The following is a 71,425-nucleotide window of genomic DNA, read 5'->3' as shown; positions in this document are numbered from 1 at the left end:
TACAGAAGGAAGATTTTAGCCAAAGAGGTCAGAGCAGCGTCTCCCTTTGACCTCCCTGCTTCAGAGGGTCAGAGAGGAGCCCCCTGGGATAGGGAGGTAATGGCTGGGGGGAGGAAATGGACAGGGGAGAAGAGGCAGCCAGGCTGGGGGACAGGTGGCCTCTAAATCAGGAGCACCGGGCCACAAAATACAGTCAGGGCCACTTAGGCCCCAACTCCATCCACTCCACCGCTGGGGATTGATACTCTCAGAAGTATGCTCAGGCTGCATCAGCATCAACTCCTTTGCATGTCTGCTATCTGTACACGCGTCCCTGTTGGGCTGCCTCCCAACTGGGCTGGGGAAGCCAGGTGCCAGGATCTGGGTCTTTGTCTGTTTTCTGAAGATGAAGTTCTTAGCTCAGCCAGCAGCCCGCAGGTCCCCGTCTCATCTCTTTCGGTTTGCCTAGTCCGCGAGATGGAAATGAGAGAGAGGAGGCAAGGCTGTGATCCACGGAAGGCATGCCAGGAAGATAGACAACCCAAATGGCAACCCACTCCAGTGTTCTTGCCTTGAGAATCCCAGGGACAGAGGAGCCTGATGGGCTGCCGTCTATGGGGTCGCGCAGAGTCCGACACGACTGAAGCGACTTAGCAGCAGCAGCAGCAGCAGAGCCACCAAAGCTGAGCTCTCTCCGGGTCAGAAAAAAAAAAAAATCGGATGTGGGTGAGTGACCGTGGAGGGAAGAACAAATGTCTCTTTCTCCATTCAAGATCAAGGCTGCATGAGGCGTTTTGCTGATTTCACCCTTCCAGCTGGAACAGTGGTTCTTAGATGGGGCTGCACACTGGGATCACCTGGGGAGCTTTTACGAAACACAGATGCCCAGGCCCCACCCCCAGAGATGCTGCTTTAATTGGTCTGGGGCACAGCCTGGGCTCACGATGGTTTAAAAGCTCCCCGGGTAAACGTAACGTGCAGTCAAGACAGAGGCCACTGAGCTGCAAAGAGCCTTGAGAAATCATCTAGGCCAGTGCTTCTCAAATTGTAATATACATTCCAATCATCCTGTTAAAATGCACATTTTGATTAGACCCGAGGTGAGGCCCAAGAGTCCGAATCCCTAACAAGCTCCCAGGCGATGCTGATCCTACTGGTTCCCAGGCCCACACTTTGAGGAGCAAGGATTTAGGCCGGTGGTTCTCCAAGTGTGGAACCTAAGACCACAACATCAATGTCATCTGGGAACTTGTTAGAGATGCCTGGGTCAGAAACTCTGGGGGGTGGGGCCCAAAGGCATGCTTTTTCTTTTTAAAATTTATAACTTTATTTTTGTTTCTGGTTGTGCTGGCCCTTCATTCCTGTGGACAGGCTTCTAGTTGCGGCGAGTGGGCATCTCCTCTCTTGTTAGAGCACCGGCTCCAGGGCGCCCAGCTTTCAGTGTCTGTGGCACAGGGGCTCAGTTGCCCATGTGAGATCTTCCTGGACCAGGGATCAAACCAGCGTCCCCTGCATTGCAAGGTGAATTCTTAGCCACTGGACCACCAGGGAAGCCCTGAAGGCATGTTTAAGGCATGTCCCAGGTCTACATAATTCCTTCAGAAGAGCCCTCTTGGACACAGCTCCCCTCCTGGTTCAGCCAAGTGAGTGTTTAGGGGTGAGAACGAGTGTGGAGGAATTAATGAGTCCATATGTCAATTTCTGGCAGCGAATAAATGCACTGGGTAAACGCACAAATGCCTGGTTTTCAGACCCCAGGGGAGAAGGGGGAAAAAAAACACACAACACCTGAAAACACACCAGAAATGGAGAGACGAAATTCAATTCCAAACTAAAAATACACATTATTTATCATTATCTAGAAGGAGATCGGGAGAAGGCCATTAGCAAGTATTTTTCTGGCGGGCGCTGCTCTCAGCAGCACGAGCAGCGAGCCAGAAGGGCCGTTGCCCTACATTCCCTTTTGTTGCAGTTACGAGGCAGCAACTCCGGTGCACAGAAGGCCCCTCACTGCTTCCTCCCACCAGAAATGATTTTCCATTATCTGGTGCCTAGTGGGGAGGGCATCAGGGCTCAGGAAGTGCCAGCTTCCTAAGGGGCAAGGCCATCTCCATCTCCCGAGGGAAGAACCAAAAACCCATTGTAAAAACAAACACAAAATCAAAGACAGGCATCCCCTGCGGTGGGTGTCTGGGATTAGGGATGGAATACCCTGCTGGCACTTTTCTAAATAAGCCTGGCATCATGCATGTGCCCAGGCAGCTCCAGGGGCTTGGCCTTGGCAGGAAGGAGGGAGGGTCTTTGGGAGTAACTGGGCCGTGACTGCCCACGCCCATCCCCTTCCTGGGATTCAGGGAAGCCTTGCAGAAGAATGTGGGCAAGTTGCCCTGGAGCCCATGGGGCCAGGAAGATGTGAATCTGATTAACCCTGAGAAGCAGGGGAAGGACCCAGAGGGGAGGCAGCCAGGTTTATGAACAGAAGAATAAAGCTGAACTGTGGGGCTTCCCTGGTGGTCCAGTGGTTAAGATTTCGCCTTCCAAGGCAGGGGGTGCGGGTTCCATCCCCAGTCAGGGAGCTAAGCTCCCACATGCCTCACAGCCAAAGAACAGGAAGTAGAAGCAATATTGTAACTAATTCAATAGAGACTTCTTTTAAATGGTCCACATCAAAAAAAAAAAAAAAACCTTTAAAAAATAACAAAGGAAATCAACCCTGAATAATCATTGGAAGGACTGATGCCACCTGATGCAAAGACCCAGCTCATTGAAAAAGGCCCTGATGCTGGGAAAGATTGAGGGCAGGAGAAGGGGACAACAGAGGATGAGATGGTTGGATGGCATCACCGACTCAATGGACATGAGTTTGAGCAAGCTCTGGGAGATGGTGAAGGACAGACAAGCCTGGCGTGCTGCAGTTTACAGGGTCACAAAGAGCCGAACAGAACTTAGCAACTGAACAACAGCAATATTTAAAAAAAAAAAAAAAAAGCTAAATAGTAATAGGACAAGACTGAGTGATAATAGGAAGGGAAGACAAAGGGCCAAATAACATGGGTGGCCAGCAGTCACCAAGGGCTGCTTCTGCTCCTAGAAAAATCAACATTGTAAAGCAAATGCTGTTCTTAGTTGCTTAGTGGTGCCTGACTCTTTGTGACCCTATGGACTGCAGCCCACCAGGCTCCTCTGTCCATGGGGACTCTCCAGGGAAGAAAGAGTGGGTTGCCATGCCCTCTTCCAGGGGATCCTACCAACCCAGGGATCGAACCCAGGTCTCCTGCCTTGCAGGCAGATTCTTAAATGACTGAGCCATCAGGGAAGCCCTTAAAGCAAATATTCTTCAACTGAAAAAAAAAATTCCTTAAAAAAAAGTATTGGCACTAAAAAACAACAACAACAAAATCAAGCCATATCTGCCATCAGGGAAACAGTCCATCTGGGAAAAGAGAGCGCAAATTCTCTACAGAACCTGAGTTCGGAGGCCAGCGATCCAAGTTCCCCGTCCCTGGGCCCACCATTGAGAAGGTTAGAGGCAACTGCTTGTCTCCCCACCAAGGAATAAAAGAGTGGGTTTTAAGTGGGAACGTTTGAGCTTGAGTCTGACTGCTCACCACTCTGTGCCTCATTTTCCTGTCAGTGAAACGGGGGCGGCAACAGGACTTCCACACCGGGTTTGTCAGGCCTTGCGGAGGGAGCCTGGCGCAGACAGGGCACCTAACACAGGAGGCGGAGCTGAGCCTGTGCGAGCCCCTCCCACCCCACGGCCCCTCCCTCTCCCGAGTCTCAGTGCTTCCTGTGGAGGGGCCTCTTCTTTCCCTTCTGTCCTGGTAGAGGGAGGAGAGAAATGGTCAAAAGACGGGAGAAGCAGGGGAGGAGGAAGGAGAGGGTGCAGGCAGAGAGGGCCGGCCGCAGACTGAGGCCCCGGAGAGGCTGGGCACAGCCCCCAGAGGCCATGCCCCCTGCCCCCCCCCGGGCATGGCCCCAGGTCACTGCTGGCATCCCTCCTCCTGCCTCTCCCCCCTGCAGAAGTGTATATGCTCAAACTCTCTCCCAGGTCCCGGGAAACAAAACCCTTGGGCAATGAGGAAGTCCAGCCCCGGCTGGGCTGGTGCAGATTTGCTGGGCAGGGAGCTACCTAAAGTGAGAGGACTCCAAAGCCTCAAATTCCAGTTTGAGGACTTCCCTGGTGATGCTGTGGTTAAGACCCTGCGCTTCCAATGCAGGGGTTGCCTTGGTCCCTGATCAGGGAACTAAGACCCCACATGCCTTGCTGCTGCTGCTAAGTCGCTTCAGTCGTGTCCGACTCTGTGCGACCCCATAGACAGCAGCCCACCAGGCTCCTCTGTCCCTGGGATTCTCCAGGCAAGAACACTGGAGAGGGTTGCCATTTCCTTCTCCAATGCATGGAAGTGAAAAGTGAAAGTGAAGTGGCTCACTCGTGTCAGACTCTTATCGACCCCATGGACTGCAACCTACCAGGCTCCTCCGTCCATGGGATTTTCCAGGCAAGAGTACTGGAGTGGGTTGCCAATGCCTTGAGGCATGGCCAAAAAAATAGAAATAAACAAAATAACCATAAGTATACCGCAAAGAGTCAGACACGACTGAGCGACTGAACTGAACTGATAATAACAATTTTTTTTAATAAATTGGAACATCTTTTTAAAAAGTTCCTGTCCAGCTATGCAAACCACTTCCTTGCTTATCCACGCCTTCACCCAGCACCCTTAAGCACCGGCTGTGTGCCTGGCACTGGGGACACACTGAGGAGAGAGGATTTCTGTCCCCGAGTGCAGCTTGCTGATCTGCTGTGGATGGGCACGTTCGCTCTTTAGTAGGGACCGGGAGCACCCCAGCCATTGAGAGGTGAGGACACCCGGCTCCCGGAGCTGCCACAACCTGGAATGACCCCCTCCAAGCCCCCACCATGCAGGCTCTGTTTCTCCTCCGCTTCTTTCCATGACGTCTGACAGTCTGGCTGTTCCTGGGCCCCGAGGGGTCTCTGCTTTCCTATTGCTGCGTCCATCCATAAACACCATTACGTGAAATAGCCCTAGTGAGTCCCTGGGCCTGACAGCCTCACAAACCTCTTATGGGCTGCAGGTCAATTCCTTAAAACGCCGTTATAAAGACAAAATGAAAACCACTCAACAAAAACTGAAGAGTTGAAGGCAGCAAGTAAATCCAGCAAATGGACCGTTTGGCATCCTGGCCGGAGAGTGAATTGGATTTCAGGCAGTTGGGCTGCCCTCACCCCTCCGGTCCCACCTGAGCCCCCCGAGTTGCCCCTGGGATGCCCTGGGCAGATTCAGGAGCTGGTGCAGCCCTCCACAGGCCATGGGTGTCCTCCTGTCCCAGCATGACCCTGCAGCCCAGTGGCTCCTATCAGGTCTCTAACTGGTTCCCCAGCAACTTCTTCATCCCAGCTGTAGATTACACCCAACATTAAGGTCACCGGAGTCACTCAGAAGAGAGGCTGGTGCTTCCCAGAGAGGAGAGGAGACAGAGCCCCCTGAGAGGGAGCCTGCTATACTGTCCCCTGGCAGGGACAGCACCACCTCTGCCCAGCAAAGCCCCTGGGAAAACGCCTACCCATTACCAGCTCTTCCTTCCTCCTGGTACAACCGGGGCTGCCGGGCTGATGGTTGGAGGTAACAAGCTGAGATCCAACCGCACGTCCAGAGCTCTTTCTATGTGATGACAATCACTGTTCTGTGAATTATGTTGTTTTAAAAGGACACTTGGAGGACTTCCTGGTAGTCCAGGGGTGAGGAAGCTGCCTGCGGGTGCCTGGGACACGGGTTCTATATCTGGTCCAGGAAGATTCCACAAGCTGCGAGGCAACCAAGCCGGAGCACGGCAACTGAAGAGTCCAAGCACTGCAGTGGGAGATTCCGCGTGATGCAACAAGGATCCCACATGCCGCAACTAAGACCCAAGGCAGATGAATAAGTGAACAAACAAATAAATCAATATTTAAAATAGCACACCGATACCTACTATTCTTCTTCACTATTAATCCCGGGGCTCCCTAGGCACCAGTCAACTGGTGTCACCAATAATTGGCAAATATTGTTCAGTCGCTCAGTCGTGTCTGACTCTTTGTGACCCCATGGACGGCAGCACACCAGACCTCCTTGTCCATCACCATCTCCGGGAGCTTGCTCAAACGCATGTCCATTGAGTTGGTAATGCCATCTAACTGTCTCATCCTCTGTCACCCTCTTCTCCGCCTGCCTTCAATCTTTCCCAGCATCAGGGTCTTTTCCAATGAGTCGGCTCTTGGCATCAGATGGCCTCAGCATCAGTCCTTCCAATGAATATTCAGGGTTGATTTCCTTGAACACCAATCATTCATTTCTGCCTTCCTGAGCTCCAACTCTGAGGGGCAGGAGGGACACAGAACCCTAGGATGGCCCAGACCTCTGGGAACCACAAGGTTGACCTCCACCTACCATTACCAGGGTCCCACTTCCACCTCGCCATTAGACCTCCTTTTACTGAGGGTGAAGGTAGCTGCCTTGGTGCTGAGCGTAATGGAAATTTTCAGCTCTTCAGATCTTGTTTAGCTTCTCTTTAGAGAGGTGGATGCTGTCAGCTCTCTTGACAGTCTCTCTGTGATGGTTCATTTCATGTGACAACTTGACGGGGTGAAGGGGTACCCCAGTAGCTGGTGAAACATTATTTCTGGGTGCGTCTGTGTGGGTATTTCTGGAAGAGATTAATGTTTGGTTCAGCAGACGGAGTAAAGCGATCCACCCTTCCCAGTATGGACAGGTATCATCGAGGCTTTGAGGACCCAAATGGAACAAAGTGAAGGAAGGGTGGGTTCCCTCTCTCCGTTCTGGAGCTGGGCCATCCTTCTTCCCTCCCTCCCCCTCCACCCTGCCCCCTGCCCCCAGCAACCTTGGACACGAGAGCTCTCAATTCTTGGGCTTTTGATCTGGGACTAACTGAATTATACCAGCTTGCAGACGGCATGGCAGGTCATGAAACTTCTCATCTTCCATAACCTCAGAAGCCAATGCGTATAAATCTCTCTTTTTTTTTTTTCGGCCGCACCACTCAGCTTGCAGATTCCCTGAGAAGGAATTGAACCTGTGCCCCCTGCACTGGAAACTTAAGTCCGGTCTTAACCACTGGACCACCAGAGAAGTCCTTATGTCTCTGTTACATCTGTGTGTGTTCTGTTCTGTTTCTCCGGAGAGTCCTGAATAATACATCTCATACCTTCTCCCTTCCTTCATCGTATCTTCCACGTACTCCTGTTTTATTAACCCCTATGACTTTTCCTTCCTAGCTGCCTTAAAAAAAAAAATAAAATTTAATTGAGGTATAACTTAAATATCACAAAATTCACCAAATGACTTGCTTGGTCCAGACCTCCCACCTGAGTTGCAGGGACCTCACTCATCAACTTGGCCCCTCCTCTGCGTATCCTCCCACCGCGGACAGCATCGTCACTCACCCAGTGCCCACGCCAGGTTCCTCTGAAGGGGACAGGCCTAAGATCCAGACCCGGCTCTTGGGCTCCACTTGGCAAGGCCGCCGCCGTCACTCTAAGCTGGTTCCTGCGGCACCTCCACCTGGTCTTCCTTCCTGCCGTCTTGGCCACCCCCTACCCCGTGTGGCCATCAACAGCATCTAAAACACACGTCTGATCACACCACCCCCTGCTGAAAATCCTTCAGTGTCCCCACTCATCGGAGTTAAAACCAGTCCCCTTCTTGGGGTTTCATAAGGTAAGGTTGCCAGCTTTGCTGATGTTTAGTTCAGTTCAGTCACTCAGTCATGTCCAACCCTTTGCAGTTCCGTGGACTGTAGCACGCCAGGCTTCCCTGTTCATCATCAACTCCTGGAGTTTGCTCAGACTCATGTCCATTGAGTCAGTGATGCCATCCAACCATCTCATCCTCCGTCAACCCCTTCTCCTCCTGCCTTCAATCTTTCCCAGCATCGGGGTCTTTTCCAATGACCCTGAGGACCTTACAATGCAATGAATATGGGTGGTTCCGGCCCCTGTCACAAGCATACCAGCCCAGACCCTTAATTAGAAAGGGGAAAACTCAGAAAGGATTCAGAGGAGCCATCTGTTCTCTTTCGTATTATCCCAGTTGGCCTTTGGGGTCTATTTCTGAATTGAATGGGCAGATGGGTGGTTTGGGCCTTGACTCATCCCAGGCTTCAAAGACAAACGGAACAAGCCTCTGGGACCATCATCTCCTGCATCACTTACTGATCCACACACATCCACACTTTGGGACAGACGGGCATCCCACCATCGCCTCTCCAATGGGTTAAAAAAAAAAAAAAAAGTAATTCCATCTATTTACAAGATAGGATTGTAGTTTTGCAGAATCCTCCCGGGGATTTCCCCTCTTGGGGAACCATTCATTTAGTTTCATCCTTATCAGGCCTTCTGCTGTCCCTGCCCCGTCCCAGCTAACCTTGTGCAGGCAGGAGCTCTGCTTTCCCAGATCCTGGGAAGGCAACGGCCATGGTCCTCCCTCGCCCAGACTCCTGGCCAGGAGGCCCCTATCATTGATACAAAAAGTGTCCCTCCCCGTGTCCTCACCCTTATCCCACCACCCCAAGACCTACAAGGTAGGAAGACTTGATCTCGCTGTTTGTCTGTAGGAGAAGGAAGCAAACAGAAGAAAAACAAGGGCACAGGATTCAGTGGTGCTTGGGCTCCCGTAATAATAAACTCTTCGGGCCAACTGCAGGCTCACTGTGGAACATCTCATCGGGATGCAAAGCTTTTCTTCCCTGCACCAGAGCTGGGGAAAAGAGATGGTAAACAGGAGGTGGTGGGGGGCGGGAGGTGGGGGAGAATCAATTCCTAATGCACTTTGTTCATTGAATGAGAGAATCTCAGTCCAAGTCCGTCCTTTGCTGTCTCCCATTAACTCTGTCAATTCCTCCCTCCAGCCCCCTCCTGTGAGTGGCTGGCTTTGGGTGGTGAGCTGGGGTCAAGCCCTGGGGCTGGGTCACGACTTCCTAACTCTGTTATGCTGGTGTGGGCAGCTGGAGCTATTTTTTGAAACTTCCCTGGGCATCCTGTGTTTTCATTTGCTACTTCTGACTGCTCTAGGGGTTTGGTGACTTCCCTGAGTGGGGCTGTCACAGCTGGGAGTGGGGTAGGGGGCACTTTAGACCCTCCCAGCTCCCCTGCACAGTGCCAGGGACCAGCCTGGGAGCCTGGGGGCTGGGGAGATGCCAAGCACCTCACCCGTGGCCTGGGTGAGCCCCCAAACTGACGGTAAAGGAACCGTCCTTGGTAATGGAGAGATTTGCCATCGGAAGGGCACTCCTCCCCGCCGGCAGATGTGATTAGCTCCCAGCACGTCTCTCTGGATTTGTTTCAGGGGCAACGAGGGCCCCATTCTGTCCCTCTCCCCCCTTCTCCCTGCCAGTGGCCCCCCCAGAGATTTAGAGGCAGGAGGTGATCTTGCCTCTCACTTCCATTACTTTAGCGCCTGAGTTACGAAGCCATTATCCTTTGACGAGTTCTTCATTTGACCTCAGGCAGCAAAATCCAAGTTGTTTCAGAACCGGTTTCCGTCTGTGTCTTGGCAGTTCTGACCCCGGACCTGGGAGGTGGGGGTGGGGGCGAGTGGTCTCCCATTCACTGAGCTCTTTACCACCCGGCTCTGCAGAGAGAGGCTAAACAACCTTGGACGAGACCGTGGCCTCTCTGAAATTTATTTTCCTAATCTCTAAAATAAGGTGGTTCAAACAGAGGCTCTCTGAAGCCCCTTATAGGTTTCCCAGGTGGTGCAGTGGTTAAAAAAAAAATCCAACTGCCAATGTAGGAGGCATGAGAGACGTGGGTTTGATTCCTAGGTTGGGAGGATCCACTGGAGGAGGAAATGACAACCCACTCCAGTATTCTTGCCCTGGAAATTCCACGGACAGAGGAGCCTGGCGGGCTACAGTCCATGGTTGCAAAGAGTCAGACACAGTTGAGTGACTGAGGACAGACACACACACAAAGTCCCTTACAGTCTGCAGTTTCTTTCAGTCAACCCGGACACTGGCCATGCTTCTAATCGGAGTTCCAAGGAGGCACGTGGGCACGTGACCGGCCCCAAGACAGGGGTCCCTCTACTTCTTCCAGGGGGAATTCCATCTCAGCATCAATCTGGCGGGCTCAGTGTGTTTCCTCAGTCTCCCCAAGTCCTCCTGACTGCAGCAGGAGGCCCCCAGAAGAGGGGCTGTCAAGAGTGGGTTGACAGCTTCATCCCAGGAGGGCTTCCTGATGGAAGCAGGCTTTGAGGAAGGGAGAAGAGGGCAGATTTTCATAACACCACAGAGCTCTAGCATGTTCTCTGTTTAAAAGCTGGAGGACAGGGCTTTCCTGGTGGCTCAGTGGTAAAGAATTCACCTGCCAATGCAGGAGACACGAGTTCAATGTCAGATCTGGAGATATCCCACATGCCGCATTCCTCGGAGCAACTAAGCCCACACACCACAACTACTGAGCCTGTGCTCTAGAGTCCAGGAGCCACAGCTAGTGAAGCCCACTCGCCCTAGAGACTGTGCTCTGCAATAGGGGACGCCACCACAGTGAGAAGCCCACGCTCCACAGCAGACAGTAGCCCCTGCAACTAGAGAAAGTCTGTGCAGCAGTGAAGACCCAGCACAGCCAAAAATACATAAGATTATTTTTTAGAAAATGTTGGGGAACATTCTCAAAGGATCAAACAACTAGCATTGACATTAAAGTGACAAATGGCCTGTTAAATCAGGCATAAGGTTTGGGCTCTGTGGCCAGCTTGCTCGTCAAGCTCAGACAAGACACCTGAATTTTCTGAGACTCAATTTTATTTTTTTTTCAAACGTTAAACTTTTTCTTTTGCATTGGGGTATAGCCGGTTAACAATGTTGTGTAGTTTCAGGTGGAAAGTGAAGGGACTCAGCTGTATGTATACAAATATCCATGGAGACTTGGTTTTCTTATTCCTGAAATTGGAGATGGTAACAGGCCTGCCCAGGCCACGGGTTGTTTAGAGAATCACATGGGATGGTGGAAATAAAAACATTTTAAAATAATAAACTACTACTCACTGAACCGTTGGGCGAGTGTTTCCTGTGCGTGGGTGAGTGTAGGGCATCAAAGTTACAGCCAAATTATCATTTCCAAAGCATTTCCTGTGAGCCAGGCCCAGGATCAGGTGCCTTGCATGATATAGGAACTAATGTTCCCATTTTGCCAATGAGGAGACTGTAACTCAGAGAGGTTAACTGGCAAACCCAAAGTCACACAGCGAATGAATATATGGTTGCTGTTGTGTCCAGCTCTTGGTGACCCCATGGACCGCAACACACCCGGCTTCCCTGTCCTTCACCATCTCCCGGAGTTTGCTCAAACTCATGTCCATTGAGTCAGTGATGCCATCCAACCATCTCATCCTCTGCCATCCCCTTCTCCTCCTGCCTTCAATCTTTCCTAGCATCAGCATATTTTCCAGGCAAGAATACTGAAGTGGGTAGCCATTCTGTTCTCCAGGGGATCTTCCCAACCCAGGGACCAAACCCAGGTCCCCTGCATTACAGGCGGATTCTTTCCTGTCTGAGCCACCAGGTAGCTCTTCAAATACATGGTGAAGTCTGGATTTGAACCAGGTCGTTCGACCCTGCAGGCCTTCTCTTCATCACCGTTGTACTATACAAACAAAAGCTTTCATTAATAGTAATAATAATAACATTACTATCATCATTATCATCAAAAACGTCACCTGGGGGCTACTCTGGTGATCCAGTGGTTAAGATGCTATTCTTCCAATGCAGGGGGCACAATCCCTAGTCAGGGAACTAGATCCCACATGCCTGCAGCATGGCTAAAAAAAAATTTTAATTAAAAAAAAATTTTAAGTCATCTAAACTCTAATGATAGGGGTATAGTAAATGACTATGTCAAGCTTTAGAGTCAAGTTTGTGAAGTTTAGAGAGAAGATCCTGAAAATGCTTTTCAAGAAGAATGGACCATTTTCATTCCAGGAGGAGCACAGATGTGCAGATCTGAGGCTGTGGCTCCAAGACAAAGAGGAGAGATGTGGGACTCAGCATTCTGATCTGCAGTGCTTCCACGTGGGCACTGCTGTGTCTCATTTCCCCATTTCCCCTCGGAAGAATTAGCTTTCTCGGTTACAGTGGTCGTCACACCATCCATCAGCTGGACCCACGGAGCTCTGGGCTCAGAGCTCGCCGAGCCCAGGAAAGGAGGGCAACCCCCATCCACCCAAACACATACCCGGCCCCACTGCCACTTCACCCGGGGAAGGAAAAATGGCTCGTAATGCCTGTACCTTAAGGAGCGTGCAATTATGCATAATAAAAGACGCTGGCCCTTGTGTCTATAAACACAGCTTTGACTGAGTACACTTTCCCAAACAGCCCTTCCGGCTCACAACACGGCCATCAAGCATTCTGAGCAGGCGGCTGCCATCCGGGCCTCCAGGCAGGTCTGGGATGGAGGGGGTGGGGGAGGCGGGGGGGCATTCGGCAACGGTGAGATGCTTGGGAAGGGGTCTGAGCCAAGAGCCGGCGAACTGGGGAAGGACTTTGACAGTCAGGACATAATATGGAAGGCCGATCAAAGCACCACCCCCCTCCAAGTTTGGCTTGCCTTGTAACCATCCTGCTGAAAGGCCATGGACTGGTTTACTCTCTCCCCATGGCAGGAGGCTTGACCTGGCGGTAACGCCCCTCCTTCTCTGTCTGCACCTACCAGGGTGCTCCTCCTTCCCTGGTCAGAGAACGGGGACTCAGAGCACAGGTGGATGGTGGTGACGCTGACAATGAGCTGCAGGGTGAAATAGTAACTTTAAGAAACTTTCAGAGTGTAGGCCCCAAGGGTGGGACGAGCCACCCCCTTCTCTGCCTCAGCTTAACCTCCCTATGAATCTCAGCTCTTCCTCTGGATATGGGGTCATGCTGGGTGATGGCAGAATGTCCCGGCCCCCCTACTGATGCAGGATGGTTCCCTAGAGCTCAATCCACAAATAGGAGAGCAGGGCAGCCCCAGGGGCTCGGCCTGGGAGAGCAGAGTCAAGGGCTGGGGCAGGAGCTGCAACTCTGCTAGTAGAGGTGCCCGGCTAAGGAGTCAGTACTTTATTTTCTGGCAATCACAGGTGGGCAGGGACACCACACTGGTGAAGCCAGGAGTCTGACAGTCTGTGGCTCAGTGGAGGCAGACTGTAGGTCACAGGTGGGTAACCCCTATGAAGGAGGGGTACCTCGTCCATCACCCAGTGGAGCCCTATGCCAAGGTCACAGGTGTGGAGCCCTGTACTGAGGTCACAGGACAAAAATCTCCAGAACTGACCAAGCCCCATAGCAACTGTTGCCATGAGCCCCCCAACATAAACCAGCCATCTCCCTACTCCATGCTAGGTAAAATATCCACCCTATAGCACCCTAACCAATGCCAAACTTCCAGCAGGAATTTTCTTTGTCTTGAGCCTATAAAAATTGTGTACTAGCCCACGAAAGGCATTGACTCTCCCTTGAGATGGCCCACTGTTCTAACAGCGTCTCCTACTCTGATAAACTCTATTCTGAAATACTCTGTGTCTGGAAATTCTTTTCCAACCCACCATGGACCCCGACACCTGCTCCCATCTATCCACTCCCAACCCCACCAGTGCACACACACCCTCTGTGCAGTGACCATAAGACAGAATTACGACTCTGGGAGTCAGTGAATGTTTCTAAGGAGAAGGCTGAAATGATCAGCTTTTGTTTTAGAAAAGTCGGAATTAAGGACAGAGTAGCTGGGAGGAGAGAGGGCGTCAGTGGTCCTCAATCAGGGTGGCAGCGCCCCCACCCCTCTCACAGGGCGCTTGAAACCCAGGAGGCATTTTCCCTTCTTTTTTAAATATAATTTTATGCATTATTTATTTTGGCTGTGCTGGGTCTTCCTTGCTGCCCGCAGGCTTTCCTCTATTGCAGTGCTCGGGCTTCTCATCGCGGTGGCTTCTCTTGCACAGCACAGCCTCTAGAGCTCGGGCTTCTGTAGTTGCAGCTCGTGAGCTCAGTAGTCGTGGCTCCCGGGCTCTAGAGCACAGGCTCAGTAGTTGTGGGGCACAGACTTAGTCGCTCCACGGCACGTGGGATCTTTCTGGACCAGGAATAAAACCAGGGTCTCCTGCGTTGGCAGGAGAATTCTTTACCACTGAGCCACCCAGGGAAGCCCAGCGTTTTCCCTTCTTGCACTGAGTGGGCAGGAGCCAAGCATCCCGCGGTGCCCAGAACAGTCTCCCCACCCAGATGCTACAGCACCCTGGCCAAGAAGCCCCCAAAAGAGACCCTGAAGCAGCCAAGTGATACCAAGGGGTGGAGGCACCTATCCAGCCTTTAGGGAAAGAGGACACTGTCCCCTCCGAGTTTCTGGGTTGCATGCCCAGCTCACTGAGCCTTCAGGGATGTGACACCCAGGTGGCAGGGTGGTGCAGTGAGTGATGGGTTAGGATGGAGACAGTCTTGCTGTGCCTTTGTCATGAGACCCTTGATGGGGCTAGCCCAAGGGAATACCTCCAAGCTGATCCTGAAAACGAAAATGAACAAACAGAACACTTTGCTCCTTGCAGGCCCCTCTGGCTTCCCTGGTGACTCAGTGGTAAAGAATCCACCTACCAATGCGTTGGGAAGATCCCCTGGAGAAGGACATGGCAACCCACTCCAGTATTCCTGCCTGGAGAATCCCATGGACAGAGGAGCCTGGTGGGCTACAGTCCAAGAGATCACAAGAGTTGGACACAATCGAAGCAACTCAACAACAACCGGTCCACTGCGTCCCCAGCCATGCAGGGACTCTGGAAGGAAGCGCAGGCAGGTGGGCGGCACAGAAAGAGGGGCTGGGAGAGGGGGGACCCCGCCTTGTGCTTCTGTCTTCTGCCTTCAGCTCCCCGTTGTAAAGACACCACATTTTCACGTACCCTACTTGCCAGAGGGGGACTGGAGATGCTAATTTCATTTCATTAGATCCCAGCAGCCTTCGATTACAGCAGGCAGGAGGGAGGAAGCCGAGCTGATGTGTTTTAAAAAGCCGCAGTTTTGCACTGTTTTTAATTTAATGCTGCCGGTAAAAGATGCTGCCTAATGATTCTCGCGAATTATTTTGGTTGATTTATACACCCCTCTGACTTTAAATAACGGGGGGAGGAAGGAGAGCAGGTCCCCCCTGGAGCTGCAAACGGGCAGCTGGAAGACGAGGCGGCTGAGAAACAGGCACCAGGCATCTCTGGCTTCCCCCCTCCCCCACCCCCAGTCTCTGCATATTTATAAACCGACTGCAAACTTGGGACACCTTTCCCCTCCCTGAGCCATGTCCCTGGCCCAAAGAACTATTGCAGTTCTTATACATTTGGAGTCTTTTATATTTGGAGCCAGATCTGGGGCGAGGCACTTTATCGTACAAACTCTGAGGCTCACATCTATGCTGAGGACTGGATTGACTTTCCCTGCTACCCCGAGAAGCTCTGAGAGGCTGGGGACTGGCTCAAGTTCACCCAGCTGGGAGGTGGTAGAATCCATGTTCAAGTTTTCAAGCAGGACCCGTCTTATTAGACTCAGCATCAGAGCTGCAAGAAATGGATGAACAAATAAACTTGCCTTGTCGGATTCCAGACTCAATGTCCCTTCTCTTTACCTCCAGGGTCCAGGTGGGCTCCAAAGGCACCGAGGCTGGCTGAAATGGCCGGGACCAAAGACGGAACGTGAAATTCTCCCTTCCAGACCCCAGCATCCGAGGGGTATCTGATTAGCAGCAGAACTGAGGGTCCTGCCTCTGCAACTTGCCCCAGGTCCCCCAGGCAGGGATTCACCTGCCAAGAAAACAGAGTTTGGTGGTCTGACGAGGACCCGAAAGAAGCCTCCATTTATCTTGACTCGCTGCTCGTCTCCATCAGGGGAAATGTCTTCTGTTTACTAGCGCTCCCATTTCTCCTTCATCCCTTCGAAATAAAATTAGAGGCAGCCGGCGAGAGCATTCAGCCCCTTCCAAGTTTCCGCTGCTCATCTGTCATGTCAGGGCCAGAGTTCCCAGCCGCAGCCCGGGAGTGAGGGTCTCTGTGCTGGGAGGAGAAGAGGGTGGGCAGGGGCTGGGAGTGCACCCAGCTCAGAGAACGGAGCAGCTGGTCTCCACATCACCGGGAGGTCAGGGCAGCTTCATTAGAGATTCAGCTCAGCTGGGCGGCTTTGAACCCGGCTGGGCCACGACAATCAGAAAAACAGCCTGAATTATGAGCAGAGAGATAGAGACCCTGGGAAGCCTCCTGACTTTCCCATCAAAGGAGGAACAATCAGTGTATATGCAAAATACCACAGATTTCCACGGCAGGCGAGTCTTCTGGGTTCCTGGAGCTGGAAAGAGCGTGGGCTTTGGAGGCAGAGGTCCTGGGTTCAAATCACAGTTTGGCCACTTAGTAGCCATGTGGCCTCAGGCGAGTTATTGAACTCCCTTCCCACTCTGTTTGCTTGATGTAGAGTGGACCTGGCTGACCGGGAGAGCGGAATGGAGAGGCCAGAAGCGTCCATTTGCGGACAAGGCGTGAGAGGAAAGTGAGAGCCCGTTGTTCAAAAAGAATGAAGAATTTCAAGGTGATGACAGTGGAACGTTCAACCAAGGGTGGGGCCTTTCTCAGCCCACGGAGACTGCACAGAGCATCTGTCCGTGAAGACGGAAGGGACGTTTTGCCCAGATGGGGACAAAGTTATAGAAACCACGAGGGCAGGGACAGTCCTGCAGCTGCACACACACACAGGTGTGTGCAGCCTGTCACCCCGCTGGGGGAGAGGACCTGTGGACAGTGGTGGAGTCTTGGAGAGAGGACCCACCTGTGACCAGGAGGGGCAGGGGGCCACCCCTCTACTCTCTCTCCCCCTTGCAGCCCTGGCCTTCCGCAACACCTGTCCAGCGGCCTGAGTCAAGTGAGCTGATGCAATCCATGCAGATGTCTCCCAGGCTCAGAGCAGATGGAGAAAGATGGAGAGTGGATCCAGAGACTGAGTATCTTTCAGCATCTTTGAGCATCCCTGAGCATCTTTCAGGGGCTTCCCAGGTAGCTCAGTGGTAAAGAATCTGCCTACCAATGCAGGAGACACAGGTTCAATTCCTGGGTCGGGAGGATCCCCTGGAGAAGGAAATGGCAACCGACTACAGTATCCTTGCCTGGAAAATCCCATGGACAGAGAAGCCTGGCGGGCTACAATCCATAGGGTCGCAAAAAGTCAGACACGACTTGCGACCGAGCACAGCATGCACGCACAGCATTGTGGGACAGTTGGATGTTAGGGGCCACGTAGCCCAGAGGAGGCCCTTGGAAGAGTTATTCCGCTTCCACGAGAGGCACCCCTATCCTGGGGCTCATTCTAGATGCTCTTACTTCCTCTCTCGACTGTAGGTTCCCTGTGGAATCTCCCCGCCTGGCACACAGCAGGCGCTCAGAATTACCAGTTGTTGAATAAATCTGGTTGCAAGCAGGAGTCACTCATTTACAGCAAATCCCAGTGCTGCCTCTGAAATCTGCCTTCAGTGGGGAGACAGGGCGGGGATGGGAGGGAGACATCAAGCAGGCCGGTCCCCAAGAGGCTCTGGGCTCCCCAGGCCCGGCCAGGCAGAGGCTGCAGCCCTCAGGACGCAGTGAGCAGACACAGGGAGATGAGAGAGACCGGGGTCAAAGCGGAAGAAATGAAGGCTCAGAGCTGAAGAGGCTCTGGGTGGAAATCAGGGGACCTGGGCTCCAGGACCCAGGAACCAGCCAGCACTTGGAGGCCGTTGCTGTCTTGCCCTGTCCAGCCAGCCTCAGGGAAAGCCGCCCCAAAGGGAGCAGATGCTCTCAGCTCTAGGCAAGACTGCGTTCACACCCGCCAACCCGTTAGCGAAGTGTCAACCTGCCTGGGAAAAGCATCCCTGTGAGCAGAGAGCTTTCTGCGCCTCCCGGCGGAACCAGCTGCAGGCTGAGTGCCCTGCTGGGACAGCCAGCATCACCCAGGACCCTGTCCCCTTCCAAGAATGAAAGAGACCTTGCCGAAGTCAAAGCCGTGGAGCCCGCATCAGAGGCCACCAAAAAAGTGTGGCTCAGCAGCGCTCCAAAACCGGACCAGCTGGTGGCGGCTGCTTTGTTGCTAAGTTGTGTCCAACTCTTTCGCAGCTCCAGGGTCCTCAGTCCACGGATTCTCCAGGCAAGAATACTGAAGTGGGTTGCCACACCCTCCTCGAGGGATCTTCCCAACCCAGGAATCAAACCTGAGTCTTCTGCATCAGCAGGTGGATTCTTTACCACTGAGCCACCTGGGAAGCCCTGGACCAGCTTTCGAAGGCCCCTTGTCTCCTTTGCTGGTGGGTCAAGTTCTAGAGTCTCTAGAGTCTCAGCTCCCGGGGGTCACCTCTGTGCACTGTGGAGTCCTACCTCGGGCCGTTTCCTGGGCTAGGGAACACTTTACCTCTCCATCTCCCCAAATTCTGCTTCTTGAGAGCTGGTCTGTTCCCTCGAGCAGCAGGCCTCAAGAGGGTTTGCAAAGTACCAGGGACCCCAGGCCGGGGAAAGGAGACGTGATCCAGGGAGGGGAAGGCAGCCACGAAGGACTGTTGCTAACCAGCTACTGAAGAAGGCAACTGGGCTTCATCTCCCAGGAAAACTCTAAGAAATAATGTAAAATGCAGAATTTGGAATGATCCACCCCAGGCCCCCGATAAGACATGAGCTGATTCACCTTAATTGTTGCAATGGCCTCCTAAGTAGGCTCCCCAAATCCATGTTTGAACTCCCAGACTTATGGTGATCCTGTTAAAATGTGTTACGCCTCTGCTCAAAACTGCCTCTACCAGACTCCCTAGGTGGTCTGTTGGTCAAAACTCTACGCTCCCAGTGCGGAGGCTCTGGGTTCAATCCCTGGTCAGGGAACTAGATCCCACGTGTCGTAACTGAGAGTTTGCATGCCGCAACTAAAAATCCAAAGAGCTGCAACTAAGACCCAGTGCAGCCAAAAAAAAAAAAAAAAAAACCTCCCATGAGAGAATTTGCTGTATGACTCAGAGAACTCAAAGTGGGGCTCTGGGACAACCTAGAGGAGTGGGATGGGGTGGGAGGTGGGAGGGAGGCTCACGAGGGAGGGGACGTGTGGGTGCTGCTGCTGCTAAGTTGCTTCAGTCGTGTCCGACTCTGCGACCCCATACACGGCAGCCCACCAGGCTCCTCCGTCCCTGGGATCCTCCAGGCAAGAACACTGGAGTGGGGTGCCATTTCCTTCTTCAATGCATGAAAGTGAAAACTGAAAGTGAGGTCGCTCAGTTGGGTCCGACTCTTAGCACCCCATGGACTGCAGCCTACCAGGCTCCTCCATCCATGGGATTTTCCAGGCAAGAGTACTGGAGTGGGGTCTCATTGCCTTCTCTGGGATGTATGTATACCTGTGACTGATTCATGTCGGTGTATGGCAGACGCCAACACAATATTGTAAAGCAATTACCTTTCAATTAAAAATAAATATATCAATAAAATAGATTAATTAAAAGTAATTGATTAAAATTATTCAATAATAAATTATTAATTAATTAATTAAAACCACCCATGAGGGTTAGCGTCCTATACCACCCAGCCCATTACCACCCGGACCTCATATCCTGCCACTTACTCCACCACCCACCCTGGATATTCCTTCCCCCTCCCCGGGGCCTTTGCACTTCCTCTGCCTAGAAAGCTCTTTCGCCGGGCCAGCTCCCCCATGTCCTTCAAGGCTTTAAACAACGCCACCTGCTCAGCGAGGCCTTCCCCCCTACCCCTACGTATAAAACCATACCCCCAGCCCGATTTCAAAGCCTTCTCTGTTTTTCTCCACCACCATGCCATACAGTTGATTCTATTTTTCTTGCTTGTCTGTCTCCCTCATTGGAACATACGCTCCACGAGGGTGAGAATTCTTGTTCATTTTCTTCTGTGCTGTATCCATAGCATCTGGAGTTGTGGCTGACTCATGACAGGTGCTGAAAAACGCTTGTTGGATGGCTAGATACAGGAAATAGGAAGGATGCTGTTTCCGTTATCTATTGCTTTGTAATGAGCCACCCTAAACGCAGAGGCTTGAAACAACAGCAATCATTCATTCGGCAGCTGGGGCGGGGCTTGGGAAGACAGCTCATTTCTGCTCCATGTGGCTCAAAGACAGGGCTGACTCAGCAGCAAGGGGCTGGAATTGTCTGAAATCTCACACATTTAGAGTATTAGCTATTGTCTGCATCCTGGGCTGCAGCCTAGACTGTGGGCCAGAACATCACACCAGCCACTCCGTGTGGCTGATCACACCCTCACAACACAGCAGCTGGAGTCTGAGACAGACTGTCCCGAGGGACTGTCCCGAGGCACAGGAAGTTGGAGCTGCCCATTTCATTCTTTTTTTTTTATCCTTTTTGAGGAAGGGGCAACAGAGGATGAGACGGTTGGATGGCATCACCAAGTCAACGGACATGAGTTTGAGCAAACTCTGGAAATGGTGAAGGACAGGGAAGCCTGGCATGCTGCAGTCCATACGGTCACAAAGGGTCAGACACAACTTAGCGACTGAACAACAACACCACAGTCGATTTACAATGTGGTGTTAATTTCAGGTGTACAACAAGGTGATTCAGTTCTCAGTTCAGTTCAGTTCAGTCGCTCAGTCGTGTCCGACTCTTTGCGACCCCATGAATCGAAGCACACCAGGCCTCCCTGTCCATCACCAACTCCCAGAGTTTACGCAAACTCACGTCCATCGACTCAGTGATGCCATCCAGCCACCTCATCCTCTGTCGTCCCCTTCTCCTCCTGCCCCCAATCCCTCCCAGAATCAGGGTCTTTTCCAATGAGTCAACTCTTCGCATGAGGTGGCCAAAGTACTGGAGTTTCAGCTTCAGCATCAGTCCTTCCAATGAACACCCAAGACTGATCTCCTTTAGGATGGACTGGTTGGATCTCCTTGCAGTCCAAAGGACTCTCAAGAGTCTTCTCCAACACCACAGTTCAAAAGCATCAATTCTTCGGCGCTCAGCTTTCTTCACAGTCCAACTCTCACATTCATACATGACCACTGGAAAAACCATAGCCTTGACTAGACGGACCTTTGTTGGCAAAGTAATATCTCTGCTTTTCAATATGCTAACTAGGTTGGTCATAACTTTCCTTCCAAGAAGTGAGCATCTTTTAATTTCATGGCTGCAGTCACCATCTGCAGTGATTTTGGAGCCCAAAAAGATAAAGTCTGACACTGTTTCCACTGTTTCCCCATCTATTTCCCATGAAATGATGGGACCTGATGCCATGATCTTAGTTTTCTGAATGTTGAGCTTTAAGCCAACTTTTTCACTCTCCACTTTCACTTTCATCAAGAGGCTTTTTAGTTCCTCTTCACTTTCTGCCATAAGGGTGGTGTCATCTGTATATCTGAGGTTATTGATGTTTCTCCCGGCAATCTTGATTCCAGCTTGTGCTTCTTCCAGCCCAGCGTTTCTCATGATGTATTCTGCATATAAGTTAAATAAGCAGGGTGATAATATACAGCCCTGACGTACTCCTTTTCCTATTTGGAACCAGTCCGTTGTTCCATGTCCAGTTCTAACTGTTGCTTCCTGACCTGCATATAGGTTTCTCAAGAGGCAGGTCAGGCTGTCTGGTATTCCCATCTCTTTCAGAATTTTCCACAGTTTATTGTGATCCACACAGTCAAAGGCTTTGGCATAGTCAATAAAGCAGAAATAGATGTTTTTCTGGAACTCTCTTGCTTTTTCAATATATACACATATATCCATTACTTTGCAGATCCTTTTCCCATATAGGATATTATAGCATCTCAAGTGGAGTTCTCTGTATTCTACAGCAGGTCCTTGAGGATCATCTATTTTACGTGTAGTAGTGTGGATCTGCTAATCCCAAAGTCCTTATTTATCCCTCCTACCCTTCCCCCTTTGGTAACCATGTTTGTTTTTGAAGTCTGTGAGCCTGTTTCTGTTTTGTAAATAAGTTCATGTGAATGATTATTCCACATATAATCATATATAATATATGTATTATATTATATATGATATATAATATCATACATAATCATATATATATATCACATATAATATAAGTAATATTATATGATATTTGTTTTTGTCTGACTCACTTCACTTAATGTGATAACCTCCAAGCCCACCCATGTGGCTGTAAACAGCAGTATTTCATTCTTTTTTACGGCTGAGTAATCTGCCATTGCATATAGGCAATACATTTATCCATTTCTCTCCTGAAGGACATTTAGGTTGCTTCCCTGTCTTGGCTACTGTAAACGGTGCTGCAGTGAGCACTGGGGTGCATGTGTCTTTTCAAATTATGGTTTTCTCCAGATATATGTCCAGGAGTGGGGCTGCTGGATCATATAGATGGTAGTTCTGTTTTTAGCTTTTCAAGGAACCTCCATACTGTCTTCCACAGTGGCTGTACCAATTTGCATTTCCCACCAACAATGTAGGAGCAGTTACTGTTCATACACGCTCATCATTTTGACGGTGGCCCTTCCAACCGGGGTGAAGTGATAACCTCATCGTAGTTTTCACTTGGAGCTGTCTGTTTCTCAAGACCTGAGTCCAGAAACTGGGAGAGCATCGTTCTACCATATTCTATGCACCAGGGAGACACAGAGCCCAGTCACAAGGCGGGGGGACATGCACCCCACCTTCTGATGGGAGAAGCAGCAAAGATCTCAGGGCCGTGTTTTAAGAAAGAAAAAGAAGGAGAACTTGCGACCTGGTAAACTCGTGCCAGCCTCAGTGAAGGACCTTCCCATTCATCCATGCGTGGGGAGAGCTCGCCACCACATTGCACTGCAGGAAAGGGACTCACGTCTGCTACGAGTCTACCCCCAGAACACCGGGCCTCTGCAGAGAAGAGAGAGAAAGACATTCCTGGGTAGAGAGGAAGCCTAAATCTTGAGGCCACGAAAGAGTATAGGAAATACACTCCCTCTGCAAAGACTTCCCCGGTCTGTCAGAGTCTTAGTCGCCTCCTCTACCCTGAGTTCCTGATTCCTCCAGGGCAGGTTCGCGATTCTGCAAAAGATCCAGGCCGCCCTGCAGGGAGGTCTCTGCTGGTCGGCTGGAAGCCCATTACAGGCAGGGCACACGAGCTGAGCTACTTCTGAATTCTCTGCAGATTCTGGCCAAGGACTGGATGCCTGCCAGGGGCCGCATAAGCGTGATGATCGATGGATGCACTGGCCTCGATGATCTAGTTTTCCCTTCTCAGATTCGAGGAATCCAAAGGCATTTATTTCCCCCAGAGAAGGGGACTCAGTCTCAGGCCAGGGTGTTTTTGAATCTTTTCCAAGGGGCCTAGTTACACATGGACCAAAATGACTTGCTTTTAAATCAGGGCTGTGTCTCCAGGCTGAAGAAAGGGATGGACCGGTGTTTCCCAGTTGGGGAGTATTAACCCTGCAGGTCACGCTGCTAGCTGGTTTGGGGCCTGTCCTGCACATTGCAGGATGCAGGGCAGCCCCCCGGCTCCTACTATCTAGATACCTGCAGCAAAACCTTCCCCACCCCAGCTTGCTTGCCAAGTCACTTCAGTCGTGTCTGACTCTTTGTGACCCCATGGACTGTAGCCCGCCAGGCTCCTCTGTCCTTGGGATTCTCCAGGCAAGAATATTGGGGTGGGTTGCCATGCCCTCCTCCAGGGGATCTTCCTTTCTCCGGGATCAAACCCGAGTCTCTTGCACCTCCTGTACTGGCAGGTGGATTCTTTACCACTAGCGCCTCCTGGGAGGGCCCCCTCCCCCGGTTATGACACTCTTAATGTCTCCAAACATTGCCAACCTTCCCCCTGGGGACAAAATTGACCCCAGGTGAGACTCACTGGAATCGACTGATGCTGAAGCAGGCTATTTGCAGTGTTTTCTCAGCTAAGAATCTGTTTGATGTTTTCTCCTCCAGTTCAGTTACAGCTGTGAGTGCTTTTCATCTTCTGAACACCACGAACATGCATTTGCCTTTCGCTCTGTTTATTGGAAAACTTAGAACCAAACCCACCTCAGCGTATACTCCCCCAGGATGTGCCTCTGTAAGCTTACTTCTATACCATTCTGCATCCTTTCTTTTTCCATCCAAACTTTTAATTTACATTGGTTTTTTTATATTTTATCCCTGGAGAAAGATATGGCTACCCACTCCACTTTTCTTGCCTGAAGAATCCCACGGACAGAGAAGCCTGGCAGGTTACATTCCATAGGGTCGCAAAGAGTCAGACAGGACTGAGCAACTAACACGTTTGTATTTTATGCAATTTTTTTTTTTTGTCTGCTTTAAATCTTTTCTAGAGGAATGGAGGATTCAGAGAGTGAAATAAATAACTGCTATCCAGGTAAATACCCACAGGGATGACGTCATAGAGAAAACAGATATTTACCTGGAGGGAAATAGGACAACCCACCACAAAGAGTCCAAGCCAGTCACAGAGCAAGACAGTGTGGACTGGGGGTCACCCAGATGACCTTCTTGGAGGGACAAATTGGCAGAGGCTGGGGTGGTCAAAATCTCTCCCTCGGAAAAGGGTCTGGGAGCCAGACAGAGGAGTTGGTATGTGAAAAGAATGAGAGGGACTCCCCTGGAGGTCCAGTGGCTAAGACTCCATGCTCCCAAAGCAGGGGGCCTGGGTTCGATCCCTGGTCAGGGAACTGGACCCTTCCTGCCACAACTGAAAGATCCTGCGTGCGGCAACTAAGACCCGGCTCAGCCAAGTAAATTTCTTTTAAAAGGGGGGAAGAAAAAAAGAATGAATGAATGAGAGATTTTGGAGCACAGCTATGATTCCAGGAAGAGAGGAAGCAAAGTCTCAGAGCAGAGGCAGGGGTCAGAGGGGTGGGGATGACTGAGAGGCAGGTCAGGAGGCTGATCTGGACCCAGGCGGCCTCTGATGAGGTCCTGGGTGGTGAGGGCACTGGGCATGGAGAGGTCAAGGTGGATAGAAGGACGACTGGAAGAAAGTCACCACCAGCCTGGTGATCGCTGTCTGCAGAGGACCCCACAGGGGAAGGGTCCTCCTCCAGTCCGAAGAGTAAAGAGCCAGCCCAGCAGCCGGGAGGCAGAGCAGGAGCACAGAGGGCACGGTGTGAGTTCCAGGCTCTGTCCCACGTGCTCCACGCTCTGCTCTGTGTCCACATCCGACCAAGCAGTCAATACCAGCCATCAGGACCGCTGCACAAGACAGATAACAAGGTTAGCTGTCCGCACACAACACCCTGAAGACCCAGCAGGGCAGGGCTACCGGGGTGACTTATTGTTTATTAATAATATGAGTATGTAGATCTTGCGAGGGCCATATTGATCCCAACACGCGAACCATCCATCATAAAGGTGAGGAACGGAGTGCTGTAAATATCAAACAAGCCTGCAGCCTCTGAGACTTATCAATACAAGTGGGCTGAGGCTGGGATGGGCCCTGAGGTGGTTTCACTAATGAGAACAACTCTCAGAGCCCACCCAGGGCTTGGGGGTGGGGAGTGGGGAGACAAGGGTGTCCCCAAGAGGAAAGAGAGGTGTATCAGTACACACACAGGGACCCTGCAGTGAAATCCTCCCCTTTCCTCCTTCTCCTTGGGCAGGAAGAGCAGTCATCAGAGCTTCTGAAACCTCTCGCTGGGGTCTGTGTGTGTGTGTGTGTGTGTGTGTGTGTGTTGTGCTTAGTTGCTCAGTCGTGTCCTACTCTTTGCAGCCCAAGGACTGTAGCCCGCCAGGCTCCTCTGTCCATGGGATTCTCCAGGCAAGAATACTGGAGTGGGTTGCTATGCCCTCCTCCAGGGGATCTTCCCAACCCAGGAATCGAACCCAGGTTTCCTGCATTGCAGGCAGATTCTTTACCTCCTGAGCCACCAGGGAAGACCAAGAATATTGGAGTGGGTAGCCTCTCCCTTCTCCAGTGGATCTTCCCGACCCAGGAATTGAACCGGGGTCCCTTGTATTGCAGGTGGATTCTTTACCAGCTGGGCTATCAGGGAAGCCCCACTCGAGGTCTACCAGCCTGGAAAAGTGCCCACCCAAGTGTGAGGTGGTCCCCATCTCCACTTATCCTGAGGCAACAAGAGCTCAGAGGGTAAGCACGTGAGCTTGGAATCAGGCCGACCTGGAGTCCAATCCCGCCCCTGCTGTTGACTACCTTTGCAAACGTCCTAAGTGTACTGCTCTAAGCCTCAGTTGCCCGCATGCATGCATACTCAGTCATGTCTGACTCTTGAGACCCTGTGGACTGTAGCCCACCAGGCTCCTCTGTTCATGGGATGCTCCAGGCAAGAATACTGGAGTGGGTTGCCATTTCCCCCTTCAGGGGAACCCAGGACTCCTGTGTCTCCTGCATTAGCAGGTGGATTCTTTACCACTGACCTACCTGGAAAGCCCAAGCCTCAGTTTACTCACCTGTAAAATGGGCATATTGACATCAACGTGCAAGGCTGTTGTGGAGACTAAAAAGGACAATGTCTACAAAGTAGACTCTCTGTGGTTGTCATCTCCATGGCAGAGCTGCCAGGGGTTCCCATGCCTATCAGAGCCCTCCCAGCACGAGGGACGTGAAAGTGAAAGTCGCTCAGTTGTGTCCAACTCTTTGCAAAGCCATGGACTATGCAATCCCTGGAATTCTCCAGGCCGGAATACTGGAGTGGGTTGCCATTCCCTTCTCCAGGGGATCTTCCCAACCCAGGGTTAGAACCCAGGTCTGCTGCATTGCAGGTGGATTCTTTACCTGAATATCTCCAGTTACGGGCATGCCAGCGCCCCCAGAAGGCTGCCCAGTGATGTGGGCAGGAGCGTGTCCAGCATGGAGGAGGGTCCGTCCTCCCGGTTGGTTCTGTTTGAATGCCCACTCGTGTCAGGGACACACAGGACGGGGGCCTGGGGAAGTGGACGATGCTGATGTGGTGTCTGCCTTTGGGGATGTCAAGCTAGAGACGGGGAGACCGATGAGTACCTGACAAGTGCCCAAGAGGGGCTAAGCGCCCCCAGAGCCTAAAGGAGAGTGAGGTCGCGTCCTGTTTAGGGGGAGCCATGAGGGGCTTCCTGGAGATGAGCTGAGAACAGGCGCCAGGAAAGAAGGGAGGGTATGAGCTGGCCAGCCTAGGGCCCGCGCAGAGCCGGAGTGGGGACAGAGGCGCCCGTTCCCTGGTGACCTCATGGAATGCCAGGCCCGAGGCAGTGAGGAAGCTCATCACCCCAGCCCGCACCCACCATGGGGGAGCCCAGCCTGACCCCCGAGTCCACGTCTGTCCGTGAAGCACTTGCTGAGGTGTGAGGGTCCCTGAAGGCAGGGGTGGGGGTGGGCCCTGACCCTGCTCGGCCCAGAGTTGGTCCCCAGATCCAGCCCCTCGGGGGCCACTCGGGAGATAGAAAGAGTTCAGCCCTCAGGGCTGGGATTAGGGTGCAGGCCAGTGAGATGAAGGTCAGATTCTGTCTTTATTTAAATTTTGGTATTTTGTTCATCATGATTTTTTTTTCATTCACTTAGCTCTTTCCAAAAAAACAAAAAATTGCATTGAAATATTATTTATCTTGGTTACAAAGTCTGGGGCACACTTTTAAATTTTGTGATGCTCTCCCCGCCTCACCCTAACCCCTGTCCTGCCAGTGAATGCATTTTCACAGACATCTGCCCTTCTCACAACCATGCATTCATCTCATTTCCGGCCAATCCCAGCACAGCCCAGCTGTCTTCCTAGTTTTCTTTGATTTCATTTTCTAGAGCCTGACTCCACCTCTCCTCCACACTCCTAGCCCCTGGGGTCCCCCCAGGACCCACTTGGCTCATGAACAGCCTTTGTATCTGGTGGTGTAAAAATGGGGAGTGGACACACCCCACCGGCCTGGGCATCACCACGAGAGAACGCCCACCATCGTCCCCAGGCTATGTGCTTCCACAGCGTCATCCGACTTCTCCTTACCAGCTCCTGAGAGCTCGGCATCGTCTGTCTCATTTGACAAGTGGGGAGTCTGAGGCCCAGAGAGGTGATGAGATGTACCCTAGGCCACACAGCTGGTCGGTCGGTGATGGGTCTGGGATGTGACCACAGCTCCAGGACCCAAGTAAAGTGCCCTTTTCACCTGAACCCAACTTTTCTCCAGGGCTTCCCTGGTGGCTCAGACGGTAAAGAATCTGCCTGCAATGCAGGAGACCAGGGTTTGATCGCTGGGTCAAGAAGATCCCCTGGAGAAGGGAATGGGTGCCCACTCCAGTATTCTTGTCTGGAGAATTTCATGGACAGAGAAGCCTGGCAGGCTGTAATCCATGGGATTGCAAAGAGTCAGACACGACTTGGCGACTAACACTTTGAATATTTCTCAAAGTGTCATTCCTGGAACCCACTTGCCATGGGCCAGGAAGCCATTGGACTTGAAAGAATGCTCTTCCAGGTCCTCAAAGTTTACCCTGCTGGGGTGCAAGGAGACAGGTGCGTCAGCACGTTCAGGGTTCGGGGAAGCCCTGTGGTCAAAATGACAAGTGCCTAAGAGGGGCTCAGCACCCTCTTTAGCTCAGCAACTTTTGTTTAGCTCAGAGTTTTCCAAGCTTACTGGCCAAAAAGCTTTTTTTAAATTTTTTTCACAGAGCATCTCCCTGGGCTAGTGTTCCACCTTCCACCCTTCAGGAAACACTGACCGATTTTGAGCTGGAGCGTTTCCAAGCCAGATCCAAACAAGCCCTGCTAGGATGGATGCCTGAGCCTTCATCTCCATCCTTCACTCCCACCTCCTACTTCGCCTGCCTGCAGGCAGAGGAAGAAGAGGAGAAGCCAAGAGTGGGCTTTCCTGTTTCCTGCTAAATGTTCCGTGTTGTCTGAAAGAATCACACTGGGCATGAACTTTGGAGAGAAGGGAGCAAGGGAGGGAAGGAAGGTTTCTAGCTCCTCCTGCCCACTGTCCTCACCAAAAGCAAACTGCAAACCCCCCGAAGAAGGGGAGATCCTGAAGTCATGCACACGCCCTCTTCCCTCTTCCCCACTCACTCTTTCCCTCCCCCATCCCAGAGCCCCAACCCCCAGCCCCCACAGGAGGTGCACACAAAGCCACCTCCCACCTTCAGTCCAAGGCCTCAGGGACTTTCAAATCCAGCCATCTCTTTTTTTCAACTCCCATGTTTCCCCAGAAAGAGAAGGAGCAGGGCAGGGTCCTGTGAGCCCCGCCCTACTCCCAGGCCTGGGTACCATTTAGCATTCAGCATCTTCCTGGTAATGGGCCCCCTTCATGCCGGTTTGATTTTATTATTATGCCAACACGCTTGCTTAATTCTCCACTGTCTTTCTTCTGCACTGTTGATTTACACTGTTAGTGTTTTAATTATACAATTCAGCACTCCTTAAAACATGAAAAACTGCTCAACTTTTCAAGCAATTAAAAGGCTGCAGAGTACATCAGCAGATCCGAGACGAGATAAGTAAATCACGCAATTAAAAAACTCATCTGGTGAAAATGTAGCAACCCACCGAAAATGAGTGAGGCTTCCTGGGCCCTTGAGACAAAGAACTTCAAAGTCCCCTTGGTCTCACCTCCCTTCTCTGGGCTCCCGATGCCCTCTTGCTCACTCGGGGCTCTCCTCCCCACCTCCTGGTGTTATACGAGCTGCTTCTGGGGCTTCAGCCCATCCAAGGAGCCCTGCACCGAGCAGAGTGGAGTGAAAGAAGCCCCGGAATAAGGCCACGGTCCAAAGAGAGGAGGTCAGCCTGGCTACTGAGCAGCTCATAAACCTGGCCGTGTCAGCCTGAGTTTTCCCATCTGCATTCCTGAATTGGGGTTTCGTTTTTGTTTTGACTTTGGCCAAATGCACGCGGGATAAAATTTACCACCCTAACCACTTTTAAGCATGCGGTTCAGCAGTATGAAGCATACTCACATTGTCGTGCAGCCACCATCGTCATCCATCTCCAGAACTCTTAACTTGGAAAACTGAAGCTCTATACCTGGGAAACAGTAACTCCCCTTTCCCCACTTCCTGCATCGCTGGTTTTTAAACTGGCCTCTGAGGACACCCAGGAGTTCATTACGACTCCTCCAGGCTGCTTGGGAAGGAGCAGGCAGAGGGAAGGATGAGCAAGCCGGAGGCTCTAGTGTCCTCTATTTCAGCTACTGGGTTGGGTTTTCATTTGAGTGGAAGACTCTGCGATTTTTTAAAATTTATTTTTATTTATTATTTATTTGGGGGGGGGCATGCCCCATGACATGCGGGATCTTCGTTCCCCAACCAGAGATCAAACCCACGCCCCCTGGAATGGAAGCTCAGACTCCTAACCACTGGACCGCCGGGGAAGTCCATACAGATTAATTTTTGAAGTCTCAAAACAACTGCACGAGGCGACCTTTTCTCAAATTTTTATTTACACATGTGTGCATCTCGGGCTGTGCTCGGCCTTCGTTGCTGTGCGGGCTTTCTCTAGTTTCAGAGAGCGCAGACTGCTGTCTGTTGCGGAGCTCGGGCTTCTCACTGCCATGGCTCCTTTTGCTGGAGCACAGTCTCCAGGGTGCACGGGCTTCGGTAGTTGTGGCAAACGGGCTCAGTCGTGGCGGTTCCCAGGCTCTAGGGCACAGGCTCAATAGCCATGGCCCGGGGGCTTAATTGCTCCACAGCGTGTGGGATCTTCCTGGACCAAGGATCGAACCTGTGTCTCCTGCATCAGCAGGCAGATTCTTCACCACTGAGCCATCAGGGAAGCCCTGGGCAAGATGACCTTAAAGGCTTCTTGGCTTGGAAGAAACCAGCCTAAGGGGTGTGAGTTTCTCTAAAGGAAAGCTCTGTCCACCAGCAAAAAGGATAAGGGATCGGCTTCTCTGGGACCAGAGCGGGGCAGAATGAGCTCCCTGGAACGAATGTAGGTATCCTGAGAACCCAGCCACCCCCATGGCCTCGACCTCTTTCCTTCTCCATGCACACTTGACCTCAGAACTCCAGGCTCCGTGAGACCCGTGGAACCCGCAACTTTTCACTGCGCTCTGAAAGTGAGGGTGGGGTGACGTGGGGGGAGGACAGGAGGTACGCAGTCCAGCATCCATCACTCCGGGACCCAGGAGGTTGGAGGTGGCGCCTGCTCACCTGTTCCAGCCAGGCTGTCTGCAGCGAGGACACTGACCAGAGCAAGGAGGGTGGAGAAGGTGATGGGTGCCCCAGGGGCTGGCGCTGAAGGAGATGGAGAGGCGGGGAAGGCAGCCTCCATCGGCAGCATCTGTTCAAGGCAGGACCTCCCTGGGTGGACGTGGCTCCTCCATCCGTCATCTGCTGGCTGACAGGATTATAAATGCCGAGTGGCGGTGCCCAGCATCTCAACCATGTTGGTCTCGGCAGGAAGAGGCAAGGCCAGTGATCTGAGCATTTGGCTCTGTGACCGGGGCTCTGGTCTCCTACAGGAAAGCAGGCCCATCCCAAAGATGCGTCTGGATGCAGCTCTCCCCCAGATCCTCCTGTTAGAGGGGGATGTATGGGACACCCCGGCCTTCCCTCCTTTGAGGAAACAGAGGGCTTCACCACCATTTTCTTTTCAACCTAAGCCGCTTCCCCTGAACGATGCCCATGGGAGTCAGGGGTCTGAAAACGAAGCCCTTTCAGCAGCAGCTCTCTGTTGGTGACGTGTCTTCTCTCTGGGTCTCGTCTAGGACAGTTGGGTGCCCAGCTGCTGAATCAGGCTTTGAGGTCTACAGCAGGCTGCAGGCATGGGGCAACCATCATACACAAGGGAGGCGGGGACAGGTGCACCCAGGTCCAGCCCCCCAGCTTTGGTGGCTCAGTGGTAAAGAATCCACCTCTCATTGCAGGAGATGCAGGAGACTCAGATTTGATCCTTGGGTTAGGAAGGTCCCCTGGAGGAGGAAATGGCAACCCATTCCAGTATTCTTGCCTGGAAAATTCCATGGACAGAAGAGCCTGGAGGGCTACAGTCCATGGAGTCGCAAAGTGTCAGACACGACTGAGCGACTGGGCACACACCAGTCCCTCTGGTTCCAGCCCTGTCCAGGCACAGAGCCAGAACACCCTGGGGTCACCTTCCTCTGGGCCAAAGCCCACTCCTGTTCTGGACAGCATCTCCCCTCACCAGCTCTCAAGCTCCCACCCCTTCCTTGGGTCCCGTCCACAAAATGTCCCTGACCCGGACCCACGCTCTCCTCAAGGTTATTCCCCCTGAGCAAGTCCTGTTCCAAACAGTTTCTACCGGTTGCTCTTTGTAATTCCAGAACCTCCATTAATCATTCTTAAGCTCTTTGAATGCAGTATTTTCTCTAAGAACCGAAATTCCTTCCCCACTCGGCACCCTCCTGCCATCTCCAATTACCCACTCTCATCAGTCATTAACATAAAGCATTAGCATATCTATAACTTCCCTATACCTTGATTAATCTGGCTTGGAGTTTTCTCCCAGTCGCCCCTTATTGGCTGTGGAGTGATTGGGATGGGGGAGGGATGGCAAGGTGGGGTGTGGGGGGAACAGCTTACCCAGTCTCAGGCTTAAGAGGTTAGAGCAGAAGCAGAGTCCTGATGTGATTAAACCCAACTCTCTTTATATAGTTGAGGAAACTGAAGCCGGAAGAGATGAAGTACGCCTCCTCCTACAACCACCCCAGGCAGCATCTCCCCAAGTGTGCTTCCTACACTCTAGTTTCCAGAAATGCTCTGCAAAAAGTAAAGGCAATAAGGAGGTCGGGGAGGTCAGGGGAGGTCAGGGAAGGTCAGGGAGAGGTCAGAGGGTTCATAGAGCCCAGGGGACCTGCTGCTGCTGCTGCTGCTAAGTCGCTTCAGTCATGTCCAACTCTGTGCGACCCCAGAGACAGCAGCCCACCAGGCTCCCCCATCCCTGGGATTCTCCAGGCAAGAACACTGGAGTGGGTTGCCATTTCCTTCTCCAATGCATGAAAGTGAAAACTGAAAGTGAAGTCATTCAGTCGTGTCCAACTCTTAGTGACCCCATGGACTGCAGCCTACCAGGCTCCTCCATCTATGGGATTTTCCAGGCAAGAGTACTGGAGTGGGGTACCATTGCCTTCTCCGAGGGGACCTGAAGTCAAGTCAATTTTGGAAAGCCAAACTATCACGTCACCCTCTTGGATATTCAGGCTTCCCAGGTCTCTCAGCAGTAAAGAATCTGCTTGCCAACACAGGGGACACGGGAGATGCAGGTGCGATCCCCAGGTCAGGAAGATCCCCTGGAGGAGGAAATGGCAACCCACTCCAGTATCCTCGCTTGGGAAATCCCCTGGACAGAGGAGCCTGGTGGGCTGCTTGACTTCTGGGACCTTAGTTTCCAGAGCAGGAATAGAATCTGTGCCCCCCTGCAGTGGAAGCGCAGGATCGTAGCCACTGGACCGCAGTTTCAGGTTTGCAGAAAAATTGATCGAAAAGTACAGAGCGTTTCCAGATACTCCTTCTATCCTCCCCCACAGTCTCCCTTATTGTTTCTGTTTTGTGTCAGCGTTGCACGTTTGTTTCAAGTGATGAACCAATATCGATACATTATTATCGAGTGACACCCACAGTTTACACTAGGGCTCACTCTTTGCGACAAATGCGTAATGACATGCATCTCTCATAACTGCATAACACGGAACAGCTTCACTGCAAAAATCCTCTGTGCTTCACCCATTCATCCTTCCTTCTCTCTCCCAGACCCCTGGCAATCAGTGCTCTTTTTCCTGTCTCCGTTGTTTTGCCTTTTCCAGAATGTCACATGGTTGAAATCATACAGCATTGCCATTGTTTTGATCCCTGTGGCCTGGCACTTCAGATGTGCTGCCAACGTGTGCCAGATACACAAATGGATGGACGAAAGGACCGAGTGATGCCCACATTCCGTGGGGCTCTGAGTTAAGGAGGAGGGAGCCTTTTCCTTATTTGGGATGAGAAGCCTTCACTTCATTCCCTTTTTTGCCCTCCCCTCCCCCAGCCTGACTCAGGTTCTCTATTCTCTTTAAATTATACAGGAATTTCCTCCTATGAAAGCTAATTTAGGCACCATAACGGAGACTATATTTAATGTAAATGGAAGAAGTAGAAGCAGAAGGATTTATGGTAATAATAACCTGCTTGTAATAACACAGAGTGGGTCACCTGCTTTAGAAACAGTGGATTAAAGAGAAAGGAAATTTACCTCCCCAAAGAACGTGGTGTCACCAGAAATCTGCCACCATGCCAAGGCTTGGATGATCTTATTAAATCCCATAGATCTTGTGCTTTCCTATGGGAAGAAGGCCGCTGCATTCTCTGGCTTGTAAGAATGGCCTCAGTGAGACCCGAAGCGGAAATAAGGCAGGAGGGTAGAGGGCAGTGCTCCAAATGTCAGTGCCTGTTGGGCTGAGGACCCCTGTCTGTACGGAGTACTCCACGGGGCCACATGCTGCCAGGGAGTCCTGAGGGAGGGAGGGGGATTCTTGGCGCAAGGAGAACGGGGTGTAGAGCAGGAAGCAGGAAGCTGTCCACTTGTGATGGGTGGCTCTCATGCCACTGATCTGACCCTTGTCTGGCGAGGGTACCAGGGGAAGCCACCAGCAATCTTTCAGAAGGCTGGGATGCAACAAAAGCAACGGTCAGCAGTGGCAGGAAGCTCTGATGAACTGGGGAGCTTTGCACATTTAGAGAGTTGTTGCCTGTTGTTTTTTAGTCGCTATGTCATGTCCGACCCTTTGTGAACCCATGAACTGTAGCCCGCCAGGCTCTGCTGTCCATACAATTTTCCAGGCAAGAATACTAGAGTGGGTTGCCATTTCCTTCTCCAGGGGATCCGCTCAACCCAGGGATCCAACCCGCAGCACCTGCATTGTAGACTGATTCTTTCCCACTGGGCCACCTGGGGAACCCATATTTAGAGATACTTGGGTTCAAATCCCAGCCCCACTCCTCACAACCCACATGATATTGAGCAAATTGTAAAACCTGACTTCATGCATGGGAAGCACTGAGCTGATTCTCAGTATGAGTTTATTCCCTTTAGGAGACTGGCCCCAGAATCCAAGTCACCCTAGCAGAGAGGAAGAAAGCCTCCAAGCTGTTGGCCAGATTCAGAGCCTGCACATTCTCCCCATGATGGAAGGGCCGGTGAACCCCCTCCTCGCCTTTTCCAGGGAGGCCTGCCCCCCAGCCCCTGCCTCCATGCCACCTTGGGAAGCAGGGGAGAGTGCAGAGCCCTGCCTGCAGTTACCTTGAGCTCTGCAGTGGCTGTCCCCATCCGCAACCCCGCGCCTCCTCCTTCCTTCTTCACCTCCCCACCACCTTTCTGTGTTAATGGTTTGTTAGGAAATGGGTAATCTGGAGAGGATCATTAATGCAGTGAACAGAGATATTGCACGAAAGGATTCGGCAGCTTCTCTAGTGCACTGCGGCTTTTTTTAATGTGTTTGCTTGAATCACCCCATTATGAAAATATCCTCATTGGAGAGAGACAGCAGGAAGGGGCACCACGCCTGGGGATGAAGGCAAAGCCAGGTGTGCTGAGGGAAAGGGGTGTCTTCCGAGAGTCCCCAAGAGCCCAGCCTGGGACCCCTTAAACGACCGTGTTTGCTTGGAGGTCTCCAGCCAAGATGGATGCTGTGACATCCTGGTCAGGAGACCAGTCATCTCATTGCAGGAGAAGAATCGGGACCTGAGTTCCTTTCCCGGGGCCTGGGTAAGGTATCATTTGCCAGGAGAAAAATGGAAAAAGGACAGGCCCGCCCCAGACCTTCACAGCAAGTTATGACTCATCTCTACCAAATCTTTGCTCATTTCTCATCTTCCAGTGGGTCCTCCCCCTGATGACCTTATTTAATCTGCAAGCTACTTACCCCTCATCCCACCCAACCATCCTGTCCCTCTTAAATTTCCACTCTTTATCTTAATAGCAGTTACGACCTTCTGACATGCCACATGACTCACTAGGTTATTCGGATCCTCACTGAGTTCAGGTCCCCACTAGAATGTAACCCCACCGGGACAGTGACAGCTGTCTGTTCTGCTCATTGATGTATCCCAATGACTAGAGTGCTTTCAGATATTAGATGCTCAATACATGCTTCTTGGATGAAGGCACAAATTTTGGCCTCAAAGGAAAGAGCTGGGCTTTGTCCCACCCCCTGAGGGTGACTGTGCCCCCCCTGAACTCAGAGGCCCTCTCCGGATCTCTGCGGTTCTGGGGTGATCCTGCAGACAAGCCAGCCCTGGCTCCATCGTTCAGCTGACTGAGGCCCAGGTCCTCCTCCTGTGGTTTTCTCATCATCCCTGATATCTTTGCACTTCTTAATTAACATTAGCCTTGGAAGATCTCCTTTTCATTAGGGCCTCCTAATGAAGCCATTGTTCTCAGCACCATACACTCCCACCCCCACCCCAATCCAGCTCTCACGCCACCCACCCTGTGCTGTGGGAATTGATTCCTATCTGGGCTTTCGGGCTGTAATGGGGTTCTCACTGGAGCCAGAGAAAATGATACAGAGCTCCAACAACAAAGTCAGGTGGAAAGGACTTCACGCATCCCCACGCTTGTCCAAGCCAGAGCCCTGCCCTCCTCCAAAGCCTTGCCTTGTCCAGCCTCAGGTTACCAGGGCACAGGCCACCCTCTGTCACGCTTGAGCCCAGGTCCAGGGGCCCAGGTCACATCCTCTCTGCCTCCTCCCAACCCAAGTAGAAAGGGCAGGTTAGGTCGCCCTGCAGGCCTTTCATCTCCCACTTGCCCCGTTGCCCCCTGGGAGTATCCCAGCCAGGACTGAGACCTGACCCGGGACCTCAAAACCTTATTTTCATGTTCCTCTTGAGAGGCTCCTCTGAAACATGGGCGTCTTAGCCTGGAGTCTTCCGAAAGCAGAGCCGGAGAGGAAGACATGTGTGTGGGGGTTTTATTTGATAGGTGACCCTGAGGGAGCAGGAATGAAAAAGGGGAAGGAGAGCCAGGGAACAGAAGCCGACTCTCGAGAAGGCCACTGCAAACCTGTTGCCATGAAAAGGAAAAAAGAGGAATGAGGTTTTTTTCTTTCCCTTTTCAGCGAACAAAAAAGATAAAGAGAACAGTGGGCAGGCCTGAACATTCCTAGTTTTTTTTTAACTTTAACTGCCCCAGACTCTGCAGGTCTGTAATGAAGTTTGCTTTTCTGCCCCCTAACTCTGCAAGAGCTGTGCTTCGCACCTCTTTTCCTTTGACTCTATGCTAAACACAGCCCCCCTCTGGTGTTTATCCTTACAACACCCTTCCGCTTGTAGGGACAGATCAGAAAGCAGGCCGCGGGGCCACGGAACTGCCCAACTCAACTACTGGGTTGCTGACGCTGGCCTGTAACTGTCTTTGAAACAACGCAAGGGGAAGAAGCCAAGAGCCTGACACCTTTGCTCCTCACGAAGACTCCTGACTGTGAGCCCTCATCTTGTGTAAGCCCTAGACTCCTCGTGGGGCGGGGGCTCAGTTCTTGAGTCGTGAGCCTACCGTGTTCCGCTCTCCACTGGCTGAGAATTAAAGCCACCTTTCCATTTCTTCCAAACTCTGTCTCCGTATTTTTTATTTGGCTTCTGTGTTCGATCCCTGAGTCGGGAAGATCCCCTGGAAGAGGAAATGGCAACCCACACCAGTATTCATGCCTGGAAAAGTCCACGGGCAGAGGAGCCGGGCGGGGCGGGGGCGCGGGGGCTACAGTCCGTGGGGTCACAAGAGTCGGACACGGCTGAGCAGGCACTGGCTGGCTGGGTGGAGAAAGCCAAGGTTTTTGGCCAGAAACAAACCTGGGGGCCCCTTTCCCCCAGAACCTTCTGAGAATTGTGGAGAACTGCTTCCTGGGATGGCACCCTGGCAGGATGGGGAGCCCAAGCCTGACCACCACCCCAGCATCCTCCCTGCAGTTGGCAGCCGGAACCCGGCGCCTGCAGAGCTCTGGTGGTAATCACGTGGCAGAGAGGAGCAGCCGTGGAGAAGCAGGAAGCTTCATGCCCTTGCTTGGGGCACCACCACATAAAACAGGGTGGAAGCCTGCAGGGAACTGTCTCAGGCCCGGATCAGAGGTGGGGGAGGCGATGTGGGTCAGGGACTAGACTGGCTGCTCAGTAGATAAATCTTCCTGCCGACCTTTGAGGAATGACTCATCACGTATGCCCAGGTGGGGAGTTTGTCTTCTGCATCCAAGCCCAAGTAAAGAAAGAAAGAGAGGGTGGTACGAGTCTGAGGCTTTTTATATCGTTTCCCTGGGTTACCAGTCCAGTGGCCAGTGGGCCTGCACAGGGACAGAGCAGGAGAGCCATCGGGAGACCATGGTCAGCCTCAGAGCGGGCTGGGGCAGAGAGCTCAGCCGCAGGGGTGGCAGGGAGGAGACAGGCAGTGCCAAAGTTCCCCCCTTGCCTCTGGCTGTCCTCCTGACCCTAAAAACCCGTACAGCCTGTCTGCCCTCAGCCTGGAATTAGGCTGGGCTCCAGAAGTGCTTTGAAAAAGTCTGCTGTTTGTACCAGATAGCTAGCGGGAAGCTGTCGTACAGCACAGGGAGCCCAGCTCGGTGCCCTGTGATGACCTGGAGGAGTGGGACGGTGGGGAGAGGAGGGAGGCTCAAGAGGGAGGGGCTGTGTGTGTGCACACGGCTGATTCACATTGTTGTACAGCAGAAACTAACACAACATTGCAAAGCAATTACACTCCAACGTTTTAAAAAAATAAAAAGAAATGTTTACAGTCTGCCGTTTGGAGCTGGAGCGCTGGGGGTGCATCTTCTTATTGAAGCAGTACTGTGCATGGCCCGCCGGTCCCAGCTCAGCCCACGGGGAAGCTCAGGGAGGGAGTCAAGGGGCGGCGCCATGACACGGTCAGTGCAGCAGCGTTCCTGCAGAAAGCACAGTGACAGGAGGCCCCCTCCTCCCACCCCGTCACCCACTGGGCGGTGGAGCCAGGGGATTCCTAGAGCCAGAGCAAGCGCTTTGGCAAACGGGGAGCTCAGGGGAGGGACAAGGGCGAGGGCAACACTGTGGCCGTGGGGACTTCCCTGGTGGTCCAGGGGTTGAGAATCTGCCTCCCAATGCAGGGGACGGAGGTTCGATCCCTGGTTGGGGAACTAAGATCTCACATGCTGCAGGGCAGCTAAGCCGGTGCACCACAGCAAAGACCTAACACGGCCAAAAGAAAAAACTTAAACATTGTGGCTGTGGGCTGGGTTGATGGGGAAGCCCTGCCCCAGGGATCGGAGGTCATCACAGAATGAGATGGCGCTAGTGGTAAAGAACCACCCTGCCAGTGCAGGAGACACAAAAGACTCGAGTTTGATCCCTGGGTCGGGAAGATCCCTGGAGGAGGGCATGGCAGCCCACTCCAGTATTCTTGCCTGGAGAATCCCATGGACAGAGGAGCCTGAAGGGCTACAGTCCATAGGGTCACACAGAGTCAGACACGACTGAAGCGACTTAGCACAGCAGAGTCAGTAGCTCCTGGTGGCTAATGCTGATTCCCGAGCCTTCTGGATTGTCCATTTTGTTTGCTCAGCTGTTGGTTCCTAAAAGCTCCTCTTCTGAGGACCTTGTGCTCCACTGGGACTCCATCCCTGCCCCCCTTACCTCCTCAAGCCCCCAGCACAGCCTCCATTTTCCAGATGTGCACCCTGAGGGTCAGAATCCGCCAGCAAGTCAATGGCAAATTCTAAACCAGGACACAGAGCTTTGAACTCCCAGCCCACCCACCTACTCGCCAAGGAGCAGAAAGGGAACCCCGCGGTTAGGGGTAATGAAGGCTGCTGAGCCCCGGGCTTCAGGAGGGGAGGCTGGAGCACAACTTGGGGAAAATTACAGGTATCACTTTATTTTCCAGGGGCAAAAATAACCATGGAGAACGTCTGCAATTACAGCTCATCACCGCTGACTGTGCAACTGCAGTCTAAATACCTGGTAATCAGAAGGCCGGAGACAATGAGATCCGGGCTTCACTTAGCACCTTTCCACTCCCCTGCCTCAAGCCTCGCTGGGCGGTGTGACGCTGGGAGCAGCCTTCACAGACACTCACGGCAACCTCTTCCCAGTCGTTCTGCACAAAGAGCAGGCCACCGACCCTTGGCAGTCCGCAGACGTATCGATTCTTTATTTTATTTTTCCTCCAGAGTGTCATTGGGCCACCTTCTCAGCCCCGTGGTCTTTTTTTTTTTTTTTCAGACACTCTGCTAAGCACTTTATTTTTTGAGTTTTTCTTTTATATTGGAGTATATCTGATTAACAGTGTTGGGACTCAGCCATACATACACATGTATCCATTCTCCCCCGACTCCCCTCCCATCCAGGCTGCCACATAACATGGAGCAGAGTTCCCTGTGCTGGACAGTGGGTCCTTGTTGGTTATGTTTTAAATATAGCAGTGTGCACATGTCCAGCCCAAACTCCCTAGCTATCCTTTCCCCCCCTTCTTCCCCAGTGGCAACCATAAATTCTTTCTCTAAATCTGTAAGCCTGTTTCTGTTTTATAAATAAGTTCATTGGTATCATTTCTTTTTTTCAATTTATTTATTTGGCAGAACCAGATTTTAGTTATGGCACGTGGGATCTAGTTCCCTGACCAGGGATCGAACCCAGGCCCCCTGAATTGGGAACACATAATCTTGGCCACTGGGCCACCAGGGACGTCCTTGTATCATTTCCTTTCGGAGTCTGCGTATACAGGGTGCCACACCTTTATACATTCTCCTTCTCTGACTTACTTCACTCGGTATGATAACCTCTAGTTGCACTCGTGTTGCTGTGCACGGCATTATTTCATTCTCTATTAATGGCTGAGTAATATTCCATTGTATATATGCCCCGTATCTTCTTTATCCATTTCTCTGTCAATGCACCTCCCTCTGTCTTTTCCATTGATCTTTTACTAAACATTTATTGAGTGTCCCCCATATGCTAGTTGTGGAGAGAGGAGCAGGGTACCCGGCACTGGGCAAGCCAGCCAAGGCCCTGTCTTCGTAATGATTATATTCAAGTCGGGGAGACAGCCAACAAGCAAAGCAACATATGACTGGAGGAATGGCAGCATGATGCAAGAGTGAGAAGTGACGAGGCCGTGGGCAGCCCCGGGAGGACACTTGAGGGAGGTCCACGAAGGCAGCTCTGACGAGGCAAAAGGTCAGCTGAGACCCAAGGATGCGAAGGAGCTGGTTATGACTAAAAACTGGGGGAGCAGCAGGTGCAAAGGCCCTGGGGTGAGAAAGAGTCTGCCTGGCTCTCAGGAGTGTGGCGAGGCCAGTAAGTACCTGGAACTCAGTGAGAAAACAAAAGAAAAGGGCAAAAATGGGCTTGAAAGCTAGCAGAGAATAGACCATGTCGGGCAAAGGAGCTTGGATCTGAAGACCTTGGATGGGTTTTTACCAAAGGAATGACACGATCTGATTTATATTTGCAAAATCTCTCTGTGGCTGCCTCGTGGGGAACGGACGGAGAAAGGACAAGCATTTGTCAGGGGGACCAGCTGGGCGCTGCTGCAGTGACCCTGTGGTGACAATGGAAAGGCCACGTGACAAGAGGGATATTTGTGCAAATGTAATCTGGGGGTAGAGCTCCTGGGAATCACTGATGAAGCAGACTTGGGGGTGGAAAAGATGTCTCCCAGGTTTCTGGCTGAGTAGCTGGGTGGCTGAGAAGGCAGTTTACCAAGACAGGCATATTGGCCAAAGGCATACACGAATAGGCAGTGCTGGTCTGCAGCCTCAGAACATCTCTCGTCCTTCCCTTGACCTTCTCTGTATCACAGGACATCTAACCCTAGAAGACCCCAGAACCTGGGTCAGCCGGGTTCAGCCAATGGGAGACACATTGGGAGGAGACTGGAGGGCCGGAAGAAGCGTGGAGCTAGGATGGGTCTCTCCCTCTCCGGGCCTTGGGCAGAGTTTCAAGGAAGTTGAGGAGGCAGCTACATCTTCTCTGAGGCTCCAGTTCCCACTGGGCAGCCCTCCATGGCTGCAACTTTCACCAAGTCATCCCGGCCCTGGGTTAACCCCGCCTCTCCCCCAGGGCCCTCCATCCCACCAACAGTCACAGCTTTCTGTGCTTTAGTCAAAGCTATGGTTTTTCCAGTAGTCACGTATGGATGTGAGAGTTGGACTATAAAGAAAGTTGAGCGCCGAAGAATTGATGCTTTTGAACTGTGATGTTGGAGAAGACTCTTGAGAGTCCCTTGGACTGCAAGGCGATCCAATCAGTCCATCCTAAAGGAAATCAGTCCTGAATATTCATTGGAAGGACTGATGCTGAAGCTGAAACTCCAATATTTTGGCCACCTGATTCGAAGAACTGACTCATTGGAAAAGACCCTGATGCTGGGAAAGATTGAAGGCAGGAGAAGGGAACGACAGGATGAGATGGTTGGATGGCATCACCGACTCAATGGACATGAGTGTGAGCAAGCTCCGGGAGTTGGTGATGGACAGGGAGGCCTGGCGTGCTGCAGTCCATGGAGTCGCAAAGAGTTAGACATGACCAAGCAACTGAACTGGACTGCGCTCCTGACTGGACCCTGACTGGTACACGAAGTGTCTGGTCGAGGTGGGAGGTGCAGCACTGGCCTGTGTCAAGTTTAAATTTTTGTTCTTGTATTGATTCTATTCCGTAGGGCTTCAGCCTCAAATAAGCAGAGTTAACCACAACCCCCTTTGGAACATAAAACTACAAAATCTAAAGGCTCGAAGACACCTTAGAGATATCCTAGCCCTAACACCTGCTTAATGCTGGAATCTCCTTTATAATGTCCAACCAAATAGTCTTAAGCCTAAGCTGATTGCCTTCAGTGATGATGTACGAGTTAGCTATTAGAGCAATAATGCTGTGTAACAAACCACCCCCAAAACTCAGTGGCTCAAAAATAACAGGCTTTTATTTTTGGATTGTTCTGCTTCAGGCTAAGGATTGGCTAAACTTGGCTCCAGTTGGGTTCTATTGTGTCTATACATATGTCTATACACTGATCATGTATATACATTCATATACATGTCTATACATGTATATGTATATATTATGTCTATATTATGATTATGTCTATACATGCTCCTCGGGCCAGAATCAACCCTGAGCGTTCTTCTAAGAGCAGATCAAGGGCGCTCAGGAGGACCAACCAAACCAAACAAGCATACAGGAGGCCTCCTTTTAGATCATGTCTGCCAAAGTTCCATTGGCCAAAGCAAGTCGGACGGCCAAGAGCAGCAGCAATAGGGCGGGAAAATGCACTCCATGAGATCACTCAACAAAAGGAGGGCACGAAGAACCGAAAGCGGGGAGGTCCAGGCGTCCAGTGCTAAGACCACCAGGTCCAGTGGTCTTCCCCGGTGGTCCAGTGGAAAGAATCTGCCTTGCAATGCAGAGGACACCAGTTCGATCCCTGGTCAGGGAACTAAGATGCCAGCTGCTGCGGAGCAACTAAGCTGGTGTGCCACAACTGGAGAGTCTGGGCACTGCAACTAAAGGTCCCGCATGACGCACCAAGTGTCCTGCACGCTGCAACTCGGATCTAATGCAGCCAAATAAATTAAAAAAAAAAAACTTTTGTTTTTTCAAGTGAGAGCAATAACCCAGTCCACTGTACACAGGAAGCTTACTCTTGACTCTTGAGCTGAAATATTCCTGTCTATGCTGGGCCGAGGTTTCCAGTTAGAGACACAGGAAATGTTCTCCTTTCCTCCACGTGATAGATAACCTTCCAAGTGTCTAGAGCTAATTAGCCCCTTTGGGTTCTTCCTTCACATGAGCCTGATTCCTCCGCAGACGTGATTTTCATTCCCTTCATCATGGTCACTTCCCTCTGAACATGGTCCAGTTTCATCTTTATTACACCTCGTGGCTGACGTCTATAACCACCCTTGGGACTTCCCTGGCCGTCCAGGGGCTAAGACTTTGCCTTCCAACAGCGAGGGTGCAGGTTTGATCCCTGGTAGGGGAGCTAAGATCCCCTCAGGGCCACAAATGCAAAACAGAAAACAGAAGCAATATTGCAACAAATTCAATAAAGACTTTAAAAACGGTCCACACTAAAAGTAAATCTTAACAAATAATAACATAACTGCCCTTGATGCTATACACAGCGAAGTGGATTCCTGCCCCCGTGACAGGAAATCACAGCCGTGGCACTCAGCCCACATAAGCAGGAGAAACCAGGCGCCTCCAAATTAAAGGGTTTTCTAGGTTCACGTGTGTGCGTGCTCAGTCGTGCCCGACTCTGCAACCCCACGGACTGTAGCCTGCCATGCTCCTCTGTCCATGGGAATTCCATGGACATTCTTGGCAAGAATACTGGAGTGGGTTGCCACGCCCTCCTCCAGGGGGTCTTCCCGACCCAGGGATCAAACCCATGTCTCCTGCTTGGCAGGTGGATTCTTCATCAGAGCCACCAGGGAAGCTCTTTTCTAGGTTTATATCACCCACTCAAACGGTTTCTCCTCTTACCTTGAACCCCTCAGTCCTCATGGACCCTCCAGGCCTGTGTTTGCTGACAAATTGATTCTGGTCCGCAGCTTTTGATCCACAGATGGAGGTCGCATCTCTATCTGGACGATGAGGACCCAGAAAACCATGAGGGGTGCCTGCCATCTCTGCGTGTGGAATCTTTCCAAGGATCACAACACCGGGAGCCAGGTTCTGGGGGCCCCTCCATCCACACTGGGGTGTGGCTCAGGGGCTCAGGCAGCTATGTCCACAGACACTCAGCCCACTTTAAGGGGATGAGGGCTGAGTTTTCCCTAAAACAGCCCCCACCTGCTCACAAACCTGGGTGAGGGACCCCAGCACCAGTGTGAGATTATAGAATATGTTAACAGGGGCTGTCCACACTGATGTGGGCTGTCCAGGGAGAGGGCTTCCCAGACACACACACACACACACACACACACACACACACACAGGTAGGAACACTACAGGATTTCCAGAACCTTTAGAAAAGCGGAGAGCTGATCTGCAGTCTCCTGCCTCTGACCTGTGGATCCTCATATCCAGGCAGGAAAGAGGCAGCAGTGGCTGAGGAACACCGTGAGGAGGGTTTAATCGAGAGGACGGCACAGGGACTTCCCTGGTGCCCAGTGGGTGGACAGGTCTGAGACACACGCCCTGCTGCCCGTGACACGGCGTACCAGCGTCCTGCAGCTGTGACCACGCGCTCCTGTTGGTTCCCCTACTTCCCTGTTTGACTGCTCTGTTGTTCCTGCTCCCAAGGGTAGGTAACTTCCCCAAGTTAATAATCTGCTTGCAGGCCCTGGTCTTGGGACCTGCTGTGAGGGGGGTGAAAGAAGAGGGAAGAATATCCAGGCAGCAGGAACAGAGACCCAAGGGACGGGCGGGCCTCGGTGCCTCTGAAGACTCCCAGAAGGACTGAAGGATAGGACTGGAGTCTTAAAGAAGGGGGAGAAGTGGCAGGAGAGGCAGGCCCTTCTGGGCAAGGCCCGAGAGCTCGGACTTCAGCCCAAGGAAGGCAGGACCCTGTCCAAGCGAGGAGTCGGGCGAATTCACGTGACCAGACTGGCCTTTGGGTTGAGATCAAAGGGAAGACGTGGCCTGCGTTCGTTCAGTGGAGTCTCTGCATCATTCCCTTCTTGTCTTCTTTCCTCCTTCCTTTTTTAAAGGCATCATTTTTTTCTGTTTTCTGAGTCAGAATCCATTGTGTTTCTTTTTGTCGTTTTATTTTTTAATAAATGTATTAATTTATTTTTGGCTGCACTGGGTCTTTGTTGCAGCACACGGGTTTCTCATCGAGATGGCCACGGCTTCTCTTGCTGTGGCTCCCGGGCTCCAGGGCACAGGCTCAGTAGCTGTAGAGCACACGGCACATGGAATCTTCCCAGACCAGGGATCGAACCCGTGTCCCCTCCATTGGCAGGCAGACCCCTAACCACTGTGTCACCAGGAAAGTCCTCTTCCTTCTTTCTTTCTTAACTTGGCTCTCCGCCTCCCGCCTTCTTTTCTCTTTGCTCCCACGAACCTCTCACCTCTCAGTCTGCCTCCCCAGCTTTCCCCTTAGTTAACGAGACAGTGAAGAAAGGAGCAAAAATGCGAGGCGGTGGAGCGATAGCGACTGGAATTTCTGAGCTCCTTCAGGGCAAAGGTCTGAGAAACTCAAGTGCACTGGCGGGGTGACGGGGCAACATTTGAAACTGGGGCTGTAGGGAGAGTTCTGAGATGCATGTTGGCCATGATTGCATCATGAAGCCAAATTGCAAGAGTCCGACAAAGAAGGAATCCCTGTCTCTGGGTGTGGGGACAAGGATTCAGGGAGAAGCAACAGGGAGAGACAGCTTTGCAGCCAACACGCCTGGCTTCTCTCTAACCTCCCCTCCAAGTGACCACAGGCAAGTTACTCAGCATCTCTAAAACTCAGACCCCTCATGGAACATGGAACAACATGGAACAACAATACAAAACTCACATGACCGAGGACTCTTGGCCGCAAGTAACAGAAACACTCACAGACTAGTTGAAAACCCAGAGGGAAATCAACTCTCCTAGAACACAAGGAGGGAGGTTTGGTAGTTTCCAGAAAGAACAGACTGGGGGCCTTTGCACCAACGGTTTCCTGTGCCTGGACCACTCCCCTCCCACCCTGCCCTGCACCATACCCTCCAAACTTGATTCAAGTGACTGCTCCTCCTGTCTCCCAACTCATAGCTGAAAAGTCACCTTCTCTAGGACAATCCACCCACTGCTCTATCTAAAGAAGCTCTTCAGTTGCTCCATACCCATCACTTACTTTTCTGCAAAGAACTTATTATAATCAGTACTTTTAAAATTTGTTTACTTGTTTATAGTCTAGTGCTCACCAAAATTTAACCAACTCTACGCCCAGCCAAACTACCTACGGAGGAAAAATAGCACCTGGGGCATCCGAAAATTCAGAAACTTTACCTCTTTTTCTAAAGAAATGACTAGAGGAAGTCCTCTAACACAGTGAACAGGATACTGAGGAAGAGAGAAAAAGCAAAACTCCCAGTAAAGGAAACCCCCAGATTCTGGTGGTGGATGTCACCCACAAAATCTTTAAGAAGAGCTCAATGTTGTCTAAGCAATTGAGAGACTTAATAAGAAACCAAAAGATATTTATGAAATGATGAGGAAGGTAACTTTTCTCCCCAAAAGAACTTAAAGTGTACACTTAAATACTCCAAAAACTAAATTGTGTTAATACCAAACAATCATGACCTCAATCTAAGCATGATTTCAAAGAATTGATGGAGAATACAAAAAGATACCCTATTTGATTTCTTGCGTTTCCTTCATTTGTTACTTATTTATCTTGGCTGCGCTGGGGCTTAGCTGTGGCTCTCGGGACCTTCGTTGCGGCATACGGTCTTCTTAGTCGTGGCTCTAGTTCCCTGACCAGCGTTCAAAGCCAGTCCGCTTGCATTGAGAGCTTGGAGTCTGAGCCACTCGACCAGCAGGGAAGTCCCCGGTCTATTTGATTTCATTGTGCGTTTCCTTTACGTTTGTGCACATTAGTTGTGATATAAGAGGGAGAGAAAAGAAAACACAACCCCTCTGTATTTCCTAGTTCACTGGGGAAAACAATATTTACTTCATCACCAACACACAAAGGCTGTTGATTAGATTCCAACTTTGAAGACGAATCTGTAGATAAAACCAGGGTGACAGATGTGGTTAAAGAACAGAATGTAAATGTCATCAATTTTGACAACATAAAAGTAAAGATAAAGCTGGCAGAAGTTGGGACGTTAGAAGGAGTGGGGAGGAAAGGAGATAGGAAGGATAGGAAACAAAATAATATCCTCGCCTTGGGACTTCCCTGGAGTCCAGTGGTCAAGACTCCGAGGTTCCAGTGCAGGGGACGCAGGTTCGATCCCTGGTCCGGGAACTAAGATCCCACATGCTGCACGTGACCAAAAAGTAAAAAATAAAATAAATAAATAAAATTCTCATCTCACAGAGTAAGCACTCAAGAATTACCGTCTCATGTTAAGAGAATAAGAACTGGGTATTTTAAGTGTGTACTTTAAAATTGTGAAGGTAACTAGTATGAGAAATAAATATAATTACCAAAAATAAAAGGAAATGGGTGGGAAGAGAAAACTACTACATCTTTCACAGTAGGGAATCAGTACAGGTCTGAAATTAACAAAAACAAAAAAGGAGAAATATTACCGTATTAGAGATCGATGAAGACAACAAAAAAAATAGTGGTTGCCTTTGAAAGATTAAACTACACATGCGGATTCCTAGGAAGTTCTTTACGATCAGTTGACTGAAAAGAAAAGAAATCGGATCTACTTACAGACGGTTCTGCATGATACACTGGCACCAACCAGAAGTGAACAGGGCATGCCCGATTGACAGTAACTCTGAAAGGGACGCCCCTGGCAGTCCAGTGGCTGAGAGTCCAAGCTTAACACAGGGGTTCCAGGTTCAACCCCTGGTCAGGAAACTAGACCCCACACACGGCAACTGAGAGTTCACACAACCCAGCTAAAGACCCCGCGTGCCACAAGACCGAAGAGCGTGTCCTGCTGGGCATGAAGAATCTAGTTCCCTGAAGCGAAAGTGAAAGTCCCTCAGTCATGTCTGACTCTTTGCGACCCTGTGGACTATTCAGTCCCTGGAATTCTCCAGGCCAGAATACTGGAGTGGATAGCTGCTCCCTTCTCCAGGGAATCTTCCCAACCCAGGGATCAAACCCAGGTCTTCCACATGGCAGGCAGATTCTTTACCAGCTGAGCCACCAGGGAAGCCCAGAAATACTGGAGTGGGTAGCCTATCCCTTCTCCAGGGGATCTTCCCGACCCAGGAATCGAACCAGGGTCTCCTGCATTGCAGGCAGATCCTTCACCAGCTGAGCCACCAGGAAAGTTCCCTGACCAGGGATGAAACCTGGGCCACAAGCATTGGGAGTGCAGAGTCTCAACCACTGGACCACAGGGGAAGGCCCTCCCTCACCATTAGAGCTCACAACTCTCATGGAACTTTTACTTCCTGTCCCTTCAACTTCAGACTCTACAGATTTCAAGGCCCTTGGATCCAAGAAAGAAATGCTCCCACGAGAACAGAATAAAGATTCCTATGAATTAGAAGTTGAGACTGACACACGATCATTCTCTTTTAAATAAACAAAACAAGAAGTTTCTCTCTCTCTTTTTCTTTTCCAACCAGGGATTGAACCCGTGGCCCCTGCAGCAGAAGCGCAGGGTCTTAACTGCTGGACCTTCAGGGACGTCCCCAGAGAGTCACTCTTCCAATCACCAAGGAGAACGGAGGTTTCTGCTACATGAGGAGGACCGGGAACCCAGGAAATTCTCCGGGTGACTACTGGATAGGCTACCCACTCCAGTAGTCTTGGGCTTCCCTGGTGGCTCAGCTGGTAAAGCATCTACCTAGTACTCCCATGTCTAAGAGAAGTACCATGAATACGGAACGGGCGGTGGGAAACAGGTTACAAATATCAACTACGGCCTCACAGAGACAAGAACTGTAGAAACCATGAATCTCTTCTTCCTTGATTGTTACCTATCGACCTGTTATGTATTTGTGAATATTAACTAATTTCTTTTCTCTCTCCTTCCTCTTTTTGATTTTCTAAGAAAGATGGTGATTCACTTTTTGTTTGGTCTTTTTTTTAATTATTTTTTCTTGAAGTATAGTTGAATTACAAAGTTGCGTTAATTACTGCTATACAGCAAAGTGACTCAGCCATACATGCATATTCATCCTTTTTCACATTCTTTTCCATTATGGTGCATCACAGGATAGTAATATAGTTCCCTGTGCTATTCAGTAGGACCTTGATGTTTACCCACGCTATATATGATTTTTGTATCTGAAAATCCCAAGCTCCCAATCCAGCCTTCTCTCATTTCCCTCCCCCTTGGCAATTACCAGTCTCTATGTCCCTGATTCTGTTTCTGTTCCATAGGCTTATTTGTGTCTTATTTGGTCTTTAAGTTATAGAATATTCAGATAGGATTTTGACCATATTTGAAGGGTAATCAACCTCACTCAGAAATGATACCATGACTGTCACCCAAAGGTGGATATAATGGCTGTTAGGGTTTTGTATCTCCTGTTTTCGAGAGCAGGCTTCCCAGGTGGTTCAGTGGTAAAGAATCTGCCTGTCCATGCTGGAGACACAGGAGATGCAAGTTCCATCCTTGGGTCGGGACGATCCCCTGGAGTAGGAAATGGCAAACCACTCCAGCATTTTTGCCTGAAAAATCCCAAGGACAGAGGAGCCTGGTGGGCTACAGTCCATGGGGTCACAAAGAGTTGGACACAACTGAGCAACTGAGCACGTTTTTGAGGACAAGTTGAGGGTCTTTGTAAAAAGATAGCTGCACATGGCAAGGAAAAGGCATAAATCTAGTGTTGTCATCATTCGATGGAGTTCACATGTGTGTGGAAGGCTGTGGATGCTATGTAGCCAAAGGGATGGACTGCATAGGTCATTAGGCTATTGTCTCTCAACTCCAAGTTCATCCTTCTAGACTCGGCGTTGGGATGGGACTCGGGCTGGGACTCTGCACCTGCTCTGCCCGCTGACTCCCTGTTGGTTTCTGCCAAGAAAAGAACCAGAGAGCAGCTGGAGGGCGGGAGCGGGGAGAAGGGACGCACTCTGCCTATCTTCTCGCTCTTCTTGTCTGCATCCCTCTGTCAACAGATCTCCACCCCAGCAGGAGCAGTTCACGCCAGTATCTAGTTTTTTATGCCATGAGCCTCATCAAAGGGCCCTTCAAACACATCAGTACCAGTCAGCCAGTGCCCCTGCACAGAAGTCTGAGCCCAGCTCCGTGCTACGCCTTCTTCAAGCTTCTGGGGTCAGATAAGCCCAGCCTCCCGCCTATGTTCCGCAAGCTGTAGGACCGACAGCTTCTTTCTGCAGCTACTATATCCATGTTTTCTTTTTATCTTTTCAGTCTTACAATTCATGTTGAGTTAATTCTCTATATTAAATCTCTGTTAAAATAACTAAGGAGGTTTCGATTTTCCTGATCAGACCTTGACTGGTAGGGGGTGGACAACTGGAACTTTTGATTATAAGCCTCCTCCACAACCAGAAATTTTTAAAATTCTGAATAGGTACTACTTCTGAGTAATCTGTTAAATTCAGTGCTATAACTGTTGTGAGAATGCAGCAACGGAAGATCATCTGAAAGGAAAACCACCTCAACCTCAGATGGGTTACAGAGGACTCCCTGGAGGAAGTGACATCCAAGCTGAATGTAAATAGTGAACTGGGATTAACCAGATAGAGTGTGGGATAGTGAATCAGGCGTAGAGAACAAAAGGCACGTTCAAAGGGAGGACGCAACACGGGCCTCGTGTTACCTTCATGGAAGAGTTTGGCTGAAGTTCCCAGAATGACGAGACCACAGAAAGACAAATATCATTTATATGTGAAATCTAAAAAAAGTTATACAACTGACCTTTACAAAATAGAAACAGATTCACATATATAGAAGACAAACTTATGGCTTTTCCTTATGGAAAAGGGGGTAGGAAGGGATAAATTAGGAGTTTGGGATTAACATATACACACAACTATATCTAAAAATAGATAACCCACAAGGCCCCACTGTATAGCACAGGGAACTGTCTTCAATACCTTGTAATAAACTACAGTGGGAAAGAATCTGATAAAGAATAGATCTGTGTGTGTGTGTGTGTGTGTGATCACTGTGCTGTACACCTGAAATTAACACAACATGGCAAATCAACTATACGTCAATTTTAAATAAATAAATACAGGTTCTTAAAATATAGAATGTCAAGACCTGTGGCTGGAAGGGTGAGAGGGGGTCCAGTCAGGAGGGTCTCTATACGTATCCCTGGTGATGAGTTGGGACATTTTCCTGAGGAGAGCATTAAAGAGCTGTCAGAGGAGGGGCATGATCACATCTGTGGGCCACAGGCATCCCCAGTGTCCTTGCACTGACCTTGAGCCCCCGGCCCTTGCTCTTAGCCTCGTCACAGCCGGGCTCAGGACTGAGCTCCAGATGGCCCTGTCCCCCCAGGCAGGCCCTCAGAACACATCTGCTCTGGGCCTCTGCCCCGAGAAGCCTGGTGAGAGCACTAGTTAGCTGATAAACTGATTCACAGTGAAGTGTTAGCAAGCGCAACTGGTTGATCCCTCCTCGGGGATATTTCCATTTTAATGGAGGCTCAGTTGACAAATATTTACTGAATGGTCTATTACAAGCAAGAAACCATGGGAAGCTCCTAGGGGGAGTCAGGGCTTGACCTAAATAAATCAGTCTCTAATGATAGAACTTGAGTTCATAGGAAACATACTGGAGGCAGCAGATAACCTTCCTTATCTCTGGCTAAACCACAGCAGTACCCATCTTGGTCTGCCCCAAAATGCCCCAGTCACCCTAACTCCAACTCCTTCTTCCACTTGGCGCGGCAGAGGTTGTTTAACTACCGCCACCCTAAGTGGGGCTCAGAATCCAACCCTGCTTTATACTCTGGGATCTCCAGGTCTCCCGAGTACAAGGCTCCAGCCCCCTCCATTGCTCAGTCTCTGCAAACCTCTCCCCGCCCCACCCCGCCCCTCCTTGGGCACACGGATGGAGGGCATCCTGGGCTTCCAGCGCTACACCAGGGCTGCAGGACAGGAATCAGGGGGTGTGGAAGGATGAACTCCAAAGAGGGCTGACATGCAGCCTGCGCTTCAGTTCAGTGTCAGAAGGGTCTCCTTTGAGAAGTGGAGCCTCTCGGCCTGGCCCTTGTCCGCAGACTTCTTGGACAGCAGACCAAAATCAGAAAGGAGGATGGGAAACCGGATGAGAGGAGGAAGGCCAGGAACGGTGAGCGGGCCTTTCCCAGCTGCGGCGCTCCAAGTCCTCTCTCTCACCCCCGCTCACGGTCAGGCCGCCCTCACGTGTCCCCGGGTTCATCCTCCCGTACCTGCCCCCCTCCCCAACCCCACACCTTCACTCTCACCTGTCTGCAGCTCTTGTCCTGGGGACACCAGGGAACTGGGAGTCAGGACCCCGGGGGTCTTTCGACCAGTTCACTACGTCACCCAGGGGAATCCCTGCCTAAGCCTTGGCTCTGTTCCCTGGAGTCTTCCTCCCTGTCTCTAAAATAGGAACGATCCAGGCACCTTAATCTTGGCTCCATCACCCCAGCTCGAGACCCCAGTTTCCATCCATTAAGAAACACTGACATCTAGTGGTCATAGAAGGAACCTGCAGCACAGACTCACCCTCCAAGGAGAGGGATGGTAGAAGTATCTAGAAACGGAAAGACCACCCTGTCCATCCCACGTTTCCCTCTGCAACTTCCCTCCCTCTCCCCTCAATGTGCTCCCAAGGTCGCCAAGACAGCCTGAGCTTCAAGAACCAGCGCTGAAATGACCACAGGGTGCCTGGTTCTTGCTAGAGACGACCCGGAAGCATCCTGGGTGGCAAGGGGAGAGAGACCTTGGATAAAACACGCCGTGGATTATCCACTCAGCGAGTCAGAGGAGCTGGGTACTAGCCAGATTCCATGGGCCAGTCACACACCCCGACCCCCCACTGCCACATCGGTGAGGGCCCCGACAGCAAGATGGATAGAGGCAGCTTTCTGCCAATCATTCACCTGCCAGCCACTCCATCATGTGGACCACAGATGCTTACTCAGCTCTCCGAGGTGCCTGGCGTCATACCTGGCAGCTGACTGTGTGTGTGTGTGTGTGTGTGCGCGCGCGCGTGCACGCATGGGCTGGAGGGCAGGTGTGCAAACGAAGGAGAGGATGTACACAGCATGAATCACACAGACAAGCAGGTGAACCATCAAATAATCCAAACTCAGTTATTCAACAAACGCTTCCTAAATTCCTGCAGTGCACCAAGCACAGGGAGCCCCCAGGACTGCAGGGGGCGCCCCCATGGACCACCCGGCAGCTACCGGAGCCTCGCTGTCCCCTCACCCCCAGCATCTCATTGAGGCAGCCCCCCTGCTCTTTGTCAATGCAAGACAACTTCGCCACTGTCCTTCACCTCTGTGCCTGCAGTGCCTAGCACACAGGAGGTGCCTAATACATGCTTATCAAAACCATTCATCCAGTCCAAGCCCCTGCCCAAAGCAGTTGTTGTTGTTTAGTCGCTAAGTTGCTAAGACTCTGCGACCCCATGGACTGTAGCCCACCAGGCTCCTCTGTTCACGGGATTTCCCAGGCAAAAATACTGGAGTGGGTTGCCATTTCCTCCTCTGGGGGATCTTCCTGACCCAGGGGTTGAACCAGACTCTCCTGCATTGGCCGGCAGTTTCTTTACCACTGAGTCATGTGGGAAGCCGCCCAAAACGGAGCTCCCTCCTAACAGCATCGCTGATGGTTGCTCACACAGCCCTCCTCAATACCTCTGCTAATGGTTATTCATCCTTTAATATGTGTTGTGTTAGGGCTTCGTGGCAGGTGGCAGAAACGCAGCTCAGACTCACTTGAGCAGAGATGGGATGGGGAGGGCCTTGCTCTGTCCTTCTGCAGCTAAGCTTGCTTTGCTCCACGCAGTGGGGTGGAGATGGCCAAGGCCCTTCCACACACGTGCGTTCCTAGCTCAGGGGCTCCCTCTCCCTCTCCTGCTGATGCTGAGGAACATCTGAATCTCTGGGATGACTGACAGCTCAGATCCTCTTGTTCCCTGGATCCATTCCCAGAGCCCGGGAGACAGGAGTGATTTCCTCGGGGGTTCAGGTCTGCCTCTGGAGCCAGGCAGACGTGAGTTCAGGAGGGGGTGACAGGAGAGTTTCCCAAACAGAGGAGGGTGTGTTACCAGGGAAAGGAAGCGGGGGGAGCTGTAGGGGTGTAGTTTATTGAACAGTGTCTCCCAAAACCTTTGGTTCCACCCAGAACCTCAGAATGTGACCTCATTTGGAAATAGAATCTTTGCAGATGTAGTGAAGGTGAGGACTTGAGATGGTACTGGATTAGGGTGGGCCCTGAATCCCACAAGACTGTCCTGTATGAGACAGAAAAGGACCCCCACGGACACAGAGGGATGAGGCCAGGGAAAGACAGAGGCAAAGACTGGAGTCACGCGGCCACAAGCCAAGGAACACCAGAGCCCCCAGAAGCCGGAAGAGGTAATGAAAGATTCTCCCCCAGAGCTTTCAGCAGGAGCCCAGCCTCTGGTCTCTAGATCTGCAGGAGAAGCTATTTCTGTTGTTCTAAGCTGCCCAATTTGTGGTCATTTGTTAGTGCAGCTCTAGGAAATAATATGGGCTTCCCAGGTGGCACTGGCGGTAAAGAACCCACCTGCCAATGCAGGAGAGGTAAGAAACACAGGTTCAATCCCTGAGTCGGGAACAGCCCCTGGAGGAGGGCATGGCCACCCACTCCAGTATTCCTGCCTGGAGAATCCCATGGACAGAGGAGCCTGGCGGGCTACAGTCCACGGGGTCGCAAAGAGTCGAATATGACTGAAGTGACTGAGCATGCAGGAAATAATACAGGAAGAGACGCCAAGAGATGCCCATCGCCAGCCACTGGGTGGGGGGTGGAGCAGAGCGCAGATCACTTCCCAAACCCACAGCCACTGATTATGGTTCTGCTGCGGGAGCCACGGGTCATGCGACCCCATCCTCAGGCGTGTGTCCAGGGTGAGAACACGCAGAGGCTCCTAGAGGTGTTCTGGTGTGATGCCCCCATCACCACCCCGCCTGGACGTGTGAACAGACCCAAGATGCTGAGCGAGCCTGCCCGTTCCGGTTGCTTAAAGCAGGGGTCCCCAACCTTCGGCATCTAATGCCTGATGATCCAAAGTGGAGCTGATGTGCTAATAACAGAAATAGGGACTTCATTGGAAGGACTGGTGCTGAAGTTGAAGCTCCAATACTTTGGCTGATCTGATTCAAAGGGCCTATTCATCGGAAAAGATCCTGATGCTGGGAAAGATTGAGGGCCATAGGAGACAGAGGCAGCAGAGGATGAGATGGTTGGATGGCATCACTGACTCAGTGGACATGAGTTTGAGCAAACTCTGGGAGACAGTGAAGGACAGGGAAGCCTAGCGTGCTGTAGTCCACGGGGTCACAAAGAGTCGGACATGACCTAGTGACTAAATAACACCAAGGACTTCCCTGGTGGCCAGTGGTTGGGACTCTGCCTTCCAATGCAGGTGAAGGTTCAGTTCCTGGTGGGAGAGCTAGATCCCGCCTGCCTCGTGGCAAAAAAAACCAGAACACAAAACAGAAGCAATATTGGAATGCAAAAGACTTTAAAGATGGTCCACATAAAAAATACCTTTTAAAAAATAATAGAAATAAACTGCACAATAAAAGTAATGCACTTGAATCATCCTAAAACATCCGCCGCCCCATTCCTGGTCTGTGGAAAAGTTGTCTTCAATGAAACCAATCAGTTAGTTCAGTTCAGTCGTTCAGTTGTGTCCGACTCTTTGCAATCCCATGGACCGCAGCACACCAGACCTCCCCCGTCCATCACCAACTCCCAGAGTTTGCTCAAACTCATATCCATTGAGTCAGTGATGCCATCCAACCACCTCATCCTCTATTGTCCCCTTCTCCTCCCACTTTCAATTTTTCCCAGCATCGGGGTCTTTTCAAATGAGTCAGTTCTTTGCATCAGGTGGCCAAAGTATTAGACTTTCAGCTTCAGCATCAGTCCTTCCAATGAATATTCAGGACTGATTTCCTTTAGGATGGACTGGTTGGATCTCCTTGCAGTCCAAAGGACTCTCAAGAGTCTTCTCCAACACCACAGTTCAAAACCACCAATTCTTCAGCCCTCAGCTTTCATTATAGTCCAACTCTCACATCCATACATGACCACTGGAAAAACCATAGCCTTAACTAGATGGACATTTGCTGGCAAGTAATGTCTCTGCTTTTTAATATGCTGTCTAGGTTGGTCATAACTTTTCTTCCAAGGAGCAAGCAGCTTTTAGTTTCATAGCTGCAGTCACCAGCTGCAGTGATTTTGGAGCCCAAGAAAATAAAAGTCTGTCACTGTTTCTATTGTTTCCCCATCTATTTGCCATGAAGTGATGGGATCAGATGCCATGATCTTAGTTTTCTGAATGTTGAGTTCTAAGCCAACTTCACTGTCCTCTTTCACTTTCATCAAGAGATTTAGTTCTTCTTCGTTTTCTGCCGTAAGGGTCGTGTCATCTGCATATCTGAAGTTATTGATATTTCTCCTGACAATCTTGATTCCAGCTCGTGCTTCATACAGCCCACCGTTTCGCATGATGTACTCTGTATATAAGTTAAATAAGCAGGGTGACAATATACAGCCTTGATGTACTCCTTTTCCTATTTGGAACCAGTCTGTTATTCCATGTCCAGTTCTAACTGTTGCCTCCTGACCTGCATACAGATTTCTCAAGAGGCAGGTCAGGTGGTCTGGTATTCCCATCTCTTTCAGAATTTTCCACAGTTTATTGTGATCCACACAGTCAAAGGCTTTGTCATAGTCAATAAAGCAGAAATAAATGTTTTTCTGGAACTCTCTTGCTTTTTTGATGATCCAATGGATGTTGGCAATTTGATCTTTGGTTCTTCTGCCTTTTCTAAAACCAGCTTCAACATCTGGAAGTTCAAGGTTCATGTACTGTTGACGCCTGGCTTGGAGAATTTTGAGCATTACTTTATTAGCGTGTGAGATGAGTGCAATTGTGGGGTAGTTTGAGCATTCTTTGGCATTGCCTTTCTTTGGGATTGGAATGAAACCAGTCCTTGGTGCCAAGAAGTTTGGGGCCTCCTGGTTTACAGGATTTCTGAATAAGGGGAGGATCCTTCAGTACAACTGATACACGATCTACCTCTTTTTTAAAAAACAATTTGATTAGGAAAACCTGGAGCTTCAGTAGTTATTGCCGAGAACACTGGAATTATCAAGAAATTGGATGATTCTGGGTACATGCAAAGCCTTGGAGACACAGCTGTCAGGGTTTCGGCCTCAAATTCTGACAGGGTCAAGAGGATGCAAAACCCCTACAAGGCCTGTTCACCCTCCTCCTTGGTTAATTGTCTGGAAGTTAGAAAACGCAGTCACCCTCGGGCTTTTTCTTCTCCGGCCTGAAATGTCCATGCCTTGAAACATCTTTCCCTGCTAAGATTTCTGGGACCTTCAAAGGCTAGTTGGCAATCTGCTCACCCTCCCTGTGGGCGGCAGGGCAGGACCGCCCTCCAAGGCATGGGGGAGGGGTGTGCTGGGTCAGACCCTCCCTCCACCTTCTCCAGCAGCCCCCAGCTGCAGGAGCTGAAGTGACCGTTGCTCAGGCAAGCCCAGCCTCAGCTCTCAAGCCTCTAGAACCTCCTCCCAGCCCTCCCAGCGTCCTGCTGGATAGAAATTCAAAACCACCAGCAGGAGTGGTTTGCTTGAGGCCCTGTGATCTGCGCCAGGTCCCCTGTTCCTGGGACTTTGATGTGCGGACTCCTGGCCCCCACCTGGGAAGCTGGGAGGAGGGAAGCTCCGCGGAGCTGTCCCCGTCCTTGTTCTCAGCCCTGGCAGAGTCCAGTCTGCTTCTCAGATGATTCGGGGGCCTCCCCGGCAAACGCTTTGAAGCCTCTTCAAAGGCGGCGGCATTGTGTACAGTCACCGAGTGGCAGAAAGGCCTTGCACCCCCGGGCCACGTCCAATTACCGAGCCCCGCACAGGAGCGGCCGCCGCTCTCCCCGCTCTAACCCAAGTTAGAGGGTTCGGTGTCTCGGGAACTGAGCCAGGGCTGGGAGCCCTCAGTCTCTGGAAAGCCCCCTTCTGCGCCCAAGCTCCCCATCGCCGCCCCCACCCCACCCCCACCCCCACCCCCACTCCCACCCCCAACCCTCCAGGACAGGAGAAAGGGAGAGGCCGGTGCCGGGAACTTTTTCCAAATAACAGCGAGCTTTAGAAGGATCGGGTCCCGAGGAGTTCCGGTCCGGAGTTCAGGGCCAAGCAAACCAAGGCGGCGGATCTGATATTTATAAAGCGCCTGCGGTGACCACGTGCTGCCCGAGCTGGCACTGCCCGGGATGCGAACATGCCAAGCACAACTTCCGCTCTCCCAGCTTCTCTCCTCTACGCTGCAGGCTCCGGGCCCCTGCGCCCCCTCCCCTGGCACCCCCGGGTTCCGCGCCCTGGGGGAGGGGCACAGCTCAGTGCTTCCCCGGCAGCCCCGCTCAGCTCTTTCCCCGCCCTGCCTGCTGTCTAGGCTGCATTCCCCCAGATTCTTAGTTAAAAAGATGCTAATGCTTTTCTTCCATCATTTCAACTTCTCCCATCATTTCAACAGATGCCTGCAGGGCAAAGGCCCCCAAGCCTCCCTCCCCCCATCCACCCCCTAACCACCCCGCAGGTTTTATTCTGCCTCCCACCCCACTCCCCACCCGTGACAGCAAAGGCTGGTGTGAGACTACTGGGCCAGCGAGAAGCCCTGAAGCGATCGCTGGCCCACCCACCCCTTTAAGAACGCAAGCCCCCTTCCCCACCTTCTAGCCTGGTGACTTCAGACCAGGGGCTGAATCTCATCAACAAGAAATTTGAAGCCATTAAAATACAATAAAATAGAAATTAAATATAATCGCTCTGTAAATTATAACTAATTGAAACATCAATTGTAATTTTTATGATCCGCATTCTGAGTGAGTGATGCCTGGAGTTACAAAATGAAAGTTAAATGACGGTGACGGTGGAGGTGTCCTGGAATGCCCCCCGCCCCCCAGATTCCACCCCCTCCATCAGCCGACATCCTTCCCTTCTCTGCCAGACTCCACCCCAAAGTGCTATCTTCTAGAAGCTTCCCCCAGGGAGCCTCAAGATCTCACATCCATGGAGGTCTCAGCTTGCTCTTGTTGGCAGTGTTTTCTGTATACGGCCCCTGTATGCTCTTTTGTTTCCCTGAAACCCAAGAGGACCTGGGTCTCCTCCATCTTTCCTGCTCCCCCATGGTTGGACCAGAATATCAGGTCCACCCAACACACGTCCGGCAGTCAGATCGCAAGCATGAGAGTGCCAGAAAGCCCAGATTCTGTGATGCTCCCAGACCTTCCTCATGTCAGCCACACTATGTTAGACTCATCTTGTCCATTCCCCTGCCTCTCTCTCAGCTGGGCACTGGGGTTCCACAGCACCAGGGCCAGCTTTCCAACTGCTGATCTACCCAAGCAGTGCTGTGATGGGGAAAATCACACCAGCGAGGGGGCCCTGCTACGTTCGGTGTCTCCTCCCGCCGCCCTCTTTGCCTCCACAGGTTCATCCCTCTCCATCTGCTGCTCCATCCACTCCATCCAGGCACCTGGAGGGCACAGGGGGTGCAGGGTGAAGACAAGCAGATCTGCATTCAAAGCTCCTCCACAAAGTAGCAATGAGGCCGCGGACAAGCCACCTAGCTTCTCTCAAAGGCTCCTTTTGTTCAATAGTAACTTCAAGACAATAACAATACCTACAAGAGAGCTCTGAGGGACTTCTCTGGTAGGCCAGTGGCCAAGACTCCACACTCCCAGTGCCGGGGGTCCAGGTTCCATCCCTGGTCAGGGAACTAGATCCCATGTGATGCAACCAAGAGTTCAAGTGTTGCAACTAAAGATCCCGCACGCCACAGTGAAGATCAGAGATCCCGAGTGCAGAAACCAAGACCCAGAGCAGCCAGGGACACACGTGTGTGTGTGCGTGTGCTTAGTCACTTCAGTCGTGTCCGATTCTCTGTGACCCTATGGACCACGGCCCGCCAAGCTCCTCTGTCCATGGGATTCTCCAGGCAAGAATACTGGAGTGGGTTGCCATGCCCTCCTCCAGGGGATCTTCTGGACCCAGGGATACAACCTGACTCCCCTGCATCGGCAGGCAAGTTCTTCACCACTGTGCCACCTGGGAAGGCATATATTGTTGTTGTTGTTCAGTCGCCCAGTCGTGTCTGACTCTGTGACCCCATGGACTGCAGCACGCCAGGCCTCCTTGCCCCTCACCATCTCCTGAAGTCTGACCATGTTCATGTCCATTTCATACGGGAAGCCATGTATGTATATATACCCTGAATTGCTGGATCATATAGGGTAGCTTTAAACATAGGGGCCATATGTTTAATTTTTTGTTAATTTTTTGGCCAAGCCACACAACATGCAAGATCTTAGTTCCTTGACCAGGGATCGAACCCATGCCTCCTACAGGGGAGGCGCAGAGCCTTAACCACTGGACCACTTGGGAAGTCCCAATGTTTAACTTTTTTAGAAACTGCCAACCTCTTTTCCCAAATGGCTGCACCATTAACACTCTGTAAAAGTAATATAAAAAGGAATTATTAGAAAAATGAAATTTAAATAACTCACCAAAAGAAATCTAATTTCTATTACTATTAAATCATCAGCCATAAAATGTCTTTGTCAACTGCTATGAAAGTTTCTACACGCATCCTCTCGAGGTCTGCACTTACTTGCTGGTGGACAAGTAAGGTGCTGTTCTCAAACTGGCACCAGCCACAGACTACCCTTGTCTCGTGGCCACACTGTCCCCAGGGGTCCTCACGGCCCCCTCCCATGTCCTAAGCCAGAACATCTCTTAGCATGAAAAGAAGAGCCTTTAATTATCATGCCAGGACACGAGGCACCCACCTGGCCAGTGAGGATGTGTGGTCCCTCAAACAAAGGACCTCGGAGGTTCTACAGAAAGGAGGTTCTACAGAAGGGACATGAGAAAATGGAGACAAGAAGATGGTGAGCACTAGAGAGGTCTGAGCAATGGGCCCCCTCCCTGGGGGCCAGCTGCTCGTCTCCTGGCCCTCAGCCTGTCACCCTCCTGGGAAGGCGCATTGTGGCCATTTTCTCTAAGGGGAGAAGGCATCACCCAGCTGAGCAGACCCACCTCCTGGGCAGGTGACCCTCCTCAAGTCTCATCTATACGGCTGTTTGGGATGTTGGCCCCACCAGGTTCCAACAGCCTTGGCCAAGTTTTCAGGACCATGGACAGCACAATGCCAGTGAAGAGGGGCCCCCTGGAGGCCCCTCACTTCAGATGGGGACAGGATCAGACCATGTCCTTTAAGAGTCCTGCAGACTCTCTACCCGAACTGAGTTACTCTCTGTACCCCCAGCGCCCAACCTGGCAAATACTCCATGAGCCAAAGCTTCGTGGCTTCTCAGGGGCTGGCGGGAGCCAGGAAGGCAGCCAGGGAGTAATCTTTCCCTGATAAAAACTAGAGAAAGGAACCATGAGAAGCAAAAACTGTAAAGCCGGTGGCTCCCCGTGTTCCTAGGCTATGGAGCAGCAGGGTCGCTCTGGGACTGAGATTTGTGATTCCTGGTTAAATGCCAGGTTTAATGGGCTTGCTAGGGGAAAATGTTTTTTCGTGAGCAGTATATGTCTCTCTGGTGTCTGCAGTGGTAATTTCTTCTGTGGGACAATCTCTCCTTTACATGCTCCTGGCCAGTGGTGAGAGGGGCTCTGGACAGGGGTCTGATGAGTAGATAGACCGCCACAAGTTATTTTAGGGTAAGGGTCCAACAGGCATCTTGCATTTCTGATAGATGGGTTGGGTGACTTCATCAGGTCAAAAGGTCAGACTCCAGCCAGGCTGAGACATGCATAAGTCACACTTCCTGCACGGCCTCCCCGATCCATTTCGGAGAGCTCTCTTAGCAATGCTGACTGCATGTTTATTTTTCCTTTCCCAGCTTTCACACTATTTGCTGACATTTGAGGCCAGGTCACCCGGAGTCCATCCTGTGCACTGGAGGGGGTCGAACAGCATCCCCGGTCCCTACTCACTCTCCTCCCAGGTTGTAACCCCCAAGATATTTCCAGTCACTGCCCAGTATCCCTGGGGGAGGGGAGAACCAGTGGGTTAGCCCGCTGATAAGGTGAACTGCCTGGTGGCCAACAAAGCAGAGAATGGAGGATTCAGTGTGCTGGCCCAGGGATCCTGGCAGAGATGCTTAAATCGTACCAGAGACAGGGGGATAAAGTTTAGCTCAGGAGACCCCAGCACCTGTCAGCCTCACCCAGGATTAAACAGGAACTCAGGAATTCACAGGAGGTCAGCCACAGGAAGCAGATGGCCCTGAGTGGCCTCAAACCAGGGGCAGAATTCACCCCCTGCCCCACGGAGATAAGAGGAAGACACCACTTGCTGGAGCCTTCCTATGGCAGGGATAGGATTTCAATTAAAGTGATTAGCACTGTTTGTTTAGACTCCACAGCTGCCTGCAACCCACCTGGCCTTACTGTGAGTTCAGAGAAATCAAGGAGCGGCGTGGGGGGAGGGGAGGCAATTCAGCCCAAATTGAAAATGTCCTCCTGTAATTACGAGATTGGAGAATATCCACTGAGGGGATCAATAATGGGAAATCTAAGTACTACTGTGCGCCAAGATTACAGTTTTCCAATCGCTCCATCTTGGATTTTAATTTTCTCTCTCATCATCACGTCGCCATAAGCGGAGATCCCACACAGCCTAACATCCCAGCTTGAGAGAGGTGGGCCAGGAGGCAGGACCAAAGCAGGGTTAGTCCAGACACGCTGGCCTCTCTGCGTGAAATCTTTATGGCCGCATAACAAATTACTCCAAATGTAGTGGCTTCAAACAAGACACATTTATGACACTAAAGCTTCTGTGGGTCAGGAGTCTGATCACAGTCTAGCTGAGGCCTCTGCCGGGGTCTCACCAGGCTGCACTAGAAGTGTGGCTGGGACTGGGGTCTCCTCTGAGGCTTGGAGTCCCCTGACAAACACACATGATGCTTGGTAGGATCCATTTTTCCTGACAGCAATAGAATTCCTAGCAGCTTGCTTCTTTAAAGTCCAGCAGGAAAGGGGGGGCCTCTGATTTCTGGTCCCTCTCCCTGATTAGATCAGGCCCACCAGGATAATCTCCATTGTGATGAACTCAGCGTTAACTGTTTGGGGACCTTAATGACACCTGCAAAAATCCTTTGCCTTTGCCATATTCTCTGGGTGAGAAGCAAGTTAGAGGCCCCACCTGCACTCAAGGGAGGGGAATTTTGAAGGGTGTGGGTCACTGGAGGTCATCTGAGAATCCTGCCCCTCACATCTCCCGTTGGAGTGCCTCGCCAAGCTCTCCTCCCCCAAAGGCATAGAATCAGGCCATGGGAGGGTGGCACAGCCTGGTGGACCCAGCAGCCAGCCATGATTGAGAGCCTCCCCACTTGGGAGAGGAAATGGAGAAAGCAATCAAAGATCTGACACAATCTGATGCCAGTGCTTGTCTCCTGGTCTCTGGTCTTCTCGGTGTCCCAAGCCCCTGCCAGGATTCCTGGCTGCCCTGACCTGGGAGCCCTGACTAGCTACCTTCCTTCTTCCCAGGATGCTGAGCACAGGAAGAGATGCAGGGAGCTCCTCCAGGCTGGATGGGGACAGGGACCTGAGATTTGGGAGCCCAGTCAGCATTCTAACAATTTCCCCACATTTCTGCTCCTCACGTGCCCCCTTCCTCCTTCAGCGCCCAGCTTAGACGTCACCCTGGGTGAGTCTCGACAACCCTGCTCAGGACCAGCATCTATAATTTCACCGTACTGATCTGCCCTTGACCCTTATGCTTGAGTCTGTCTTTCATGGTGGCACATATATGACTTAGGATTAGTTTCAGCTAAGTAGGAAAAAAAAAGTAGGAAGTCAAGAAACACCTGGAGTAACAAGCAAATTTGGCCTTGGAGTACGGAATGAAGCAGGGCAAAGGCTAATAGAGTTTTGCCAAGAAAATGCACTGGTCATAACAAACACCCTCTTCCAACAACACAAGAGACGACTCTACACACGGACATCACCAGATGGTCAGTACTGAAATCAGGTTGATTATATTCTTTGCAGCCAAAGATGGAGAAGCTGTATACAGTCAGCAAAAACAAGACCAGGAGCTGACTGTGGCTCAGACCATGAACTCCTTATTGCCAAATTCAGACTGAAATTGAAGAAAGTAGGGAAAACCACTAGACCATTCAGGTATGACCTAAATCAAATCCCTTATGATTATACAGTGGAAGTGAGAATTAGATTTAAGGGACTAGATCTGATAGACAGAGTGCCTGACGAACTATGGACGGAGCTTCATGACATTGTACAGGAGACAGGGATCAAGACCATCCCCATGGAAAAGAAATGCCAAAAAGCAAAATGGCTGTCTGAGGAGGCCTTACAAATAGCTGTGAAAAGAAGAGAAGCAAAAAGCAAAGGAGAAAAGGAAAGATATAAGCATCTGAAAGATATAAGCAGAGTTCCAAAGAATAGCAAGGAGAGATAAGAAAGCCTTCCTCAGTAATCAATGCAAAGAAATAGAGGAAAACAACAGAATAGGAAGGACTAGAGATCTCTTCAAGAAAATTAGAGATACCAAGAGAACATTTCATGCAAAGATGGGCTCGATAAAGGACAGAAATGGTATGGACCTAACAGAAGCAGAAGATATTAAGAAGAGGTCGCAAGAATACACAGAAGAACTATTCAAAAAAGATCTTCACGACCCAGATAATCATGATGGTGTGACCACTGACCTAGAGCCAGACATCCTGGAATGTGAAGTCAAGTGGGCCTTAGAAAGCATCACTATGAACAAAGCTAGTGGAGGTGATGGAATTCCAGTTGACCTATTTCAAATCCTGAAAGATGATGCTGTGAAAGTGCTGCACTCAATATGCCAGCAAATTTGGAAAACTCATCAGTGGCCACAGGACTGGAAAAGGTGAGTTTTCATTCCAATCCCAAAGAAAGGCAATGCCAAAGAATGCTCAAACTACCCCACAATTGCACTCATCTCACATGCTAGTAAAGTAATGCTCAAAATTCTCCAAGCCAGGCTTCAGCAATATGTGAACCGTGAACTTCCAGATGTTCAAGCTGGTTTTAGAAAAGGCAGAAGAACCAGAGATCAAATTGCCAACATCCGCTGGCTCATGGAAAAAGCAAGAGAGTTCCAGAAAAACATCTATTTCTGCTTTATTGACTGTGCCAAAGCCTTTGACTGTGTGGATCACAATAAACTGTGGAAAATCCTGAAAGAGATGGGAATACCAGACCACCTGACCTGCCTCTTGAGAAACCTATATGCAGGTCAGGAAGCAACAGTTAGAACTGGACATGGAACAACAGACTGGTTCCAAATAGGAAAAGGAGTACGTCAAGCCTGTATATTGTCACCCTGCTTATTTAACTTATACGCAGAATACATCATGAGAAATGCTGGGCTGGAAGAAGCACAAGCTGGTATCAAGATTGCCAGGAGAAACATCAATAACCTCAGATATGCAGATGACCACTACCTTTATGGCAGAAAGTGAAGAGGAGCTAAAAAGCCTCTTGATGAAAGTGAAAGAGGAGAGTGAAAAAGTTGGCTTAAAGCTCAACATTCAGAAAACTAAGATCATGGCATCTGGTCCCATCACTTCATGGGAAATAGATGGGGAAACAGTGGAAACAGTGTCAGACTTTATTTTTCTGGGCTCCAAAATCACTGCAGATGGTGACTGCAGCCATGAAATTAAAAGACACTTACTCCTTGGAAGGAAAGTTATGACCAACCTAGACAGCATATTCAAAAGCAGAGACATTACTTTGCCAACAAAGGTCCGTCTAGTCAAAGCTATGGTTTTCCAGTGGTCATGTATGGATGTGAGAGTTGGACTGTGAAGAAAGCTGAGCGCCGAAGAATTGATGCTTTTGAACTGTGGTGTTGGAGAAGACTCTTGAGAGTCCCTTGGACTGCAAGGAGATCCAACCAGTCCATTCTAGAGGAGACCAGTCCTGGGTGTTCTTTAGAAGGGCTGGTGCTGAAGCTGAAACTCCAATACTTTGGCCACCTCATGCGAAGAGTTGACTCATTGGAAAAGACTCTGATGCTGGGAGGGATTGGGGGCGACAGAGGATGAGATGGCTGGATGGCATCACCGACTCGATGGACATTAGTTTGAGTGAACTCTGGGAGTTGGTGACGGACAGGGAGGCCTGGCGTGCTGCGATTCATGGGGTCGCAAAGAGTCGGACACGACTGAGTGACTGAACTGAACTGAACTGAGGCACTGAAGCCTAAAATAACAGGATAAAATGTTAGAGATTCATTTCCGTCTCCCACTGCAATCTAGATGTTAGCAACCCAGGACTAGACCAGAAGCTCTGTTCTGCAGAGTCCTCAGAAGCCTCAGTCTATCATGTTGCTCCTAACTGGCTGGCTGCAAAGTCTGAGACAGCTGCTCCAGCTCCAGCCAACAGCCCTACAGTCCAGCCAATCCGAAGGAGGGAGGGAAGGAGAAGCGCATGCCCCCTCCCCTTACACTATTTCTCCTTACACCCTGTTGGCTATAAATTAGTCACATGGCCACAGATAACTGTATAGAATGCTGAAATGTGATGTTTTTATCTGACTAGCTCTGTATCAAGGAAGAATGGTGAAGGGATGGATAAGAAGATTTCTGGAAATCTCTGTTCTAACTTTCCTGTCCCTCTTGTGCAGTCTCAAGCATGGGATGTTTCTTTTTGTATCTGAATCTTTACCCACCCCTTCAATAGCTTAGCCAGTATTCTATACCCATTGATTCTTTCATTGAACACACTGTCCATCTACGCATTTATTCACCAGTTCATTCATTCATTCCCCAACAAATTCTCTCCCTGAGTACTGGGCACATGGTCAGGACTCAGGAATATGGAGACGGAAACACACACCCTGCATTCAAGGTGGTTTACAAATGAGCAGGGAAAACAGCCAAGGAAATGAAGCATTTTAACACCCTGTCATAGGTGCTACGAGATTGTGCAAAGATTGCCCTGCAGACAGCATCTGGGGCTGCACTCAAGATTTCCAAAGGGGGATGACACCCCATCTGAAGCTTAGGAAAAACAAACTTTATCAGGGAGCAGAAGCAGCTGGCGTGCCAGACCAAGGGAAGGTAGATGGAACCTGTGCCCTGTCCGTGGTGCTGACCCCCAGGCCCAGCCAGGAGCCCCCAAAGTGAGGCAAGCCAGTCCCTGCTTCCCATGGCTCAGCCACTCTGGTGGGAAGGTGGATGGCAGTGGCGTGCCACTTAGCTCCACACTTCATTTCTGTAACGACCTTCCCGTCTCCCCTCTCAGTCTCGCTTGTCAGCCTGTGACCATTAAAATCCTCATTAGCAAACGAGATTTGGATAGACTCATTAAGATGAGGGATGGGCCCGCGGCACAGCTGGCTGGGGCAGTCAGAACTCGCCTTCTCCCCCTCTGCTGGGAAAGTGCACCTCACATTCTATGCACCCCTCCCCAGATCCAGTACCAGGCTAGAACAGACCCCCCTGGGGTTATTGGAAGGACCAGCCTAAGGGGAGGCCAGGCCTCAGCAGACCACAAAGAGCCTAGAGCTGCTGACTCACCCGCCCACCCAAAGCACCCAATCAAGCCTGGGCTTCTGCCAGTTGAGACTGAAGCTCAGCCTCCCGAACACTCGACATTCGAAACCCCTCCCAGGGACCTCCCTGGTGGTTATGAATCCGCCTGCCAATGAAGGGGACACAGGTTCTATACCTGGTCTGGGAAGATCCCACAAGCTGCAGGACAGCTAAGTCCGTGTACCACAACTACTGAAGCCTGTGGGCCCTGGAGTCCGTGCTCTGCCCCAGGAGAAGCCACCGCAGTGAGAAGCCCACATACCGCAACCAGAGAAACCCAGGCACAGCAACGAAGACCCAGCACAGCCAAAAAATACAAAGAGGTAAAATAAAGTTCAAAAAACCCTCCCAACCCCATCTTGCTCCTCCTCTCCTGTCCTCTCCATGTGGCCCCTGCGTTTAGGTGATGACCTGCTGACCTGATGGGTGGTCTCCTAGAACCGGCTCTGACCAGTTCATGGGAACCACTCTCTCCACATTCAAAAACTGACATCACGTCAACAGCCTGAAATTGACCACGGCAGGAGGACTGACACCGTGGGAATCAGCACATGCTACAAATGAATGACTGATTTCGTAATTTAGGTCAGAAAGCCAGATTTCAATCATTTGCCAGCACACCCCTGTAGGAAGGCTCCAGAGCATGTCGGCCACTTGCACATCTGCCCATCTCGGTGTGGGCTGTTCCCTCTGCCAGGCTGCCCCCTACTCCCTGGGACGCCCCTTCTGTCTCTCCTCTCTGCCTGGGGTGAGACCCCAGTCATTTGCTGAGGCCCCAGGAAGATTCCCAACCCCCTTCCTCCAGGCCCCTCCAGCACAGGGATCCTCCACCCAACCTGGATTTCTCACCTTGTCTTCTATCCTAGGGGTCATCTGGTTCCCAAAATGCAAACCAATTCAAAGCAGCTTCAAGAAAAGAAATCTGTGTGCAGGGGAGGGGTGAGCTTCACAGGACCTGGAAGAGAACGTTTAGCTGCTGTCACAGCCGCGAGGAAGGTGTCCACCAGCTCCTCTTTCTCCGAAGCTCCTGTCCCTGACTGCAGCGTTCATGCACCCACCTTGGCTTCTCCCGAAGAGGCTCCCCGGGCCCCCGGTTTGGATGAAACCCCAGACAATCAGCCACAAAACAAACCAGAGGCTCTAAGCTCTGGCTCCAAACCCAGGATTGTCCCAGCTTGGCCCAATCATCCGAGGCCTTGGGGCAGGGTCACATTGTCATGGGGAAGAGGGAGTCACGTGGCTGCTGTCTCTTTAGCTGGGAGCTGTGGGGCCAACTCAGAGCCGAGAAACTGGCCCACCTCACAGACTAGCGGCCAAGGCCGTGAGGACAGGAGATGTGTTGATTCATCTCGAGAACCCCCAGTCCCAGCACAGAGCAGGGGCCCAATACATATTTGTAAATTCAAGCAATCACCTCAATTTGAATCCTTCTCTCAGCAACCCGTGACCCACTTGGTCCCTGGAGAGGGAGGCAAAGGGCTTTGAGGAATTCAATGGGGAAATGCTCCAAGCTCAAGTAACGAGGCGTCCTTTTCCTTCAGTTTCTGGCTGTGTGACCTTGAGCAAGTGGCTTAACATCTCTGTGCTTCAAGGACCTCGCTTGCAACACAAGGACTGTGATCTTGCCTAATACATGGCTGTGGTGAGGATGGTGGGACATGGTGGTCCCACAGCAGCTGGTGTGCCACCTGACACTGTGTGTGTGTTAGTCGCTCAGTCGTGTCTGACTCCTTGCAACGCCCCGGACTGTAGCCCGCCAGGCTCCTCTGTCCATGGGATTCTCCAGGCAAGAATACTGGAGTGGGTTGCCATGCCCTCCTCCAGGGGATCTTCCCAGCCCAGGGATCAAACCCTGTCTCCTGCATTGCAGGCGGATTCTTTACCACTGAGCCACCGGGGAGCCCCTGGAGCTTCTGTCCTGTTCTACCCTGAACCCACAGAACAGGGTCCCCCACTGCTCTCCCATTAGGCTTCCTCTCCAGGTCTGATGTGACTCCAGTCAGCCGCACACAGCGCCTCTTCCAACCCCACCAGGGCCCTGCTCCCAGAGGCGTAAGTCCGCATGGACACCCAAGGGCAGCCACTCCCCCTTACTCCCGCCCTGCCCCCAGATCTCCCCCAAAGACCTCACCTGCTGTCCTTCACAAGCCGACTGCATCTGCCTTCCTCCACCAACAGGAGAGCAGTCTGCCCTGCAAGGGCTGAGGGGGAAATTCTGAACAGGAAAGAAGGAGGCAGAGTTGGGAGGACCCAACTGCCCTTCGGCCTTCCCCCCACTTCCTATCACCCCCCGTCTGGGAGGTTAACTTTCCAGAGACCACAGGCTACTTCTCGGGGAGGGATGTGCCGTGCTCAGTCATGTCTGACTCTGCAGCCCCACCCCACGGACTGTAGCTCATGAGGCTCCTCTCTCCATGGAATTCTCCAGGCAAGATACTGGAGTGGGTAACCTTCTCCAGGGGATCTTCCCCAACCCAGGGATTGAACCTGCATCTCCTGAGTCTCCTGCATTGGCAGGTGGGTTCTTTACCACTGGAGCCACCTGGGAAGCCCACGGGGAGGATGAGAGCAGAGCAAAGGGAACAGCCCGTGTTACCTTATAGGCGATCCAGAGAGCAGGTAGAGGTGGAAGGAAGGCAGGGCGGACAGGGTCGTGTCTTGGAGCTGGAGAACTGGAGAACGTGACGAGCAGCCAGGGCCGCCCTTCCCCAGGCCTCAGCCAGGAAGGAGGCTGGTTGGGGCCACTTCTGACTCCATCCTTCCTGCTCCAAAGGTGCTGTGATTTTCGCCACGTGGGAGGCCTCTGGCGGCTCCCCAGCCTTTGCAAGGAAGCCGAGGAGACCCCGGGAAAGGTTTCTCACCGCAGAGACCCAGGTCAGTTTGCTCCTCCTTGCTCCCAAGCAGGCAGTGCGCCTCCCTGACCCCTGGGATGGAGTCTGCTGCTGCTGTTGCTGCTGCTAAGTCGCTTCAGTCGTGTCCGACTCTGTGCGACCCCAGAGACGGCAGCCCACCAGGCTCCCCCGTCCCTGGGATTCTCCAGGCAAGAACACTGGAGTGGGTTGCCATTTCCTTCGCCAATGCATGAAAGTGAAAAGTGAAAGTGAAGTCGCTCAGTCCTCTGACTCTTCGTGACCCCATGGACTGCAGCCTACCAGGCTCCTCCGTCCATGGGATTTTCTAGGCAAGAGTACTGCAGTGGGGTGCCATCGCCTTCTCCGGGGATGGAATCTAGATTCGCACAAATCTTGTTTCCAAACTGG

General features: G+C 51.4%; 1 long non-coding RNA gene across 1 annotated transcript; it reads right to left on the bottom strand.

Moving 5' to 3' along the window:
• Positions 1–30,148: 30,148 nt before the first annotated feature.
• On the bottom strand, positions 30,149–70,663 carry LOC133232937 (uncharacterized). The gene is made up of 3 exons (XR_009731507.1): positions 70,297–70,663; positions 69,015–69,120; positions 30,149–31,239 (listed from the first exon to the last, which is right to left on the bottom strand). It is a non-coding gene; the product is annotated as an uncharacterized LOC133232937 (long non-coding RNA).
• Positions 70,664–71,425: the final 762 nt, after the last annotated feature.

This window comes from Bos javanicus, chromosome 19 (assembly GCF_032452875.1).
Source record: "Bos javanicus breed banteng chromosome 19, ARS-OSU_banteng_1.0, whole genome shotgun sequence".
Lineage (NCBI taxonomy): Eukaryota > Metazoa > Chordata > Mammalia > Artiodactyla > Bovidae > Bos > Bos javanicus.
Note: the sequence above shows the minus strand (reverse complement) of the source record. Positions and strands in the feature narration are given on the sequence as shown.